The sequence below is a fragment of the Capsicum annuum genome, chromosome 10 (assembly GCF_002878395.1).
Source record: "Capsicum annuum cultivar UCD-10X-F1 chromosome 10, UCD10Xv1.1, whole genome shotgun sequence".
Classification (NCBI taxonomy): domain Eukaryota; kingdom Viridiplantae; phylum Streptophyta; class Magnoliopsida; order Solanales; family Solanaceae; genus Capsicum; species Capsicum annuum.
Window position 1 is genome coordinate 219702720 of NC_061120.1, and position 64520 is coordinate 219767239.

The 64520-nt window shown below is 34.2% G+C and overlaps 7 protein-coding genes and 1 long non-coding RNA gene across 20 annotated transcripts; 2 read left to right on the forward strand and 6 right to left on the reverse strand.

Moving 5' to 3' along the window:
* Positions 1–5764: 5764 nt before the first annotated feature.
* On the forward strand, positions 5765–6256 carry LOC107844707. Its single transcript, XM_016689068.1, has one exon. The coding sequence runs from the start codon at positions 5765–5767 to the stop codon at positions 6254–6256; it is 492 nt and encodes a 163-aa protein (XP_016544554.1).
* Positions 6257–7946: 1690 nt separating this feature from the next.
* On the reverse strand, positions 7947–14871 carry LOC107843935 (bZIP transcription factor TGA10). The gene is made up of 11 exons (XM_016688373.2): positions 14415–14871; positions 14202–14311; positions 13656–13738; positions 13225–13347; positions 12807–12875; positions 12507–12566; positions 12273–12350; positions 12096–12171; positions 10693–10964; positions 9806–10051; positions 7947–8333 (listed from the first exon to the last, which is right to left on the reverse strand). Exons 1-11 carry the CDS (start codon positions 14606–14608, stop codon positions 8184–8186), a joined length of 1461 nt encoding a protein of 486 aa, XP_016543859.1. The 5' UTR covers positions 14609–14871; the 3' UTR covers positions 7947–8183.
* An 8962-nt stretch (positions 14872–23833) lies between these two features.
* Positions 23834–24739, reverse strand: LOC107844708 (uncharacterized mitochondrial protein AtMg00810-like). Its single transcript, XM_016689069.2, has 2 exons — positions 24092–24739; positions 23834–23980 (listed from the first exon to the last, which is right to left on the reverse strand). The coding sequence occupies exons 1-2, from the start codon at positions 24737–24739 to the stop codon at positions 23834–23836; spliced, it is 795 nt and encodes a 264-aa protein (XP_016544555.2).
* Positions 24740–25076: 337 nt separating this feature from the next.
* On the reverse strand, positions 25077–28367 carry LOC107844709. The gene is made up of 4 exons (XM_016689070.2): positions 27773–28367; positions 26754–27680; positions 25701–26191; positions 25077–25220 (listed from the first exon to the last, which is right to left on the reverse strand). Exons 1-4 carry the CDS (start codon positions 28365–28367, stop codon positions 25077–25079), a joined length of 2157 nt encoding a protein of 718 aa, XP_016544556.2.
* A 1031-nt stretch (positions 28368–29398) lies between these two features.
* Positions 29399–34069, reverse strand: LOC107843936 (FT-interacting protein 3). Of its 12 annotated transcripts, none has more exons than XM_047397476.1 (3): positions 33660–34069; positions 32201–32263; positions 29399–32072 (listed from the first exon to the last, which is right to left on the reverse strand). In XM_047397476.1, exon 3 carries the CDS (start codon positions 31957–31959, stop codon positions 29638–29640), a length of 2322 nt encoding a protein of 773 aa, XP_047253432.1. In that variant the 5' UTR covers positions 31960–32072; positions 32201–32263; positions 33660–34069; the 3' UTR covers positions 29399–29637. The 12 variants fall into 12 exon arrangements, with proteins under 12 accessions (XP_047253432.1, XP_047253430.1, XP_016543860.2 ...); XM_047397474.1 differs by having other exon boundaries at positions 29399–32075; XM_016688374.2 differs by lacking the exon at positions 33660–34069 and adding an exon at positions 32609–33659 and having other exon boundaries at positions 29399–32075.
* A 1048-nt stretch (positions 34070–35117) lies between these two features.
* Positions 35118–36827, forward strand: LOC124887678. The gene is made up of 3 exons (XR_007045519.1): positions 35118–35281; positions 36485–36549; positions 36780–36827. It is a non-coding gene; the product is annotated as an uncharacterized LOC124887678 (long non-coding RNA).
* Positions 36828–43948: 7121 nt separating this feature from the next.
* On the reverse strand, positions 43949–48598 carry LOC107843937 (outer envelope pore protein 16-3, chloroplastic/mitochondrial). 2 transcript variants are annotated; one of them, XM_016688381.2, is made up of 3 exons: positions 48442–48598; positions 45101–45456; positions 43949–44390 (listed from the first exon to the last, which is right to left on the reverse strand). In XM_016688381.2, the coding sequence occupies exons 2-3, from the start codon at positions 45435–45437 to the stop codon at positions 44245–44247; spliced, it is 483 nt and encodes a 160-aa protein (XP_016543867.1). In that variant the 5' UTR covers positions 45438–45456; positions 48442–48598; the 3' UTR covers positions 43949–44244. The 2 variants fall into 2 exon arrangements, with proteins under 2 accessions (XP_016543867.1, XP_047253437.1); XM_047397481.1 differs by having other exon boundaries at positions 45101–45451; positions 48442–48512.
* Positions 48599–50562: 1964 nt separating this feature from the next.
* Positions 50563–55146, reverse strand: LOC107843938 (squamosa promoter-binding-like protein 9). Its single transcript, XM_016688382.2, has 3 exons — positions 54186–55146; positions 51526–51665; positions 50563–51422 (listed from the first exon to the last, which is right to left on the reverse strand). The coding sequence occupies exons 1-3, from the start codon at positions 54527–54529 to the stop codon at positions 50803–50805; spliced, it is 1104 nt and encodes a 367-aa protein (XP_016543868.1). The 5' UTR covers positions 54530–55146; the 3' UTR covers positions 50563–50802.
* Between the last annotated feature and the right edge of the window lie 9374 nt (positions 55147–64520).

A 64520-nucleotide genomic window follows, 5' to 3' on the forward strand; every position in this document is an offset into this window, starting at 1 on the left:
GAAAAGTTTCATCCCCAAGAATGAAGCAACAATGAAAGTAATTGCATATAGTAAACCACTATGAATATATCACTTTAATATTTACGTATATCATCGACTTTATCTCATCAAATTTTACTAGCTTTATGTGGCGATAGTTCACGTGTTAGCCTTATGTGGTAATGCCATTTTGTATGCTAAGTGAGCAAGCAAACATCCCTTGAGTATTAGTCATTTGATGCACCTTTTCTAGTGTTCTCGCTTACCGGTTTTGAAATCAACATTTCTTCCTTAGTGAAAAGGGGGCCATGTCGGTTTCTACTCTCCTCTCCGATACTCATAGTGCTGACTCCCATGGTAACTTAGCTACTCTTCTTGTTCATAGTTAGCTAATGGTTGTGTTTTATTTGTTCGAGTTATGTTGCTGCTTTATGTTCGCTTGATTCTTCATATGGAAGGGGATAGCTTCGGATCATATCTTAGTAGTGTTGGATCGATTCGCATATACACACACTAGGTCGATGGAGAGACTAAAGAAAACGAGAGAGAAAGTTCGTGAGGGGAGAGAGAGATACGTAAGAATGAATTACGTGGTAACACCCGTGGGTAAACTCCACGGCGGACGGGCTATTTATATTGATGATTCAGAGTATGTACAATTACAACAGAAAATGAGAATAAAAGGTACAGCCTAAAATTTGGATCCACATATTTACATCACATATTAATCAGTCTCTACACCCCAACAATTAGGAGTGATAACAATTTGGGTGTTGCCAAATCTGCAAGAACTCAACTTGCAAAATACTCCATAGCTCTTCGGTAATTGGTTTATGAAGGCATTACAGAAGATGAAGAGCAATCAGATGAACGTGTATTATATGTTGAATAGTATCTATACTAATGTCGTCTTTATTTGTCCCTGATAGTATTACTAGTTTTGGTGTAATCTTGTGTTATAAGAAGGTGTCACCTAAACTGAAAGGCAAGTTCTACAAAATGGTAGTTAGACCAACTATGCTATATAGGTCGTAGTGTTCGCCAGTGAAGAATTCTCACATTCAGAAGATGAAAGTGATGGGAGATGAGGATGTCGCGATTGATGTGTGAGTATACCAGGAGGAGAGGTAAAATTAGAAATGAGGATATCCGAGCGAAGGAGGGCGTAGCTTTCACGCTCCTCGACTAAATCCAAAAAAAACTAGACTAGTGGGCTATCCCTTGTTAAAATTCAAACTTACAACATGCATCTATTGGGTACTCTGAAATCAACATACTCCCCGTTTACCCTGACGCAGTTCTGTTGCTTCTTGGTGATGGCTTGAGTTTGACAAGAATAAGAAATATGAACACGAGCATAAGATACATTCAACTTCACAAGCATATACTCCTATTGTATCACAGGCTTAGGCTGGAAAGACACCGAACGAGTAGTATACGTTTGTGAAGCCAAAAAAGGAGTCAACAGTCACAATACCAAATCACACAGCAGAAACAAAGCATAGCATCCAGGAGTAAAAAAGGAAAAAGTAAAGAAACAAACATACCAAGATGTAATACAAAGAAAAACACCCACATACTGCAACTTCACGAAACTTCCAGTCTTGGGAAGGAACTAATTTCGGTCTAATCAGCTACCCTTGCTTCATTTAAGTGTTGAATTGATAACCTATCCATCTTTGCCTCATTGTTGCCGGATTCTTTTCTGAGGGCACAACAAACGTGCAAAGCTTCATCAGGAGCTAGATTATAGTACAACAAACCACCTTTGGTCACCACTTTCTTGGAACAAATGCTGCACTTGATCGTTGTATTCTCATGCGAAATTCAAAGAAAAGCTTGTATGAGACATTGTCCGCCAGGTTCAAGGTCCTGGTCACATGACAGCACACTGACGATTTATAATAAATTTGCATGGGGCACAATAGTATGCCTATTGAAATTACTGTGCCAGCCCTGGCAGTTGATATTCTCATTTTGAAAATCCAAGTAGCAAGTTAACTTGAGAGGGGGTGGCAGTGAGACATATGTTGTATCATGGAAGGACCGAGAAGTAAATCTTGTCAATAACGTAATTGCAACCACTGCAAAAGTACCCTTTCGAATATTCAATGTTGCACAAGCTGCACGCCAGGGGCTTGGCCAAGCCCCACACGGTGACCTGCAAGTATAGGAGGACGATTTGTTGTCGCCTGAGTTTGCAGTCGATATTAAAGTTTAACCATGAATCATTCTCCATTCAGTATTCTGATACAGCAGCACAGTCGAAGTGACTGAGGCAATCATGCTCATGCACAGAATCATCATGCCCACCTGCAGCGCAATGAAACTGCTCTCGGCCAGTGAATTGAAAGGGACTCAGCATACAAGTGTGGTCAGAGCCGGGATGAATGTCATGGCGAATTTCTCTAGGGAAATTACTGCACACCACATGAAGGTAATGATCACAATGCTTCTCACACGCATAAGCTCAACCAAGAGATGATGATATTGCAAAAGCAACATTTGATTGCTTCACTCTCCTGAAGATGCAATCGCAGCAATGGATGACGATGACTGAAGTGATTTATGACAGCAACATGAGGAGGAGAACGAGCTGATACATCAGCAAAAGCAGCTCGTAGTAACTGACTCATTCGTAATGACTGCCCTCCTCTGCGGCCACTGACATTAGACAAATCAAACTTAGTTTTTGTTAGAGTTTGTGACCCAAATTTTGTTGATCTGGCCTAAAAAGTTCGTGGTGCGACCCTTGTTTGATATTTTTTGGGGGCCTGTGGTGGTAGCGGAGGGATCGGGCCCCAGACCTATATGTTTTTTGGCTTAGGATTTATTTGTATGCACGTATTATATAAGTGCGATTTAGTGGATTGTTTTTAGATGTGTTATATAGTACGTCATTGAGACTTTCATCTCCTCCTTGTATTCCTTTTCATTATAGTGAATTTCCTCCTCCTCTACCCGTGATTTTTCGCGTCAAGGATTTCCACGTAAAATCTGTGTATTCTTCTTCTTTTCTTTCATTTTGTGATATTGCTTATTCCTATACATTTCAATAACAGCTTTCAGTTTTACTTGTCATTTTTTGACAAGTCAAGAAAAGACAATTTTCGTTTTCCTATTATACCATTAGCATTAGTTGTTTTGTTTTCAAAATTAATTTTAAGACATAATAGTAAACATCATTTAATAGGGGTACATAAAATAATCATGTCAATAATTGTTTTTTTTAAATGAGTGTGTCAAATCCAAATATGACAAATTAAAGCGAACGAGAAAAGGTAGTACTTTATAATCAGGTGTGTGTTTTTATACGTGGAAACCCTTGACGGGAAAAACCACAGACAAAGGAGGAGAAATTCACTATAATGGAAAGGAATACAACAAGGAGACGAACGTCTCAATAACGTATTTTATGTTACATCCAAAACGACTCATTAAATGCACTTATATAATACGTGCGTACAAATAAATCTTAAGCTAACGTACAGGTCCATACCGTGGGGGCGAATAACCCGCTCCCCCAACGGGTATCAGCCCGATCCCTCCGCTACCACCACAGGCCTCACTAAAAATCACAAACATAGATTGCACCGCAAACTTTTCAGGGCCAGATCAACAAAATTCGGGGTATAAACTCTAACACAAACAAATTCCAATAACATCAACAACTAAGCCCAATACTAACATGCTTTGAAAACAAACTTTATTTTTCCTAATGCTAATTAATCATATCAGTTCCCAACTATATATTGAACGAAAAGATATTTTGACAAAAATGTTCATAATTTGTCCAACATTTCACATAATAATTTTTAGAGAAATCATGTATTGAGGTTAGATCACTACTCTCAAGCCCTAATATTATGAATTTGTTAGCATAGGTCAATCAAAAAATCCAAATCAATTGCTAATGTTATCCAGCAATTTGTTTTGTGCGTCAATAAGCAATAGCCTAAAAATTATATTGGGTCCAAATTAACTCAAGATATTGATAAAGCTCAACCATAATCCAGCCACTATAAAAGAAAAAAGAATAAAAATATGCACACTTTGGTCTTGGTAAATCTTTATATTGATTAGCATTAGGAAAAACGAAAACTTGTCTAAAGCATGCCAATATTTAGAACTTATCAAGATTTTATGGTTCCAAAACTGTTTAATCTTCCCAAGAGATAGTTATACTGTACACTCACTCCGCTTTATTTTAAGAAAATGCACTGCTTCCATCCTAAATTATATAGAAAATTGTTGAGACACATCCGAACTTTAGGAGGGTCCTATTACCCTGATCTAATTGAAACCGTATTTTTTGCAACTTTAGTTTCTACGTGGCACATACATATGCCCATGTTGACCTTCAGTGTGTTGATTCACTGATGTGCAACGTACGTGCCACATAGGCACTAAGGTTGTCAAAAATACGATTTTAATTGGTGCAGGGGTAATAAGACCCTTCTAAAGTTCGGGTGTGTCTCAGCAATTTTGTGTATAGTTCAGGGTGGAAACAAAGCATTTTCCCTTTTATTTTAGTTGGTCTCCTTTCTAAATATGTTTATTTCAAATTAGTTGTTCATTTTCGCAAATCAAGAATGTTTTATTACTTCTTTTTCATATTACCCTCAGTATTAAATAACTAAAGAAAACAGTACTAATAGTTAGATTTCGAGTTTTAAAAAAGGATTAATAGGATTAATTTTATAAAATATACTTCTAATTAATATTTTCTTAATGAGTGTGGCGAGTCAAACGAGACCGTGTATAGAACGGAGGAAGTAGAACTTATCAAGAATTTATGGATCAAAAACTGTTTAATCCCAAGAAAGAGTTGTATCTGTATATATAACATATTCATCCAATACACATTTCACATCACAACTAGAACTGAAGAGAAAAAATTAAGGATGTATACTACCAAGGAAGAAGAAGTAAAGTTGAATGACAAAGACAAAAATCAATGTACAATGCAACATGTCCGAAGAGGAGGGAAGCCATTGCGAATGAATCAGTTACTAAGAGCTGCTTTCGCTGATGCCTCGGATCCTCCTATTCGCGATGCTGCTTTAAATCACTTCAGCCACTGTCATCCATTGCTTCGTTTGCACCTGAGAGAGACAGAACGAATCAAATGCAACTTTTGCGATTCCATAATATCTGGTCGAGGTTATGCTTGCCTACGTTGTGATTATTATCTTCATGATGTGTGTCGTAACTTCCCTAAAGAAATTCGCCATGATTTTCATCCCGGCTATGACCACACTCTTGTTCTGAGGCCCTTTCGGTTGGGCGATGACGAAGAGAAGTTTCACTACGCGGCTTGTGGCGTTGATGATTATGAACTTTCTTTGTTTCTATCATACTATTGCTGCCGCTTGTGCAATTTCAATCTTCATGTTGAATGTGCTTCTATACCGATAACTTTGGGCCTGAGAGTGAAATGCCCTCTACATCTGCTCTTTTCATTACCAATAAACAGTGAGTCTGCTAGTCTCTCTTGCTCAATTTGTACTGAAGTTGTTCCCATTTCGGGTTCTTGGTTATTTTACAATCATGAGCATGATTACCTCTGTCACTTTGACTGTGCTGCTATAATCGAATTTGCAACAGAAAGTGATTCAATGACGAAACTTCAGAACCCGCTGAAACTTTACCTATAACAAATCGCCCTCCTGCTCGTGCTAGTCAAACGAGTGAGGGGGTCACGCATTTCACTCACCGTCATACTCTCAAGGAATATGACCCGGGCAAGCCCCGGAGGTGCAGCTTGTGCAACTTTGTGTCCACGATGGGGTTTGTTTGCGAGGGTTGCAACTACTTTATTGGCAATACATGCTTCTCTCTTCCATCCAAGATTCAACATATGTCTCATCCTCACCACCCTCTCAAGTTAACTTGGTACGCGGACTTTCAAAATGGGAATCTCAAATGCCCTGGTTGTCAAAACTACACAAATGACAGTTCTGCACGGGCGTACTGTTGCACAGAATGCAATTTTTTTATTGATCGTTTTTGCGCTAGCGCTCCCAAGATCTTGACAGTGGAAGATGTCAGCTACAAGCTCTCTTATTCATTCCCATTCAAACATGAGAAGGCGGTTATCAAATGCAACCGTTGTTCTGACAAAGTTGTGACAAAAGATAGTATGTTATACTATAACTTGGAGCGCGATGAGACTCTGCATGTTTCTTGTGCCCTGATTAAAGAGTCTGGAATTGATAGTGAGACGCGAAGCAATTTATCTGTTCAGCGCTTAAACGAACTCAGGATAGCAGATTAAACAGTACTCATTGCAGGCTTACTCGTCTTTCTTTGTTTTTTTCAGCATAGTTTTGTTTACCGCTGTTGTTTTTTTTTTTCTGCTGTGTGATTTTATCAAAGTCTCTATGCAGATCTTGTTAACTTCGCCTTATTCTTGGCACTTTTACCCTTGAATCAATTTGCTGCTTCTTTAAAATTTTCAATCTGCTCTTTCTGATATGCCATGTCTTTTAGCCTCTCTTTATGACGTAGCATAAATCGATAACAGGACAGATATTCTCATATAAATAATCGAGAAAGAAATCTGGTAACGTAGTAGTTGAGACACAAATTTAACTTGGAAAACCCCAAGTCAGGAAAAAAAATAGAGGCAACAACGAACAAAATTCGCTTATCTACAAGGTAGAGTTCAAGTCCTCATGAACTTAAAATGCAGGGATGAGGACAACAACATACTCGGTTTAGGAGTTAAGAGTGTACACAAACCTTATCACTACCTCAAGGAGGCAAAGAGGCTGTTTTTGAAAAACCCTCGACTCAAGTGCAGCAAATTCAGGTACAAAAAAGAAAGAAACAATGAAGAAAATGTAACAACTAACAAGTGAACAGTGCAAAGTCTGCAAGCCAAAAATAGTAACACTAACAAAATAGTGTGATAGTGAAAACACCATAAACAACAGACTATATAGATATCACTAGCAGGGATCAACTTCATCTTAACATCTCATCTAAACCCTAAACTGCCATACTGCGCTTAGTACACGACAAATATCAACAAGCCTAAACCCTTGAAAAGCAAGACAATGCTCCCACACGACTAACCTTCTATTTTAATACGCGTCATTCACGCACTCCTATGTAAGGTCATGTCCTCGGTAACTTGAAGTTACGCTAGTCCTGTCTACTCATCTCTCTCTAATACTTCTTTGGCCTTCTCCTACCTCTCCTTGTGCCTACAATATCCAACCTCTCGCACCTCCCCACTGGTGCGTCTGCACCTCGCCTCTTCACATGTCCAAACAATCTCAATCTCTCTTTCCTCATCTTATATCCACCACGCTGGAACGAGGACAAGAAAAAGAATGAAAAGCTCATGCACAATCTTAAATTTTATATGCATAAAAGAAACTGCGTCAGAATTCCATAGGCATAGATTGAGGAAATGAAAATAACATCATTCAAAAGTACTATACATTATTAATTTCTTATAGTATCTATTTTCCTATTTCAGGGTTAAGACATTTCAGTAAAAGAAGAGTTAAAAGTCATTACTTGTGTCAATTATTTTTTCTTCTTTTTCAGGGTTAATAAAGTAGGAACTATATAATTTTTATAATGAAAAAGTTACTTAACTTTACCTAAATTTCACGAAAGTAACTCCAAATCATATTTGATTTTAACTTCAACGAGAATTTAATATTCTTTTTTGTGAGATATCTCTCTATAATCCAGATTAATTACTATCACATGATTAGGAAGAAACAACAACATAACTAGAATAGTCCCACAAAGTGGAGTACTCTTAGAGGGTAAGTTTCAATTTCATGAAAAAACATAACGAAATGTAATACTTGGTATTGCAAAATCTCGTGAATCATCGAGTCTTTGAACACAAGTTGCGCCCTAAGTGATTAGGTCGAGGGAAATGTAGGAACAATACTAAGTCATTATGCAAGTTTGCCTTACCTCTGCCTCGGAAAAACCAATAATTAAAAAGATCAATAGACATATAATTAAAAGGAGATCATGAACTTCTACTTTTACATTTTACTATGGTTATTCTTTAGTTTGTCTATACATCTACATAAAAACTAGAGAGTTAAAAGGGAAAATAAAAATAAAAAAGGACAAAAAAGTGAGTATATTTTTAGGAAAATATACCAAGAAGGACCTAATAGTAATTAACCTAGCTATAACTAGCTAATAAAAAGTTTATAATTTAGTTATTATTCTTGTCGAGGCCTTGCAATCCATAGAGAGCTAAGAGCTCTAAGCCTATGAAAATATTCAGCAATTGCCAGAAAACACCTTGCAGCTTGGCGACTCGTTAGGATTTGATGAAGTCGATGAATTGTTTGATGCCTCAAATTATCTGCCTGTCATTGAAAAATAGTCATTTAACTTGTATTTTGAATATATAAATCACCATCAACGTAAAATATAAATATATATATATATATATATATATATATGTGTGTGTGTGTGTGTATGTATGTGTGTGGAAATCCCAATAACTACTGTGGCTAGGGTAGTTATTGACTTAATGTAAGATTTTATTACAAATTCTGACTGTGAAAAGAAAACTACTATTAGCTGGGAATTTTAGTTATACAATATGTAAATGAAATATTTTTATGGGGGCAAGCTCTCTCAAATGTGTTTCAAATCAAAAGGTTTATGAAAATGACTTAATATATGATCTTTGTTCCAATTTATGTGGCAATGACACCATTCAAATTCCGAAAGTCAATTTTTTTGTGAATCAGCTATAAAATCTTTAAATTTTTTGAAATAAAATTTACATATTTAAACTCTCAAAATTCAAACGATGTTACAAAAATCATAGCCTGAGTGTAGTATTTTTGAGTCCCTCCCCTATATATTTGGTAGTGTCAATTTTACAAGATTGTTCTGTCTAGTGTTGCTTTTGTACTGAATTCATACCAAAATGACATTTAAATAATACTCAAAGGAAGCTAGGGTTTTTGATAACATAGTTACCTTACCACAAGATTAAAAGATATCTTGGTATATTTCACATATTTTTGGTTTAAGACTACAAGATTCAGAGGTCTTCTTTATTTTTTTTAAAATTCATGTCAAGTTAAAATCAGACAAACAAATTGAAACGGTGGTGAAGGTATATAATTATGGAAATAAGGTGGAGAGAATAGGTCAACATATGTAGTAGGTTTTCCAACTAAAGTAGGAGTAGATGCACTTCTTCTATCTTGGCCCTACCAATCTACTCCTCAGCAAATATAACTTAATTTGACTCCATCTATCACAATTATGTGTCATGCATACAATGTTGATAAATTTATTTTAGAGTTGAAATTGTTCTAGAACATAAAGTTTAGAATGGCGCAATATATAAACATGTCCTATAATTTGGTCTCAGATCATATTTATGACCTCCAACTTTGGGTGTGCACAAGTAGATACTTAAACTTGTATAAAGTTGAATAAGTAGACATATATGTCCTACGTAGCGTCCTAATTGGACAATTCTTATCCTACATGACGTACTACGTGTCTTATGTCACATTGGATGTGTGTGTCTATTTGTTCAACTTTATACAAGTTTAAGTGTCTACTTATGCACACACCCAAAGTTGGAGGTCATAGATGTGATTTGAGACCAAGTTAAAGGGCATGTTTATGTATTATGCCTTTTAGAAATGGGGTTGCTCAGATAGTAAACACCCTCCATTTTCAATCCCGAGGTTTCTAGAAGACCTTTTTTTTATTTTTAAACTTGACGTTCGGTTAATACTGCATCACATAAACTGAGACGGAGGGAATATGAGTTAATAAATATGGCATGTATATATATATATATATATACCTGTCTAACAAAGCCTTCAAGAGTGGAAAGTTTGTTGATAGCAAGAGCCATTTGTCCCATATAATTAGCCATGTTTTGAGGGGAATTAGCCAATAATGCATCAGAAACAATTGTGTCTGAAACTGATTGATTCAAAGATTCCAAGCCTTGTGAGAGAGCTTCCTCAGCTTCTTGTGTTGATTGTTGTAATCCACAAATTCCAACAAATTGTTGTTCTGTTAATGGCTCTATCTGACTCAGGATTATCTATTAATCATCCATCATTAACAACAATAAATAATTGTAGAAACAAAAAGTGATGAAATTAGAAAAAGTATGTAGCATTCCCTCCGAAGAATCTTAATAGCTCAGTTGGTTGGTGAGGGTTCAACAATCCACATTGTAATTTTCTACCCCAAATTTTATTTTGTTTTTTGAAAAATGTAGGAGTACTCCTTCCGTTCCAATTTATGCGACTAAGTTTATACATTAGGCATGAACTTTTCATTTAAAGAAAAAAATCAAAACTAGTGGTGTAAATCGTCTCATTAAAGATAAAATAAATAGATTAATTCTAAATTATTTCTAATGTAGTAATTTATTGATAATGGGACTTACTAATTAACAGTGTATCACAGAGAGAAATAAAGTACTCTCTCCGTTTCAAATTGATCGACCTGTTTTGACTTTAAATATATATAGTCTAAAGATACATCAAACGTACCAGGATATCCTTTAATTTGGTGGTTATTCTTTATGAAACAGACTAAAAAGAAAAATAGGTTAATTTGACAAGGGTTTTGCATTTCTAGAACTTAAGCAACTTATATACATGTAACTTTCCTTATTTCCCAAATTATTGATACTAATGTCACTGTCAGTATATAAAAGTTAAATCATATGTGTACCTTAATGATCTCAGATGGGCGAAAATCGCCCATCCAAATGAAACAGCGCTCGGCCGGAGTTTTCCACGTGCCGGAAACAAGATGAAATACATCGGATTTAAGAAGCATGGCCTTGAGATTCATGATTTCATCGTAATGTGACACACAATTATCAACATACATTCGAAGTTCATTCTCTGGGAAATGTTCTGTCAATGCATTTCGAAGTTCACACATAAGACGATGATGTTCCTCTAGCCACCTTGAGTACTCCATATCAAATACTGCAGCATCTATAATTCATGCAAAAAAAAATAAAGAAAATAAGCATGTGAAAATTCATTTCGATAATGTGTAGCAGTGAGAGAAATTCGATCTCAGAACCTTTGCCTAATCTGATAAAGTGTGTGACCATCTCAGTTAAAACTTTTACGTACTTAATTATGTTCGCGCAACATAAAAGCAACAAATATTAGCAATTAAATTCTCTCTTGGTAAATGTTTAATGGAACTATTTTCCTGGAAAACGTTACATTTTCTATATTTGGTCGATGAGTGAGAAATATGTTTCGAAAAAAAATATAGTATTAAAGAAGATAATAATAATATGAGTAAATCAAGAGTCCTTGATAGAATGTTTTGAAAACTAAAGATTAATAAGATTAAAATGTGTGACCATCTTAGTTAAACTTTTACATACTTAATTATGTTCGCAATATAAAGCAACAAATATAAGCAATTAAATTTTCTCTTGGTAAATGAATGTTTCAATGGAACTATTTTCCTGGTAAACGTTACGTTTTCTATATTTGGTCGGTGAGTGAGAAATATGTTTCAGGAAAAAATATAGTATTAAAGATAATAATAATAGGGGTAAATCAAGAGTTCTTGGTAAAATGTTTTGAATACTAAAGATTAATAAGATTAATACTAAAGATTAAAGAGTGTGATCATCTCAGTTAAACCTTTACGTACTTAATTATGTTCGCAACATAAAGCGACAAATATTAGCAATTAAATTTTCTCTTGGTAAATGTTCAATGGAACTATTTTCCGTTACATTTTCTATATTTGGTCGGTGAGTGAGAAATATGTTTCGAAAAAAAATACAGTATTAAAGATTAATAATAATTATATGAGTAAATAGAAAAGTATGTGATGAAAATTTTTTTAATACTAAGAATAATAAGAATGTCTAAGTTTTTTGTAGGGATATGTAATATGGAATTAAAAGATAAGATAATTGTAGAGAGGTATAGAGTAGAAGGTACAGATTTGACAACGTCATCAATTTTGATTCAAATTCTTATATCTGTCTTAAATTTTTTATTTAATAGGTACAAATAATTATTCTAAAAATACCTTAAAATTTAGAATTTATAAACTTTAAATTGTCCATTTGCCTTTGATAATTGAAATTGTACCTGAGCTTATGTTTCCAATGTTACCAGAAAGTCCTTGCTCTCCTCCTAAAAGAGCACTGCCAGCAAAATGAAAACCCTACAAATATTTTGGGGTCATTTTTATTTTTATTTTATTTTATTTTAATGTAAATATAGAAGAAAAAATAATTATGGATAAAATAAGAGAAATTAAATTACTTGAGATCTAGCCCGTTGTAATTCTTGCTCTAGCTGGGCTAGCCTGATCCTACTTGATTCTAGTTGTTGAATATAAGCCTGCAATTTAAAAATAATAATAAGTAGTGTAATTAGTTACAAGTTTTATCGCTAAATTGCTCATAGCTAATAAATTTTACTAAGTAGTATAATGTTTTTGATTTAATTGTAAAATAAATAATAATTAAAGAATTAATGATGTATTTAATAAAGTACCTTTTTCCTAATTCTGCTTTTCCTAGCTGCCTCTCTATTCTGAGCAAGTCTCCTCAATGTCTGCAAATAAAAAAGAAATTAACCAAAATTCCTAAGGAAAAAAAAAATACAAATTTGCATAAAAAAGTTATCGCACTGGTTCGAGGCGTGAAAGTAATCATTAATTTTTGTATTAGAATGTATTGTTTATATCAAACCTCTTAGGCTGCGATCTTTTTCTAAATCCTATATAAATGCAAGAGGTTTTGTGCAACAAATTATCATTTTATAAAAAAAAAAAAAAAAAATTAGAAATCTTACCTTATGATCTGTTGCTTTAGATGCATTTTGTTCTGAACCTGAATTTTGACCTTTCCTATTCCACTCTCTCTGCCACCAAACAATTAAAGAAATCATAGGAGAAATTAAATTAAATTAAATTAAATTAATAGTGCAAAATTAAGAACTATCAACCTTCTAAATAATCGAGAATAAAAATACTATAATTAATTTTATTTCAATTTATGTGACACTATATAAAAAAAAAAAAATCATTGGACCATAAATTTCTTAAATATTTTTTTATCTTGTGAAGTATTAGTTATTCTCACTTATAATACTTTCTGTAGAATTTCTGAATATGTATATTTAATTGCAATTAATTTAAAGTAATTTTGCTAAAGAATTTTGCAAAAGAATTATTTACAAACATTAGAAATTAATTGAAAGAAAAAAATACCTTAGGAACTTTAGGTTCAGGTCCAGATGAAGTAGAAAGAGCATTATTTTTGGTTTTTGATAATTCCATCATGGATGGCTCAGATGATTTCTCAGAACCACTGGAAATAAATCCAGCATTTCCCTACCAAAAAAAAAAAATATATATTTAATAACAAGTCACTAAAACTTAATTAGAAAACAAAGTAGTTAAGGACAACAAACTTAAACATTATTATTATTATACATATTGTCTTTGTATGCACATCAAGTTACACTTGTTTTTGTTCTTTTTCTGGTTGGTGTTTGATACTCATATTGAAGTTCACGTTTTATAGGATTTATTTCGAGAGTGGTGCTCTCAACAAGATTTATCGAATTCTCAGAATTCAAATTCGAGACCTCTAGTCGAGGATGCAAAGATTTGAGTTTAATTTTTTATTTTGAATATACCTTTGTGAATGATGGCTCAACATGCATAGGTTGTGATGGAAAAATATTGAGAGTTGGTGGTCTCATCATCTCTGAATTATTTTCTGCAAAATTGTAACTGAAAAACTTTAGAAAAGCTGCCAACAAAGAGACAAATAAAGAAACTTCCTTCGTGTCGATTTATGTGTTACAGTTCGAATTTCAAAGCATCATATGATAAAATTCATGATAAGAAAATTTATTCAGAGTTTCGAAATTCGAAAAGTATCACATAAACTTAGAAATTTAAAAGGTATAGATCATGAAATAGAAGAAATGGTTATATGAGGATCTGGTCAATAAAGAAGAACAATCTTAGAGAGAATTAATCTCTTTAGAATAAAAGTACAATAATTTTATAGAATCAAAAATTAAAAATATGATTGAACAGACTTTTCACTAAAGAGATTAAAAATATAAATCAAAGAAAATCTCTTTAGAGCAAAACTACAATTTCATAAAATCAAAGTTAAAGAATATGAGAAAAGCACGATGAAATTCAAAATATAAAAAAGTAAACAGACGTACGTATTTGGTCATGATTTGAAGAAGTATCTTGAGCATCAAGATAAAGGAAAAGAGCTTGATCATCTAGTTCACCTATATCATAACCTCCAGTACTGCTATTCTCTTTGCTTCTGCAAAAAAAATATATATATATCAAAACTCCATGATGAACAATAAGAAAAAAAATTGATAAAAATCGAATTTGGATTTAAAGAAAAACGCGAAATAAATTACACGAAGTTTTCTGGTATGACAGAAGATGACTGATGTAACATTCCAAAAGTAATCTGATCAGCGTTATTCTGCTGATCATGGAATAATAGGTGTTGGTGTTGGTGCTGGTGCTGATGCTGCTGAGGTTGTTGATGGTACTGGTGATGATCATGACTTCCAAAAGAAATTTGATTATCATGACTTTGAAGCCCCATTTTTTTTTTTTTGATGTAACACTAAAACTGATGATAGCTCGATTTTTTATGTTAACTTTTTTTTTATACTATTTATAGAGAGAAAAAGAGACGTAGGCCGCATGCTTTATGCATCAGACCGCTCTAGCACTCTTTATAGAGAGAGGAAAAAGGTAAGACAGCTAGCACATCAGTCGGTGTACGGTACCAAAGATAGAGAGAAACTAAAAAAATTTCCTCCTCTTTTTGGTGAAGAAAGGATAAGGAAATGCGAATTGAATGCGAACGAAACAAAAAGACAAATTTATTTTTAAACAGAAGGAGGAGAAGAAGAAGAAGACGAGGAATACAATTTTATTTGAATTTAAAAGAGAAAAAAAAAGATTTTATTTTTATTTTTTTTTTGAGCTAAAGGATATCTAGACTAATCTGTAATATGGAAACGGACGTTTTTGAACTTCCTTGTTCAACCATCTTAGTTGTGGGAGTTTGTGAAATGACTTGTATGCACTTTCTTGTTTGTGGTTATTACCTTTGACATTTTCATGAAGCTACCAACAACTCATACTAGCTACTTCCGTTTACGATTTAGATTAAAATTCTTTATTTTATTCTTTGTTGGATAACGTTAACATCCTGTCTTTGACGAGTTCCATGTGATATTGGCTCGGGTCAGAATTAAAATTGAACATGACAATTAGATTGCTTGATGAGTTTGGTTAAGAAGTAAAATTGTGGGGTTCTTGATATCAGTTGTAGCTTTTGAAAAAATAATTATAAGTGTTCGATGATTTTAACCCGGGCGGGAAGGGGGGGGGAGGGGAGGTTGGGTAACCCAGCATGTGGGTTGAGGATGGAATCATGGTCGAACATGACACTAATTGTTTGATGAGCTTGGTTAAAAAATAAAGTTGGCGCCCCTTTATATATATATATATATGTGTGTGTGATAACATCAAAATCTTGTCTGTGGTGACGCCTAGGTGATGTAGGGCACAGATAATCCGAGACGAGTCATGGTCGAACATGGCGCTTGCTTGATGAATTGTGGTGCCTATGCTATCAACTATAGTATTGGCGTGATATATATTTAGCGCTTGATCCTAACAAATAGAAAATTATTGAGCAACGTCAACATCCTGTCTATATAGTAAAGCGATGTGGGTCTGGGATGGCCCGGGGCAGAGTCATGGTCGAACATGCATGACACTTACTTCATGGGCATGGTTAAGTAATAACATAATGGTGAATGTATGCTTGATTCTATTAATGTTAATGACAAGTTGTTATAACCAAAAAAGTTTTATTTCTCCTTGACTTCTTCATATATATTTTTTTTATATATATTTTAACACCATTCAGTAAAAAAATTGAAGATCATAAATTTGGAAAGTATGCAACTATTTCTTACAAGTGATTTCTTTTTATCATATATATGCTCAAATATATATATATATATATATGTTGTAATCATTGAACCAATTCTACCTCAAGCTAAGTTTGAAAAGCTAATACAATTAATGTATAATTATATCAATTGGATATATAATCAGCTGATCGAAAATTAAGACATAGAAAGCATGTAATATAATTTTAATAAATAATCCATAAATTTACACACCCAAAAAAATCACATAATGGAGTAATTAGTTATTGTACTACATTTGCTGATTGTTAGATAGTCACTATATATTGGTGAAATTACTTTGACTTATATTGTGGGAATAATAATATATTAATTAGTCACTGTAACACACTGAGAGGGACAACAAAGATTATTAGCATGCTTGCCCAAATTACAAGGCTAGTTGATCCCCTTAAAAAAAATAAAAAAATTCCCTCGATTATATTTTTTTTAATTTTTTTTAATATTTTAAACCAATAACTATTGTCACTTATAGTACTTTCTATAATTTATAAATATACAAATTTTATTTCAAATATATATATATATTGCTTCATACCCTAAATGAAGCAAAATAATTGAAACATATAGGGTATCTAGGAAATCTGACAAAAAAATATTTTTTCAGTAAATTTTATACATTTTGAGTAACAATTTAAAAAGAGTAGATTTTTTATGTTTATATTCACACATTTAATTTTTAAACAAAATAACAGGGATGAACTTAACTCACAATACTTGACACATACAAATAGCTAGAAAGATATGAGTCATTAAAAAAATATTGTTACAAGTCCACCCTAATTTTTTATTTGAAACATCATTGTCAATAAAGTTTGAGAGTGTATATATGCTCACAAAAGAATATAATATGCATTAATTTCTCATTGTTTTAGAAGAGAGTAGTATTAATTAATCAAATTAATACTTATTTTTCAATCACTTTCATCTAATTGGCTAGGTCAAACCCTTCCAACCATAAAATAGTCAACCATTGCATCCCAAAGAACTGAATAAAATATTTCTCTCTTTGTTTCTCTCTTTCTAATTAAATAAATAATAATTACAATAATAGCAATACATTCAGTATAATTTTACAATCACAAATAAGGTTTGAGGATCATGTGGTGTATATGTGATCTTATTTTTATATCGCGAAAGTGAAAAGGTTGTTTCTGATACATATATATAGAACCTCGACTCAAGTAAAGCGTAATAAAGTCGGGTATGAAAAGAAAGATGCATCAGTTGAAGCAGTCATGTTAAATATAATAGAGAAGAGGATGGTAGAAACGACACAGTGCGTTAACGAAGCAAAGGAAATAACAAGTAAAATAAAATCGAAGAACAAAGATAGTATGTGATCAGTAGTCGTAATAAAATAATACGGATAAGGAAAACTAGACAAGTGACGACACTCAACTATCTACTAATCTTCTATACATCTTAATCATGGACCTCTGTATCGTCCAATCTAGAGTCACGTTTTCGCTAAACAACAAGTGTGTCATGTCATCATGTCTAATCATCTTCTTTCCGGGGCGGAGCTAGCATTTACTCAGGGGTATCGTTCGAACCTCCTTCGATGAAAAATTATACTATTTATACATGATTAAAATTATTTTATATATATATATAGTAGATATCAAATCCTCTTCAGCTAATTCGTGTGCATACTTTTGAATCCCTTAATAAAAATCTTACCTCCAACCTGCTAATTTTCATTTATATAATTAAGTTGTTTTCTTGAAATCGAATTAATTCACGCATGTTGTTCTTTGAAATTTAGGTCACCAAATCTTGCTTTCATTCCCTTTAATTTAACAATAAATACTATTTTATAAATATTGAATATAATATCAAAGACGTACAAAATAGAACTAAAAGATACTAATATAATTATTTAGTCATACATACAAATGCTGCTAAAAGAACAATAGAAGTCATGACTAATTAATTAAAATAATTGAATAATCAATTTAAAAATTAGTAAACATTTTTGGTTTCCTTGATTTCCTATTTCAATTGAGAAAATGAATTATAAGAGAAGCTTATGAATCATGTGCTATCAATTTTCTTAATTAGTACATCTTTTTATTAGATGTTACATTAATTACATAGTGAATTATTAATTGTACAAATATTAAAACACATCACCTGTGTAGATTTTGTTCCTTTTTTCTAAATTCACTTTTTATTGTTTATTTCAAAAGTATAGTTAAGTATAATCAACATAATTACATCTTTTTCTATTGGAATTATTCTTTGTTTCATGTTTAACAGATATATGCTTGAAGGTGTCACAGTAATTCAGTTAGATAATTATATAATTTTCACCTTCTTGATGAGAGTTTGACTATCTGAGCTGTTCGTCTTATAATCTCCTTCCTTATGTATAATTAAAAAAAGCGACACTTGGAATGTATAATAACATAATTAAAACATAATTCGATACAGTGTATCTTTGATCAATTATTTTCTTCAAAATATTTTCTTCTCATTAATTAGGTTGCACTAATCTTTCCATCACAAGCTACCTTTTATTTTATTTTATTTTATTATATTCTTTGACAATCCATCATTGAACCTCTTGTCAACCAATTAAAAAATTAATAATCTATAATTTAAATTTTCTTATACTATTTTGAGTCTATTTTTGTTCATGAAAGTCAATAGGAAAAGAGCAATATGACTATCAGAAGGTTAGAAACTTTGTGGGAGATGCTGGATTTATTATTATTCTTTTTTTTTTCTTTCCTTCCCTTTATTTTAATTTTTTTGTAAGATAATATGTTCCTTCTTTTTCTTACACTAAAAAATTAATTCTTCCTTTATCGAATATTTACACCAAACTAATCGTCTAAAGTTACTATAATTATGTGATTTTGATGAGTAAGTGAAAATGATTTTATGTACAAATCCATATATGTCATGAATTTATTTTATGTACTAATCATGTTAATGTAAGTTTTTACCCTATTTTGAATTAGTTATCAAAAGTTATAATGATAAGAAAAAAGAATTAAACATTGAGTGGGGAGAATTAAATAGCAATAACAATAATATATTCAGTAAAATTTTATAATTAATATCTAAAAAATTAGAAAAATAGAAAAATTAAATTGTGTTAGACCCTCGACTAAAAAAAGATAAATAACAAATTCAACTGATAGAAAATTTCCAATTTCCCATGTTAGTTTTCTATCAATTATTTTTTCACAAAAAGGCAAAAATTTGTTATGCTAAACGACTTGAGACTTTAAAGGAGGAGGTTGAGAACTTTCTTGAAGGCATGGAAAACTAATATTTTAAAAACCTTTAAAGATAAACTTAATAAATAAAGTCAAATAAATAATAAAAAACAATCTATAGTTTATTTATTTTCTTGGTTGCTTTTTACGGTTACTTTCACCTTATATTATAAGATTTTGCAATTATCCTTTAATTAAGAGAGACTTTTTGCTTATAAGAGAATTTATCTTAGTTATCTTTTAATCTGTTTCCCTTTTAAGCATTTCACTTAATTAACATTCCACTAGTTAACACAGTAAGGATAAATCAAATGAATTATTTTTTAAAAAAAAAAAAGGTAATATACACTTCTTTTTCCTGATAAAATGATAAATTATATATCGGAACAAATTTAATTTTTCAAAATGATAATTACAATTTAATCTCTATAGCAATGGCATTTATCTAGATATTTTCTGAATGATGCAGTAAAATGATGTTATAGAAAACATATAACATAACATAACATGAAAAATCAATTTCTCCAAAAATGCGACCGTTATAAATTATAATAAATTATTACTATAGAGAGGTCTGACTTTAGTTGGAACAAATGAAGTACCTTCAGTTTAAGGGTGGGAAGCAGTGGCAGAGCCAACATCATAACTAAGGAGGTTCAAAATCAAAAAATGTGAACAAAAGAACTAGTTGAAGGGGGTTCAATGTCTGCTATATATATATGTATAAAAAATAATTTTAAGCTTGTATAAATAGTATAATTTTCCGCCGAAGGGGTTCGGCCCTCTCACTATTAGCTAGCTCCGACCCTAATGGTACGAACTGTGTAAATTTTTCCTTCTCAGACCTAACTTTGTGAGAATATAGTCATATACTAAGTATGTTATTGTTATTGTATGTTTACAAATCAATAACCGACAAACAAAATTGATAATAATACACAAAACTATATCGAAACGACTGATGAACTCCCCCAAAGTGTTAGGGGATGGACCAAGTAACCAACATAGACCATATTAATTTTTCCAACAAACTACCTCCCTACTCTTTCCAAACAACAAATTATAATTCTTGGTCCAAATCTACAATTTGGGGTCAATGAATGTGCCCTCTTTTTCTGCTTTCTAAAAATAGAAAATTGTTGATCACTTTTTGAATTAGGTTTCATTTGTATCTGAAATTGTTTTTGTTTGCCTTGACTTAGTCTTCTCACTTACTGTCTTCCAAATTTACATTCAAATCATTTACACCTTTTCTATTCTACTTGTTGAGAGGAAATTTCTTTTTTGTGGGGTGGAAAATTGGAATATCAAAGAGGTTCGGTGAATTCAGAATTTTTAATTTTTTATGGATTTTGAATTTCAGAAAATGTAGCTTATGGAGTTCTGGATAAATTATTTATACTTATTTAATAAATTTCTTAATATAAATATAAGATTTTGGCTAAAGTCTGGATAAATTATTTATACGTATTTAATAAATTTCTTAATATAAATATAAGATTTTGGCTAAAGTTACTGAATTCTGATATATGCGTTTTTTAATTGTTGTAGTGTTGTTATAAAGAACATATAGAATAAAATAACATGTAAAATCGATTCCAAGAAAAGAGTTATTGATCATTATAGTGAAATATTATGTTAGAAGATTATTATAGAGAAGTTTGGTTGTATTAATTAATATTTAAATAAATAAAAGATTGAAAAATTGAAAAGGTTTATTTAAATTTTCCTAATTTCACTTTTCACATGACTCCTTTTTTTTGTTTTAAATCATCCTGTATTTGAATTTTATTGAATCAGTCAATTTGGATTTGTGTCTTATAGGATTTAGATGAAAAGTCTTTATTGATTCAGTGAATTTGGATTTGTGCCGTGTAGGACCAGATGAAAAGTCTGTAAAGGGCTCATCCAGTGTCTGATATCAACTTTGAGTTTGATTAATCCAAATTTGCATTAGGAAGTCGTACTTTAGAGGGTAAATTAAAGTGCTTCCGGCCAAAACAAATTTCATATCCATAGCTCGAACTCAAGACCGTCAATTAAGAATAAAAGATTACTTAGTACTTACCACTTCACCGCAATCATCTTGTGTGCAACTTTGAGTTGTGGTGGCCATGTTAGGACAATTTGGAACAAACAAAAACACACACACACAGTCTAAATATGGCTTCATGACAAATTAATGATGACTTGTTATATAGATTTTTGCTGCTAAGTCCCATGTTACGTTTCACATTGAACCTTCTAATCCAATTATATATCTCTTCCTCTTTTTTTTCTTTTTCTTTTTTTTTTGTTAATGTCACAACAATAGATTTTTTGCTATAAATCTTGACGATCCTCATAACTTATTGTTAAAACAAGTGTCATATCAAATAAGAAATTACTCAGCGACTTGCGAGGATTTTACTCCCTTAAAAAGTTATGTTTGAAACATTTTTTCCTAATGAGACCAAAATTTAAAGAGAAAATTTCATAAATAGCTTAGTTTAGAGCGTAAATACAAACGTAGCTAAAATTTGCATATTTAAGAGACATAATTATACTTATATCATGTGATATTAGGTTTGTCGCATCAGGTGAGCATCAAAACGCATACTATATGAACTAAAGATCGCGCGAAAGTTATTGTATCAGTGTTGATATTTATATTTCATTAATACAGTAGCTATGTTTCGTATATTTTTAAATATTGTAGTTACGTTCATAAATACAATGTAAATATTTACTACATCGCGTAATTTTTTTAAATTTAAATCGTAACATCATGAAAATCCTATTTGTGCAATATCAGATATAAGGCCCAGTTAATCTTCACTCAAGCCCAAAGAGGAAGCCTGCAAGTAATTAGGGTCAATCAGCCCAGATCTTTGTGTACATTTGGGCCCTTCTTCTCCAAAGCCCCAAAGCAAGGGAAGCCCATTGTTACTTTTCATCGCTAGGGCTCGTTTGTTACGAGGGATAAGTGCTTAGTTATGGGCAAACAACATATATCCCGATAGTTTGAAGCTTAATTACGGAAAATCCTGATAGTTTGCATAATTACTAAAATTCCTGATTTTGAATATATCAAAATATATAATTAGCTCTCGATACATCCAACAAAGATATATTTTTTCCTTTGTAAAGATACATAATTAGCTCTCAATACATTTTTTTTTATTTTGGGTCTGTCAAGATACATAATAAATCCAACTAAAAATATATTTTTTTTCTTTGTAAAGATACATAATTAGTTCCCGATATATTTTTTTCGATTTTGGGTCTGTCGAGATACATAATTAGCTTCCGATACATCCAAGATACATACATAATTAGTTGGGATTTTTGTAATTACTTTGTAAGGGTGGGGAAGGGAAGCCTTGGAGTAACTGATAAAGTTGCCGCCATATGATCAGAAGGTCACGGGATCAAGCCTTGTGGTAGGGCTCTTTCCCGGACCCTGCGCATAGCGGGAGCTTTAATAGATCGAACTGCCCTTTTTTATTTTGTAAGGGTGGGGATTGGTGTAAATACGTTAAGTTAAGGTGTATGTTTATGTTATTTTTCTCAAGATTGTAGTGTGATTTTATTCTATATTGAAGGTGGGATAACAACCTAGGATAACTAATTTCAGAATAATTTATTCCCTCACCAGAGCCCTTATTGTTATCCAGCTTTAAAATCCAGCTTTAAAGGGAAAAGCAAACAAAAAAAATAGAAAAAGAGAGAATATTCCATAAAAAAAAATCTGTCATTTACTTCTTTTTTTGGAAATATTTTGTGGTCCATGAGATGTTTTTGCATCCATAGTAACATGCTCTTTTGCTTTTCCATAAAGTAATTTTCGTTCGACTAGATCAACTCAAAGATAATTATGTGATATTATTCACCTAACATGATGTCGCACCCCATCTTGTTAATCATCTATATTGCTCGGACTCTTCAAGAATGTCAATGGACACGTGTTGGATTCTCCAGAACGAGTGTATTTTTGAAGAATCCAACATGAATACAGCATCGAAAGTGAAGATAAAGTCTGTGCAACATAGTCAGTAGACGACGAACAAAGACACTAAGCCATAGGCCCCATGTTCTAATTACTGGCTCAAAGATCATTTGTTGGGCGAATCAACTAAAAGATACTCGTAACTTGATATTATCCATTTTGAATCAAACGCGTGTTTGGTCAATCCATTTCTCAATCTACGTACATAACAAAAGCTTTAGTGGAGCACAATGTACTTTTTTCTATGAGAATCATATAAAACGTACAGATTTTTTGTCTTCATGATGTAATTAACCATACACTGCTATAATACTTGCTAACAGCTCTTTAGATGAAAGGCAAAAGAAGAACAAGAAGAATGAGATGAGTAGATGAGAAAGATTGTTAGAGAGTGAATAGATTTGTTGTATTCATTATCCTTCAATGTGTATTGTCATATACATTTATAGGCTAGGGATTAGGCTAACTAACTAACTAACTGGCCGTTAACACTAGTGTAACTAACTAAAAAACAGTTATAACAGAAAGCCCATTAGTCAAATTATTGCTTCTTCTAGATTCTTCTCCACTTTCTTCTTTATACTTCAACACTCCCCCTCAAGCTAGGAAGGTGTGAAGATGTCACAGATCCCTAGCTTGGCATTGAGATGAACTTGTTGTGCTCTTGTCAATCCCTTAGTCAGCATGTCTGCAGGCTGATCTTGGGTTGCAATGTAGTGAGTTTTGATCATTCCTTGCACAAGTTTTTCCTGATAAAGAAGCAGTCAATGTCAATATGCTTTGTTCTCTCATGGTATATTGGATTTTCTACTATTTGCATAGCAAACTTGGTATCACTGAACACATCTACATAGAACTACTTCACTCCCAACTTCTTTCATCAGGCCTAGGATCCAAACCAACTCTGTTGTGACTGCAGCAAGACTTCTAAACTCTGGTTCTGCTGAACTCTTGGAGACAGTAGTTTGCTTCTTTGATTTCCAGGAAACTAGTGATTCTCCAACCTTCACAAAGTAGCCTGTTACAGACCATCTAGTCTGAGGGCATGATGCCCAGTCTGCATCACAATAGGCACTTATTCTGTCATCTGTATTACTAGACAGTAGAACACCTTGACCTGGTTGGTTCTTAACATACTTCACAACCCTCAGTGCTGCTTCCATGTGAGACTTCTTAGGATCCTGAAGAAACTGACTTAATGTCTGAACAAACAAGGCTATGTCTAGCCTTTTTATAGTCAGGTACAATAGCTTACCAATTAGCTTTTGGTAAGCAACTTGATCTGTTGGAGGATCCTCAGTAGACTTCCCATGCTTAACATGCTCATCAAACTGTTTGGATGTCAGTTTGATGTTGTAGTCCATAGGAGTAGCTGTAGGTTTAGCTGTTGTTAAGCCTAACTCAGACAATAGTTCCAAGGCATATTTCCTTTGATGCATCAATATCCCTTTATCAGACCTTGCAAATTCTATGCCAAGAAAAAATCTCAGTTCACCTAGATCTTTCATCTTAAAGTTCTGATGTAGGATTGCCTTGGTTTCTTCTATCAGCTTTAAGTTATCTCCAGTGATCAACATATACTAGCACCAATGTGACTCTTTCTGATGTCTTTCTGATGTATAATGATGGATCAAATTGGCCCTGAGTAAACTGAGACCTTAGTAATACCTCTGATAACTTTCTATTCCACTGTCTTGGTGCTTGTTTTAGTCCATATAGGGATTTGAGTAGTCTACATACTACATTATCCCCCTGACTAGCAAATCCTTGAGGTAGATCCATGTAGACCTCATCATTTAAATCACCATTCAAGAATGCATTATAAATATCCATTTGATGTATAAACTAATGTTTTCTAGCTGCAGTAGCAAGGATAGTTCTTACTGTTTTCATTTTCACAGCAGGTGAAAATGTTTCTTTGTGGTCAATTCCTTCTCTTTGTCCATACTTCCTTTGCAACCAGTCTGGCTTTAAATCTTTCAACATCACCTGAAGCCTTATACTTTACTTTGTATAGCCACCTGTAACCAATAGATTTCTTCCCTCTAGGCAAAGTAACTATTCCCAAGTATGATTGGAATTCAGTGCATCTATCTCATTCTTCATTGCTTCCACCCATTTAAGGTCTTTACAAGCCTTAGTGTAACTTGTAGGTTCAGTGACACAAGAAGACTTCAGTACATAGTCTTTATAAGCTGAAGAGAGTTTTTTATATGACACATGATTGGCAAGTGCATGAGGTACTTTCTTTGTATTTTTTTAGACAAAATCATGCATCCATGTAGATGGCTTTCTGTCCCTACTTGACTTCCTCTGGTCCAGATGAATAGAGTTTGCTGGAGTGAGAATCACTTCCACTTGCTGCTCTTGTTGACCACTTGAGTTAGTGACCCTTTGATCTCTAATAGACCTTCTTTGATATACTTGAGTTACAGGTTGTGGACCTATAGTAGATCTTCTTTAATATACCTTAGTTATGGAATGTGTAGAGAGAAGAGTAGCCTGTAATTGTTGGTCCTGCTGACTTATCTGACCAGGAACCTGTTGACTTTCCTGATCAAGAACCCCTTGAGGTGCCATGGTTGTTATCTGTGGACACATCTCATCACCACCTAGTAGTTGAAATTGATCTTTCAAAGGAAAAATGTGATGGGGTGGCTGAGTTTGTAGTTGTAGTATCTTGAATGGAAACACATCTTCTCTGAATGAGACATCTCTATTAACAGAGAAGATGTTAGTTGACATATCATACACTAAGTATCCTTTCTGAGTGCTGGAATATCCCATCATAACACTTGTTCTTGCTTTAGGCATGAGTTTGTCATGCTCATTTAACACCTTGACATAGCATAGACACCCCATGACCCTGAGATGATCACAGTTTGGCCTTTTACCATACAATTTCTCATAAGGGGTTAAGTGCTGAACAACTGAGCTAGGTAGCCTATTGATGATGTACACTACAGTGAGAACACAATAGCCCCAGAACAATATTAGAATGCCAGCCTGAAACCTGATAGCTCTTGTGACCTCTAAGATGCGTCTATGTTTTCTCTCAGTAACACTATTTTCTGAGGAGAATATGGACAAGTTGTTTGATGGATTACACCATTATCTTGGAACAGCTTTTGACACAATGAGTTAACAAACTCTGTGCCATTATCAATTCTGATGACCTTGACAGTTTTTTCAAACTGTGTTTTGACATACATAAGGAACTTTTGTACTTGACAAAAGACATCTGACTTAAACTTTAATAGAAACACCCAAGTAAACCTTGAAAAGTCATCAACAACTATTAGAAAATACTTGTTTCCATTCGTAGTTGGTACTTTGTATGGTCCCCACAAATCCATGTGAACAAGATCAAAACAACAAGTAGTTTGAAGATTAGTTGACACAAATGGTAATCTAGTCTGTTTAGCACTAGTACAAATTCTACATTGCTTTATTCTGTCTTCTATCACTTGTACTCCATGATCTACAACTCTCTTTAGTACACCAGTTGAAGCATGTCCTAACTTTGGTGCCACAGATCCACTTCAGCTTGTGTCTTTTCCACAATTACTTCAGTAGTGACTTTGGTTACTCCTGCAACTTCAGTGCTTGGTTGTTCGTCTAGTAAGTATAAACCTCCATCAAGCTTCCCAATCCCCTTCACCTTTCCAATATAAAGATCCTGGAAAACACAGAAATTAGGGAAGAAGTTCACTGAACAATTCCACTCCTTAGTTACTTGTGACACTGATAGGAGACTGCATGAAAACTGTGGGATGTGATAGACATTTGTAATGGTGTTTCCTTCTGCTAAACAGCTAGTTCCCACATGAGTGACCATTGTAGTATCACCATTTGGTAGATACACTTTCTTTGGATTTTGTAACTCTGTAACAGTCTTGTTAAGTAATAATCTTGAATTACCTACCATATGATTAGTAGCACTAGTATCTATAATCCATTTCTGTGAACCAAAAGAAGCTAAACAAGCAGAAATACCTGCACTTGTTACATTTGCAGATTCAGTAGATGTGTTGACAAAGTTACTTTTGTTTATCAATTGCAAGATTTTCTCATACTGTTCCTTGGTAAAAGCTGTATTTCCTATCTGACTTAGTTGATCCATCTGAGTACTTGCAGTTACTGATTGTCTTGTATCCTTAGTGTAGCAACCATGTTGATCTGCTGAGGAGTCATGAGAACTTAAGGCCACATTGTAGGCTGTGTTTGATCCTTCATGCCTGAACTTCTTCTTAGCTTTATAATTTTGAGGATAGCCAAGTAATTTCCAGCTGTTCTTTTTGCTGTGACCTTTGAGTTTACAGAAATCACACTGCAAATTGACATTTCTTTTGTACTTGGGGCCTTGACTCCCACCTGCATTATTTCTTGCATACATGACTAGATCAAGATTCTTCCCAGTGGCTGCGGATTCATACCCAGAATTCCTGCCTGATTTGCAATAGATTTGTGACTTTCATCACTTGGGAGAGGGGTCATAAGCAAGATTTGACTTTTTACTTGTGTGTAGGACTCATTCAGACCCATGAGAAACTGAAACAACTTCAATTTTTGTAGATGTACCACATACTCCTTAGATTTATCACATTCACACCCAGGTGCAGGTACTAGAGCCTCAAACTCTTCCCACAGATCCTTGAGTTTTGAGAAATACACAGATACAGAGGCAGTACCTTGAGCTAATGTAGCAATCTCTTTGTGAAGATTGAATGTTCTGGCCTCATCCACTTTGTTAAACCTTTCAAACAGTTTATTCCAGAAAGCACTTGCCACAGATGCATACATAATTCCTCCTAGTAATTCTTTAGAAACAGAGTTCATGATCCAAGAAAGTACAATTGCATTCACTCTTTCCCAATGACAACTTAATTCAACTGAGAACTTGTCTTTAGAACATGTTCCATCCACCATGCCCAACTTATTTCTTCCAAGTAAAGCAATGCGCATGGATCTAAACCAAATTAAGAAGTTCTCAATCCCTGTTAACTGAAAAGAAATAATCTTTATGTCACTCACATCAGAAGGACTTAGGAAGAGAGGATGATTGTAATCCAAAGAACTTGGAGTAACTCTAGAACCCTCAGCAGCAGGATCAACAGAAGCATTTGGATTCACCATTGTTGCAGACCTTCAATTCTTGTATTAAGATTCTTTGATTTTCCAGTGAAGAAATCAATGCACCAGAATCGATCTTGCTCTACTCGTTTGCTAGTGAGTAATGGCTTTGATACCATGTAATTAACCATACACTGCTATAATACTTGCTAGCAGCTCTTTAGATGAAAGGCAAAAGAAAAACAGATTTAGAGGAAGAAGAAGAATGAGATGAGTAGATGAGAAAGATTGTTAGAGAGTGAATAGATTTGTTGTATTCATCATCCTTCAATGTGTATTGTCATATACATTTATAGGCTAGGGATTAGGCTTACTAACTAACTAACTAGCCGTTAACACTAGTGTAACTAACTAAAAAATAGTTATAACAGAAAGCCCACTAGTCTAATTATTGCTTCTTCTAGATTCTTCTCCACTCTCTTCTTTATACTTCAACAAATGAGTTGACAAAAACCACCAACAAAAATATCTTCAAGTTGCATTATATTATACAAGTACAATATTAAACAATTATGAACAACAAAAGTAGTTATTGCATAATAATATAATATTTTCTAAACCATCAACCTCATAACATTCCCAACAGGTTATTAAACAATATGACTTAATATCAACACAAGAAAGCTTCATCCTTAAGTAAACCATTGTACAAAGCATCCCGGGTTCGGAGAAGGACCACACCTCGGGGGATTTGTCTGGGTATGACATAGACAACTTAACGCAAACATTAGTGACTGCTTTCATGGCTCGAAGATTATATCAAAGAATGAACCAAAAACACATTGCTTTCACGGCTCGAAGATTATGTCAAAGAATGAACCAAAAACACATTATGTCTATATGGAAGAAAATGGGCAACCTAATGCACAAAGCATCCCATGTTAGCAGGGTACGGAGAAGGGCTGCACCTTAAGGAGTTGTTTGGGTGTGACGTAGACGACAACTTAACTTAATGCAAACATTAGTGACTGCTTTCACGACTCGAACATTTTGTCAAAGAATGAACCAAAAACACACTCCAACTGCATAGGAAGTACTTTGAATTGAGCATGGAGCTTGTTCAAAATAAATAACTTAGATTCGACATGATTACATTATATAGTTTTTGCATCACCAACTCACTAGATCTAACAGTTTCACCATGATCTTGTGCAAAATACTACTAGGACCTAATATCGAAAAGAACAGCTCCATAAATTTCTACATCATTTTCGACGATTTAATGGGAAGAACATGAGGTGACATAGAGACGATAGCTGTATGAAGGCATGGCTTATAGCATGCAGTCTGTTCTAGCAGGTAACCTTCGGAAGAAGTTAAGCGGCACAGATGGAAGCTTGTAGCGGAACCTTGGGTGTCGTAATACATAAAATCCGGTCACGAGCATCACAGCTTGGAATGGAGTGACATAGAGCACAACGGCAGCAACCAAGCAGAAAATGACAAACAATGATGTCGCTCTAGGGTCCCTCCAGCTCAGCAAAGACTGGAGCCTCTCGCCTTGAGTAGCCAAGTCGCCAACGACAGTCTGAATCCTCCCTGCAATACTTCTTAAGCGGTCATACCTCATACGAATAATATCAGGAGAACGTGAAGTAGGGAAAGTATCAAATTCCTCATCCAACTCATCGGGATGAGCAGTATCAGCACAAGAAAGGCGAGTATCCATGTGAGGAGGATGCCTTGGCCTCCATCTGTAGTGCCAAATACCGATTAGGAAGAGATAGAGGAAAATGGTAGGGAGAATAAGCTCGGGATATAACACCAGTATCAAGAACAGGATATGGATGAGAACGGTTGTGATGGGGTTTTTCCAATTGCATATTTGATCAAACCATTTTCCGACAGAAATTACCACACCTAAAACGCCCATAATCCTGAAAAAGTTGGCCTTGCTTCTCCTCATGCTCCACATATGAGACGTAACATCTAACATATACTCTACAATCTCTTTCCTCAAAGGCGGCTCAGCACGACTCAGCCTCAAGGAGACGATTTGAGTGGCTTGGTGCCTCAAATTGTCCAGCTGACTAACAGTTAACGGGTGAAGATAGTGCATTTTGGGTAACAAAGGCTGAGAGTACATATGCATCATATTCACCAACGACGAGCAAGTAAATCTCACAGCCAAGTGAATTTCACCCATCTTCTTCACTCCGGTAGGATGCAAGACCAGCAGTGGGTATGAATGCGTGTAGACACGATCAGTTTCAAGAGTCGAAAGACGGATCCTGACCTTTCCAATCCTTGAGTCCCTCGCCCCTCCAGATTTATCTCCTCCTTGCAGATGGCAATTATCAAATACACCAATAGTTATAACAGTGCAAGGATCAAAAACTTCCCAGGTGTATTGCTCGTTCCACCTGGGAGCAAAGCTATCTATAATTGTCCTTGTCCGCACCCACTTCTGCCCATACTTTGCTACACAATAGGCATCTGTCGTTGCCCGCCCATCCTTTGTTTTCATTGGTGACAGGCCCTGAGCGCTCAGAATACCTACTTCAAGAACACCGATGCTAGATTTCCACAGCTGTTTTGCAGTTGGCCTAAGATCACTACTATAATGGGTTGACTCATCCAGAACATGGTAGCCTCCTTCAAGACATACTCTCATGTGAATTCGGCTAGCAAACTTGATTTCCTTCTTTTCTCCCTCGACAATAACGTGCTTTTCAAGATTAAACCACCTAGTATTCACAGGTCTATGGTCCAACCTCCTATCCACATACTGCAAAGGAATAGCACACCTCCCAAGAACTTCATCCTTGTTCGGTGCAACTCTATCTTCCACACTCAAAATTAGTGGCTCCTCAAACGGTTCTGCCGCTACAAACATCAGGTCCTCGTTCCACATGGGATTGATGGTCTTGTTCATGGAAACTCTGGTTCTCAATGCTTGATTTCCAAGGATGGCCTTGACAAAAACTTCTGGAAACCTGCTTTTGTCACTTGGAACCAAGTCTTGCGCCTCGATCACGTTAACTCGTAGGTACCACAATTTTGGTGAAAGGTACACCTTAGACCTTATATTTGCAAGGCCATCAGCCCCACTAACAGCTGCAGCATCTGAATGCCATGCTTCAGGAAAGGCTTCATCGGCTTGATTTCCCATCCAAACAGCCAACATCAACTCTCCTTTGACCTTATTGCCATTCCTCTCCTCCAATCTATACCACTGTGGAGCGAGAGGACTATCGGGGGGAACCCTTTTCGGGATCTCATTCAAATCAAACAGAACACGACCCACAAAATCATCCTTAACAACATCCTTATCTTTCACAATCACTTCCAGTACAGAAGCCTGAATCCTATCCTTGGAGAAAGCAAACACCTGATTCCACTCAGGATTTGACTTCTTCTCAAAATGACGAGTCGTACCCTTATAGTTCCCGAGCTTAACCTCGACGTAAGGATCAAGACTACCCGTAACATCCTTCCCAGGTAAATCCTTAGCTTTCACCACTCGAACATAAAGATACTGCATTTGCTCAACAAGGTCATATGTGCTAGTGAGCTTATCACCAATGATCTTCCCTCCACCGAGGTGGGGTTTGGTCTCTTTGAGTAAGAAATCTTCTTGTGGAGGTCTCTGCATTTTCGAGGTCGGCACAACAACACTTAACACAAAACCCTCTAATTCTTCACCAGAATGTGAACCAACGATCAACAGGAGAAAGACCTCAGCAGATACAACGCCGAATTATGTTGCTGCTGCAAATGTTGAACCCAAACAGAGCGTTAAACAAATGTAGCCAAAAATGAGAAGGCAAAATCTTGAGAATTTCTACTATGTTTATCATGTGAATAAGTCAAATTATAAAGTAGGGGAAAAGAACCTCTTGAAGGATAATCAGAATAACGCCAAACCATTCATAGAGTCAGATCTGAATGCTTCAAACCTTCATAACATCAAAAATAAATAAAAATCAATTCTTTCCCATACAAAACAACAACAGCATATCCAGTATAGTCCCATAAAGTAGAGTCTACGGAGGATAAAGTGTAAGCAGACCTTACACCAAACCCAGAGATAGAGAGGCTATTTCACATACCCCCCCCCCCCCCGGCTCAAGAAAAAACAGTCCATAACAAAACAAAAAATACTAGAGCAACAAAAAAATTGGATCTTTACTAATCCTCTGAGAAAACTGTCTCTAAAAACTTCTCCTACCCACTAACAAACAACAACAACAAACCAGTGAAGTCCCACAAGTGTGGTCTAGGAGGGTAAAGTGTATGCAGACCTTACCACTACCTCGGCGAAGTAGAGAGGCTATTTCTGAAAGAGTCTCGGCTCAAATGTAGCAAATCCAGGAACAAAGAAGAGAAAAGCAAATAAAAACAAAAGAAATACAAAACCAGTCTTTTGAAAGCCAAAAATCTAACCACATTATGCTCTAACAAAACATCAACAAGCAAAAACTAACCAAGAATTCAAAACACAAACCCAAAAATGCATCAAAAAGAAATCATTTTTTTCTATAAAACCCACATGATTTACATCAACAACAACAACAACATAACGAGTGAAATTCCACAAGTGAGGTCTGGGAGGCTAGAGTATACGCAGACCTTACCACTACTTCGGGGAGGTAAAGAGGCTTTTTCCAAAGAAAACATATAATTTATATCAAAAAAACAAAACCCCATAAAGGAAAAGTAAATGTAGCTTAAAGGTTCATTGAAGCTGAAGAGAAAAGACTAGGATTTTGACTGATAAGTTTATCAAGAATGAAGGCTTAAGAGCAAAAAAGGTGAAAGGGGATTTGGGGTTTTTGCTCTTTCTTGAACCAAAGTGAAGTAGAGAAAATGTACGCAAACCTTACCTCGAGAAAAAGCAATCCAAAACAAAACAAAAAAATACTAGAGCAACAAAAAATTGGATCTTTACTAATGACATGGGCAAACTTTATACAAAAACTTCTCTTACCCACATAAAGAAAAAGCAAACAAAAGCACATTATGATAGACAAATATCAAACAAGTAAAAACCAGCCTGGCATTTTCAAAACACAAAACCCAAAAATGCAGCAAAAAGAAATTATTTTTTTCTATAAAATCCACATGATTTACATCAAAAAAAAACAAAAATGCAGCAAAAAGAAATCATTTTTTCTATAAAATCCACATGATTTACATCAAAAAAACAAAAATGCAGCAAAAAGAAATCATTTTTTTCTATAAAATCTACATGATTTACAATTAAAAAAAAAATGTAGCAAAAAGAAATCATTTTTTCTATAAAATCCACATGATTAACATAAAAAAAAAAATAAAAAAAAAATATGAATGTACCTTGAGGATTCACTGAAACTGAAGAGTAAAGACTAGATTTTTACTGATAAGTTTATCAAGAATGGAACCTTAAGAGCAAAAAAAGGCAAATGGGGTTTTGGATTTTGCTCTTTCTTGAACTAAAGTGAAGTAAAAATAGTGTAGTGACCAAAAAAAAGTGAAAAAGGGAACAAAGTACACACAAGAGAGAAAGAAAGACAGAAGAAAATAGTGTCTAAGGGTAAATTTTTAAAGAAACAAAGTAAAGTGGCAATGCTCTGTGATCTTTGTCTGATTCTAAAAGGGGTAGAGTGGGGGTGGGGTGGTGGGATTCTGCGGGGGGGGTGAATCTGCTGAGATTACATTGTGATGCAGACTTTTGACTCCTCAGTCCTCACTGTGTGTGTGTGAGAATATGTGTTTCTGTTTCTGGTTTTTGCTTTTGCTTTTTTGCCCTTTATACTTCTTGACACAAAATAGTTAATTTAATTTGATACAAAATTTAAGAACGAAATGAAGATTTTTGAAATTTATAGTCTAAAAGAATCTAATATATTTATATGACTATAAAGTATTTTATTAAGATTGAAATAAGCATTTTAAAGTTAAATTGTTACTAAATATAAAAATATATAATTTTCTTGTGACTAACTAAAAAAAAAAAATTATAATAAATTGAGATTGTGAGAGTATATTTATTTAAAATTAAGATTAATATGGAAAAAAGTATTAATTGGGGTACTATTTGTCTTGTGTTTACCGGAGGAACCGGGTCGCGCGTGCGAAGAAGAGTATGTCGGAACTTCACACGTGTCAGTCCCATAGTGATTAAATATTTTATTCTTATTGAATTTTTAATAATAGGTTAATAATTTAGGCTTAGTAGTTAAATATTAAAATTAAAATAAATAACTTATCTTGATAAATGTGTATATATAAGAATATTTTTCATGAAGTGTGAATAAACTTTGCTGTCATTTTACGAGGATGTTAATGTAATATCCCGCATTGTTTTTGGATTAGAAATCGAAGTGTCGTTTTTATGCGTATTGATCCAAACTAGATGATTTTTTGTTAATATATGTGTGGTGATAAATCTTACAGTGTGGAAATACCTTTGGATACGAATTGAGGTTACAAAAATCCCATAACTCAAAGACGAGTTGAAACAATTCCATCGAGTACATTTTAGTGGACATTTCAACTTGGGTCAAATTTCGTCGAGCATAACTTCTGTTATATAATGAACTGGGTGGCCTTCTATATATCAAAAGAAAGTTCTTTGAGTCCTCTTTCTAACGCAATTAATTTCGTCGAAATCCAACATCGAGGTAAAAAGTTATACCCAATTTACTTCAGCATGTCAGTCTGTCAAATCGAGAGACTGCTGCGGCGTTTTTGATTTCCTTAGAGGTATTTTGGTATTTTTCGTCATCCCAAACTTCTGCCACACGATTTAAATCATCCAAAACGCTCTATAATCCATTTCTTTTATCAGTTTTAATCTCTCAATTCCTCTCCTCTCTCAAGAATAAAATGGAAACTAGGCTTTCTTTCAAGATCAAGAATCAATCTCGTAAGTCCAAGATTTCCAAAGAACAAATCAAGATTCGAGTTCTACTCTTCAAACCTTGTAATCTAAGGTACATGGGGTTTTCCTAAATCTACATGGGCATGGTAAATTCTTATTAATCATGTTAAAGGTTTAGAAATTATGAATTTAAAAATAGAGGGTTTTGGATTTATAATTAGATTCATGTTTTTAAAGTTTTGATGATATTAATTTGGTCTTGAGGCTTTTCCCCCAAATCTGATTTATAACCATGTTTAAGTAGATATATGTATGAGTTTGATAAGTTTGAATTATGAATTGAGAACATGAACTATTTGAAATCCCTCTCTTATTTACAAGTCTCTTTACTTCGTAAGATATGATGTGTTCGAAATGTGATATTGAAAATATAATTTAATATAAAAGCCTTGACTTTGTTTATGACTTGATTATGATTTTTGAATTGAAGAGAGGGGATTTTACATGTTGGTAAGTGCTGAAAATATATATATATATATATATATATATGAAAAAAATTTCATGGGTTGTTGAAACTCATGACCACCACATGTTTGTTGAAACGATTGAAAAGAATGACCTTTGCGTAATTTGATAAATGTTTTGGAAGAATGAATCTTTCGGAATTGTTTGAAGTATGGTGGTCTAACCTTTGTATTTTGAAAGAGAAAATTGTAAAGGATATTTTATGGCTCAGAATTATGATTTGCAAGTCTTGGTATGACGATACCAAATCAGATAAAGTCATAACAAAACTCAGAACAGGATACAGATTTCATTTTAGATTTTAGATTTTGAATTAAAAAGATGCATGTTTAGAATGGGTTAAAAACTGAGCACTAAGAGAGTTAGGTGGTTACCCGTAGAAGGCACGAGTCATATGATTCATTGCCTGAAATCGTGTTTTGCCGATACGGATATATTATTATACGCTGGCCTAGTGCCCTGGGGCGTATCAGATTCAGATACTTCAACCCTTGCGGCAAACTTGGGTTGGGGGTTTGGCCGTCGAGTTAATGGCGGATTCCATATTACCCGTGGGAAACTTTCAGATATGTAGGGTGTACCACTTACCTCAGAAGTAAAAAAAAAAATAAAGAATGGTTTTACATCTACAGATTTGCATTGAATAATTATTTTAAGTTACCCATGTGTTTTAAATTATTTCTTGCTTAATATTTTTATGAAATACTCTCACCTATGTTGTCTATAAAAGTACATTATTTTGGATTGCTCTGCGTACCAGTACATCTGTATTGACCCCCCTCCATCTCAGGATCTGAGGCACGGTCTCGGGGTCCAGTTCAGCAATAGGTTTGAGTGCGTCGGAAGTTGCAATTGGTGAGCCTCCCTTACTTCAGAAGACCTATCTTAGAACTTGTTATTGTTATTTTATTTTGATTCATGGCCCGACTGGGGGCTTATCCCAGATTTCAGACAAATGTCATTTTCAGTTAGAGCTTTCGCAGACTGATGTTAGACGTTGTTTAGAGGTTTATGTTTTTCCTTTCAGATTATTCAATTGAATTATGATATCGACCATGATTCCGTTTTGTTTTGTATTACCGCAGTTCCTCTTTGTAAATGAATAGTGTATATGATTGCAAGTTAGAAGGGCTCTCGGATCTTCATGGTTCGGGATCTCTGTCACGGCCAGGGCCCCGGTTCGGGTCATGACAACTTGGTATCAAAGCATGGTTTATGGTCCCACGGTGTCTGCAAAATTACGTCGGGTAGAGTCTTATTTATAGGTGTGTAGCGCGCCACACTAATAAGTAAGAGGCTATAAGGCGTTTAGGAATGTCTCTCTTTCTTCATGTTCTAGTTCGTGTTATGGAGTCAGAATGTTCCTCTTTCATACTCTAATTTGTGTCATGGTGTCGCCCATATGAAAGAAAAGTTATCCTAATTCTTTCCTTACTCTAGTGTTCCCAGATAATGCTCTCAGATTTACTAGCAAAAACTTCAGAAGTCACACAAAGAGCTTGAGAGGAGCTCCGTAGTGTGTCATACGTCCCTCAAGTTTAAAGTTATGTCCTCATTCTTATGAGGCGTTCAGTTAAGACAGAGTAAGATGTGTATTCTTAAGTCATTGAATATTGTGTGTTAAGTTTCTATCTCTTATAATCTTGTTATCATTGTGTTGTTGAAACTAAAAGTCTAGTGAAGCCGTGTGGGATCTTTCGATTCACTAGCATAGTTGCTTTGTTATTTATCTTATTTTCCTATTCAAAACACAAAATCAAAGTCTAGTGAAGCCGTGTGAGGCCTATTTCGATTCACTAGCAACTTGTTGTTCATCTTATTGTTCTTGTGTTGGTTGAAAACTAAGGGTTTAGAGGTGTAGTGACAGGAAAAGTGGTAAGGGTGATTTATTGAATATATATAGCTGAATCTTTTTTCATATAATTGAGTTAGTAATGAAGTGATATATCCTTGTGTGTTAGGTTAGTAGAAGGTAGAGAAGGAGTTATTGGTTAAGGTAAATTATTTTTTTGCTTGAAGTATGAAAAGAGTTGTTGATAGTGTTTATTGTGCTAGAAAAGTATAGGTTATTGGTGAAAGTACTTAGTGGATAAATGTTATTAATTTAGGCTTCCTTGAGGTTGCAAGAGGGAGTTTCGTTGAAACTTATAGAGCTATGAAAGAAGTTTAGGTGTATAGATTGGTAAATAGTAATAATGTGTAAAAGGAAGATGCGTTAATGGATTGTAAATAAGATAGGCCATATGATTATGATCGATTATTGTTGTTATGAGATTCTAGTGGGCTAGTGTTTCTCAATGTCTTATTCTATAGCTTCCTAGTGAGAATTGTATGTAAGGTGGGTTATTATATAAGATTAAGGTTGACCATGTCTATTGTATAACTTTACTCCCTTGACCCTCTTTTCTTTAGTGGTTGTAAACCAGTACTTCATGTGAAAAGGTATGAAGTGGATCTTAAGCTAATATAGTGGTGTCATGGAGAGGATTGTGATTGTAGGTAGTAGTTAAATGAAATGAGTATTTGGAGTTGATTTCTCAATTTGATGGACTGGTATATTATGTTGCATGCTTTACTTTATTTGTGGTAGATGTTTGATGCTAGTTTATAGGCTTGAATTGTAGATGTAAAATATGATGGTAAGAATAGTATCTTATGATTAATGATGTATGTTTTAGGGGAATGAATTAGTAGGCTTGATATGATTTGTGAAAGAGCCCAGGCTAATACTTGATAAAAAGTTTAAGTGGTAATTATGAGGTATATGTATATATGAGGACTAGTGTTAAAATGATGATTCTTAGGTGAGTCATTAAGTGGATAAGGGTGTAAGTATATAAGCATAAGTTGCAAACCCCCCCCCCCCCCCCCCCCGGTAGTATGGCATTACTCGTTAGGTAAGATTTTATGATATAAGTTATACGATTAACGGTCTAATGTTAGAAAGTTAGTAGTAGAGAGTAGATTTTTATGTAATAAGGAGTGAGGTTGTATATGCTCTTGGGACTGCGAGTTGTGAGTTGATGATGATAGAGGATGGTGGAAAGCAATGCCCTCAGAGTATACTTAAAAAGGGAAAGTGTAGCATTTATGTGTATAAGTGTTTTACGTACCTAGTTTGTATTCTTGAAAATTATGGTATGGAGAAGTTTAGGGAGTTATGGTATATCGTTATTTAGAGTTGAATTGAGAAAATATGAGTGGTCAATATGTGCCTTTGGTATAGTTTTACAACGTTTGTTAATTTGTAAGTTATGTGATTAGAGGTGTAATGCTAGTATTCTAAGGAGTTGAATAAGAGGTGTCGAGTGATTTGAAGCATAGACTCCCATGCCCATAATGATGTTAGTCATGAGTTATGATTTTGGAGTTATAGGAAGTCATGATTAGTACCCTTGAGGAGGAAATGTCCCAGAGAGGATTTAGTGTTTTTATATTAAAAAAAATGAATGAGAAGAGTTGTATTCATGTATATGTCGATATCCCTTAGTGATAGAGCGTGTGAATACGTACACGCATGGGAGTGGGGGTTGTAGAGTGATGGCTATAGCGAAAGTTAAGAGTAACATTTACCGAAAACCAAGGCCTTTGGGGTATAGGTCATTAGGGAGAGTTAGAGTTTAAGTATATGGTGATGTCTCTTTTATGTTGAGAGTTGTGACTTTGATCTAAGGGGGAGATGGTGAGTTAAGGTAGTTTTTCAAATTTTCTCATTGTGGCAAGTTAATGAAGAGTCATGATGAACCTACTCCTATTCAAGAATATTCCTCCTACTTCAGTTTAGGAGTTCATTCTACCAAGGTCTTATGAATTCAAGTCCGCCGATGTCTAAGGTTTGAGTTCTCTATGCATGTCATGCCTTAACCCGACGTCCAAACAAGAAGCAATAATGTTCCTCAGTGACCCAATACTTATCCAAGCCATATGTTATGTTGCTTATGATCCAAACCTATGTCTCACAATGTGCTTGGTCATAAGGAAATATGTTCTTGTATGTCATTGAATCATTTTATGTTGGAATTAGCCAAAGTGGTAAAGTTGTACGAACTTATTACTATTTCAGATCTTAAAATGAGAAGCAATAGCTTCAAGTATTCACCTTTGTCTCAATCATTGACTTTATGAATTCGACCCTTATGTTATACAAATCATGAGATTTGTGCACCCATGTTTCTCACCGTAGTTTGTCCTAAGAAATCATGTTGTGTTGAGGTTGTGCCGAATGACTATATGCTTACGATTCAGACACCTGATATCTGAAGCACCCTGTCTCTCTTCTATTGTATTTTCACTTCATGTCCCTCTTTGAGTTGTATTGTAAGTATAAGCTATGAATTGATAAGTGTTACTTCCATTCATGACGTTTATACTAGGGTCCCTCAATGACCCTCCGTATGGTAGTATGATGGTGGTTGTGGAAGCGTGGTGATGTGTTATGTAGAGGAGTAGATGTTCTTAAAAAAAATTGGTGTGAATTCTCGAGATAAGGTTATAGGTGAAAGGGGAAAAGAAGGAGATGAACTTTTGTTATGTGGAAAAAGTCAAGAAGGAGATATATGGCGAAAATTTTTGTGAATGTGATTGAATTTGCTGATCTTAGTGGGGGGAAATCCATGAAGTAGGTGTAGTAATGATAGGCTTGAATGTTGAGATTGATGAAAACTAAACCCATGTACTATGCGGTTAGTATTCCTTAAATTAAAACCCGAGGGTGTTTGACGATAGTGATAAGGTAAGGTAACGTTCTTAATGGGATGTAAAGTACAAGGTCCTATAGATTAAGTTAGCACTTTTAACTCCGAGTTAGGCTTCAATATAGCAGTACTAAGTAGTGGGACTCAAATTCTTGTGGCTAGAAGTGTGGTTGGGGATTTGTATGTTGAAAAGTGTGAAATATGTAATTTATTGTTTGGGGCGTCGACAAATAGTGTTTACAAGTTTTAGTATTTTCATTGTATCTTGTAAGATGGAGAATGTTCATATTCTTATGCCTCACGAGAATCTTATCTCATGTATTGTACCAATCTTAATCATGCTCTATGATCATCAAATAAACCCCTACCATGTGTGGCGCTGATGATGATTTATAAAACTCATGTGCAAGATCATCCCTATGTAAAGTCTCATTGCCTCATGTTTCGTGCTTTCACGTTTCGCTAGGGGTTATCATGAAGCTTGTTTGATTCCTTTTCATATTTTTTTGAGGAAATGTTCAATGTGAGACTGCGTTCTTTATTCTACACTTTTAGAGCTTCAAAAGGTCCCTACTATAATTCGGGGATGAATGATCCCAAGGGGGAGATAATGTAACACCCCGCATTTTTTTCGGGCTAGAAATCAAAGCATCGTTCCTACGCGTATTGACCCGAACTATATGATTCTTTGTTAATATATGTGTGGTGATAAATCCTACAGTGTGGGAATACCTTTGGATACGAATTGAGGTCACAAAAATCCCATAACTCAAAGACGAGTTGAAAACAATTCCATCGAGTACGTTTTAGTGGACACTTCAACTTGGGTCAACTTTCGTCGATCATAACTTATGTTATATAATGAACTGGGTGGCCTTCTATATATCAAATGAAAAGTCTTTGAGTCCTCTTTCCAACGCAATTGATTTCGTCGAAATCCAACATCGGAGTAAAAAGTTATACCCAATTTACTTCAGCATATTAGTCTGTAAACCGAGGGACTGCTGCGGCGTTTTTGATTTCCTTAGGGGTATTTTGGTATTTTTCGTCATCCCAAACTTCTTCCACACGATTTAAATCATCCAAAACACTCTATAATCCATTTCTTTTATCAGTTTTAATCTCTCAATTCCTCTCCTCTCTCAAGAGTAAAATGGAAACTAGGCTTTCTTTCCAAATCAAGAATCAATCTCGTAAGTCCAAGATTTCCAAAGAACAAATCAAGATTCGAGTTCTACTCTTCAAACCTTGTAATTTAATACGTGGGGTTTTCCTAAATCTATATGGGCATGGTAAATTCTTATTAATCATGTTAAAGGTTTAGAAATTATGAATTTACAAAAAGAGGGTTTTGGACTTATAATTAGATTCATGCTTTTAAAGTTTTTGATTATATTAATTTGATCTTGAGGCCTTTCCCCCAAATCTGATTTATAACCATGTTTAAGTAGATATATGTATGAGTTTGATGAGTTTGAATTATGAATTGAGAGCATGAACTATTTGAAATCCCTCTCTTATTTACAAGTCTCTTTACTTCGTAAAATATGATGTGTTCGAAATATGATATTGGAAATATAATTTAATATAAAAGCCTTGACTTTGTTTATGACTTGATTATGATTTTTGAATTGAAGAGAGGGGATTTTACATGTTGGTAAGTGCTGAAAATATATATATATATATATATATATATATATATATATATAGTTGTTGAAACTCATGACCACCACATGTTTGTTGAAATGATTGAAAAGAATGACTTTTCGGAATTTGATAAATGTTTTGGAAGAATGAATCTTTCGGAATTGTTTGAAGTATGGTAGTCTAGCCTTTGTATTTTGTAAGAGAAAACTGTAAAGGATATTTTATGGCTCAGAATTATGACTTGCAAGTTTTGGTATGACGATACCAAATTAGATAAAGTCATGATAAAACTCAGAACAGGATACAGATTTCATTTTAGATTTTAGATTTTGAATTAAAAAGATGCATGTTTAGAATGAGTTAAAAACTGGGCACTAAGAGAATTAGGTGGTTACCCGAAGAAGGCAAGAGTCATATGATTCATTGCCCGAAACCGTGTTTTGCCGATCACGGCCAGGGCTCCGGTTCGGGTCGTGACAGTTAACCTCTGATTGTTGACTTAATAATCATTTTTCTAATTAATTAGTATTTATCAGAGATATGAAATAGTTATACCATATATGTATCATCAATTTTATGTAAATATCTCATTTAATCCATGCTAAGTATCTCATTTTCTTTCTCATTTGAATAATATATAAATAATTAAGTATAAATCTCCTCCTTTCATCCTTGTTATTTTCTCCAAATTTTATAACGTAAAAGTTCGACTAAACGCTAGACATCTGTAATTATGATACATGAATGAAATTCAATAGTATCTCAATCTAATGTCACATTTATCATACTATCTCTGTTTTATTTTAATTGTCGTTTTCCCTACAGAAATTTGACTCTACTCGAAATAAGAGTACATTTAGAAAAATCAAAGAAGGTAACTATTACTTTTTTGAAATCCTCACTTGGCTCCAATGTTGATTCACATTATTTTTCCAAAAACCATTTCAACTACTTATTACTCATCTTGACCAAAGAAATTTAATCAAAGAACTTTTATAATTATTGTTATTAAGGAATACCTTAGATCAAACAAGAAAGTATAAATTTTAACATTATTTAATAGTCTTCCAAATATGAGCGAGCACTTTTTCTGCTATGAATAAATGACCTCTGTATTTTGTATCGTATCATGCCTCTACGATACAAAATGTTTTAACGATTGTATTCAATGATTCTCTATATTAGATTGATGATGTATAAATATATTGGACTAAGGGATTGAGAGCGTTGCTCAGTTGGTTGAGTACCTGCATTCCTCACTTGTGGTGGAGGATCGAATTCCATTCCCCTCCTCCCGAAAAAAAAAATAAAATAGAACTATGTTGCGATGACCCCAACGAGTGTGTGGTATTAGATCCGTGTATGCTAAATGGTGAAACTCGAAGGCTATTTCCAACTATGTTGCTCGGACTCTCAAAAATGTCACTACAACTGTATCGGATACTGAAAAACCATTATCTTTTGACGGATCAGACACACCCAACAACATGTTCTGAGAATCCGAACAACATAAACTTCTGGGCACAAAAATCACCTTGATTGTATCAGAGTAAATAACAATGTCGAATAAGCCAGTACAAGTAGATGCCAGCAATCTCTTCTATGTTATAGCACTCCAAATTAATTTTTTGAAGCCAATTCCTCAGCTACCAAAGGTGCATTGCAGGCAAATCTAATCATTTGTTCAACAACAAGATACCGAGAGCGTAGTATGTACGAGACCTACCACTCAACAAGATACCAAGATACCAAGAGGGTAGTGTGTACAAGACCTTACCCCTACCTTGGGAGGTAGAGAGATTGTTTCCGATAGACCCTTGGCTCAAATCTAATCACTGGTTCAACCAACTATTTTCCTAATATACAGCCAAACAAAGCAAACGCTCCGCTTTATGAAAGGTTTAAGGTCAGACTTCATTTTGCAAATCACAATTGTTTTATAGTAAATCATCACAATTGTTAAATCAGCAATAGAGAAGCCAAAGAGCATCATAATATCGAACAACACATAACCCATGAACATATTTGGTCAGGTATTCGGACTCAAATCAAAAATAACCTGAGATGCTAGAAATGGAGTACATAGCATTCTTATTCGCATCATCCTTTCAGGTTAAAGCAAAAAGAGAACAGCATAAAACGAGAAGGTGCAGTCACAGCATTCATAGTGAACTTTCACCGAGTCACACTATTTCTGTCCAACTACAACTCATTCAGCAGCAACTCTTTTCTTCGTAGTGTAAGGATAGTACTCCCTGCCATTGTCAGTTCTCGTGGTCGCACCTAGTCCATCAATTATACCAGAAGTGACTGCAAGTGCAGTTCCAGCAGAGAGAGCAGTTGAAATGCTCCTTCCTACAAGGTTAACAGTCAAATCAGAAAAAACATTTCCCTTGGTAACGCAGTTACATTTGAGTTGCTTGTTACTAGAGGCAAGGGTATAGAACAACGTCAATGAGTATGTACTTAATCCGCTGAATTGCCTTTTGCAACTCATGAGGTTGTGGGCTCGCGAAATTCTAAACTTTTGGTTCATGAAAAGTTCATTCAGCACAGGGATATCTATTTATCTGTTCTCAAATGCCTGTAGTCTGTCGCAGCAGCTGAGTCAAGGAGTTACCGCTCTCTGTTAGCAAGAGCTGCGTAACTAACTATTCTGTGACAGATCATAAAAAAGATTCACCAGTTTCTTTCAGGAACTAAATGAAATGCTATGCAAAATGGTTGTGGTCGTGTTTGTCTTACATACAGCGCACACAAATTCTAAGCAAATCAGATTTACGGGAAAAAATAATATTTTTTTAATTGTTTGTGGAGTTAAAAATCCTAGTAGGCATCTAAATAGAAAGGATAAAGGAATTAACCAAAAGCCTCACTGCAAACCAAGAACACCAGGGCATGAAAATGGTAAGAATTTTATAGATGCACTAGTCAATTGAATTTTAACACTGACAATAGGCACTACGCTGGGTGTGCACTGAGAAGAAACTCTTCATTTAAGAAATCATTCGACGAACACTTATCTCAGTTGAAAGGATGTTGTTGGGTGGAGGGGAAGTGATTACCTTTGTAACCCAGCACAGTAGCACCAGCAACGAATCCACCAACTGCTCCATTAATAAAATCTCTTTTCATCCTATAGTTCTGCACCAGCTGTTCTACCCCTATATAGACTCCACCAATAGCAGCAAAGGTAGCCCCGTGGTTTCCCATCATTTTCAATGTCCGAATCAAACCAGGAAGAGCAACATTTCTCTCAACACGGGGTACATCATGCCAAGTGGCAATAATGGCACCCCAAAGAGTACCAGCAACTAGACCTGTGGTTGCACCTTTCAATGTTTTCATCCCTGGTGTATCCTCCTCTTCATAATACCTTAGCTCGGCAGCAGCATCATCCATGGTTTTACTTGATCCTTTACTAAAACACCAGCAAAAAATGTGAAAATAAGTTATGCGTGAACTAATAACCAGATACCAAAGGCAAGAAATAGTGAAAAAAAATGCTCACATAAATTTAGTTCAGTCAGGACCCTATATGCTTACCCAATCCCACATATAAAAATTCTTTAAGTTTGTACATGCGCATGTAGGTCTATAACTACCCATTGTGCCCTTCTAACTCTACCTCAATTTTTCTTATACATTACTTGAATTACAAAGTTCTCCATCTGAAATTTGAATAGATGCAAGACAATATTACTTAACAGCTATGTTGTTCAGACTCTTTAACAATGCCGCCTGGTGAATGTTGGATCCTCCAAAAGATTTTTGGAGGACCCGATAAGGGTGCGGCACCCGCCACTATATTTTGGGAGAGTCCGAGCAACATACATTAATAGTATTCAGAACTAATCTTACATCTCTTTTTTTCTTGCGATTAACAGATATCTTTGCAGGAACCTATGCTTGCATTCATTTTAACTATTATCATTCTCAAGAAAAAGGGGCTCGGATGTAATAGATTATTCAAGCTTTCTTTTAATAGTCTCTAACCAAATCAAGTAGGTTTAACAAAAATGTGAGGCAGAAGCATTAGAAGTTCGTGAAAAGCAATATGAACTTCACATTCAGAAAAGCATCAAAAGTGTAAGGATAGACAATTGACCTTCCCTCACATCATACACCATGTGCCTGAAACTCAACTGTACATTTGATTTTTCTAAGACACACACTATCAATTGGTCACCAAGTTAAGAAATATGCCACTAACCACGTGTGATGGAGAAAAGTATGAAGGACACAGATATGGAAAAGAATTTAAAGACAACTTAAAAGTACATGCTCAAACAAAGGTGGTGCTTCTCTTTTCCTCAAATCGTAACACATTTCAGATATGACAGAGATTTATCATTTGAGGCACCTAATTACTTCAAATTCCATTTTAAGAACATTTAGCTAAACAGAGAAAATGAATTAACACATTTGTTCTTCTAACTAAATCATCTCAACTTAAGGATACCCTGTCTGTTACATAGGAACCTTTTAAGACAAATAAGGGTAGTACAACAACATATCTAGTGTAGTCCCACAAAGTGGGGAATGGATCATATGAATCCTTGGATGCTATATTAGTCCCAAACTAGTTCGAACAGGCCATACGAATCCTTTGAATTCATTTCGCCCAAATCGGGTTGTTATCTTATCTAAATCATCACATTGAAAAATAGAAAGGACAGATAGGTGTTGTATCTTATCTAAATCACCACATCAAAAAATAGAAAAGACCATAGTTTCTCTCAAATGGAGAACATCCTTAGATGTTATATTAGTCCCAAGCTAGTTGGAATAGGCCATGCAAACATTTGCATTCATGTCGCTCCAGTCGGGTTCATTTTATTCCAATACTAGATAATTCGTCTTTTATGGAAAATTAGGGGTACCCTTCCCCTAAAGCTCGAGGCTCTCTAAAACTCTAGTGTATTAATTTCGCTCTAATCAGCCTCCCAGTGTATTTGTTTCGCTCTAATTGCGCTCATTTTATTCCAATACTAAATAATTTGGCTTTTAAATGAAAATTACAGGTACATCCTAAAGCTCGAGCTTCTCTAAAGCTCCCACTTATCAATTCTACCTACACAAATATACAAGTCCTTTTGTGACCAAAACAAAAGGGCTATTGGCGAGCAGTGGACCTAATATAGCAACAACTAAGCATAGTCTTAACAAGTTAATATCATCCATGCTAGACTCCATACCCATAGAAACTTATCTCCTCAAACAATGAACCAAAGGGTGTCACCTCACTGTCAGTGAAGTGGGTCGAGAACATGAGGTCTCAGGTTCAAATCCCAGCAGAGACCAAAAAAAAACTCTAGGCGATTTCTTCCTACCTATCCTAGCCTTAGTGCACATAGTTACCCGATAACTATTGCTATTGGGAGGTAGCAGTTATCTCAAGTAATTACTCAAGGTGCGCACAAGTTGGCACGGTCAACACAATTATCACAAAACAAAACAATCACGAATTCAAATAAGCTGAAAATTACATTACACAATCAATATAAGAAAAACGAAGCTCAAATTACATTCAACAAAGAAAACTCTACCACTTTCTATGACCCAGTGGGTCGAGAACCACGAGGTCTCAGGTTCAAATCCCAGCAGAGACAAAAAAAAAAATTAGGCGATTTCTTCCTATCTATCCTAGCCTTGGTGCACATAGTTACCCGATACCTATTGCTATTGGGAGGTAGCAGTTCCATGAGGTCTCAGGTTCAAATCCCGGCAGAGACAAAAAAAACCCTAGGCGATGTCTTCCTATCTATCCTAGCCTTGGTGCACATAGTTCCCCGATACCTATTGCTATTGGGAGGTAGCAGTTATCCGGAGTAATTACTCAAGGTGCACGCAAGCTGGCACGGACAACAAAGTTTTCACAAAACAAAACAATCACGAATTCAAATAAGCTGAAAATTTGGCGATCCATTACACAATCAATATAAGAAAAATGAAGCTCAAATTACATTCGACTACCAAAACTCTAACACTTCTACAACCTAGTGCGCCGAGAACCATGAGGTTTCAGGTTCAAATCCCAGCAGAGACCAAAAGAAACATTAAGTGGTAGGTATCCCGAGTAATTAGTCAAGTTGCACGCAAAAACTGACACGAACACCACAGTTATCTCAAAAAAAAAAAAAAAAAAAAAACAACGAATTCAAATGAACTAAAAAATTGCGATCCATTACACATACTTATCCACAATATATATAATAAAAATGAAGCTCAAATTCCATCCAACTAACAAAACTCTACTGTGAACCCTAAAATCGGATTACATTATTGAATTACACTTAAAAAATTAAAAATTATTAAAAAAAAGAAGAAGAACAAAATTGAATAAAAATAAATTACAACAAAATCAGCATTAATAGATAGAGAAAATGAAGCTGAGAGAACTCACCAAGCTGAAAATGGCACTGATCTGTTTAGCGATTTTGTGTGAAGAAGATGGGTTGTGCAATTCGGGTAATATAATGGAGGTCCAATATATCAATGTTGAGAGAATCCGGCCCAATATGCAATGTATGTAGTAACTTCTTGTTTGTACTGGGCTTTATAGGCCCATTGTCATTCGGCTTGTTATTTTTCAAGAGCAAACAACATAATGGAGCTTAATTATACCCCACTCCGTTTAAAAAAGAATAATCTAGTTTGACTTGACATGGAGTTTAAGAAAATAAAGAAGATTTTTGAATCTTGTGGTCTTAAATTAAAGATATATCAAATGTACCAAAATGTCCTTCAATCTTGTGGTCTGAAATATGTCACATGAAAAGTTAAAATTTAAAAGTTGTCAAAAAAGGAAAGAGGTCATTCTTTTTTAAACGGAGGGAGTAACAAATCTTGATATTTTACATAATTAGTGAAATTTTTTATTTTGAATCTGTCGAGTTACATAAGCAACTTCCGATACATCCAACGAAGATACATTTATTTCCTTTAGAAAGATACATAATTAACTCTTAATTTCTGATTTTAGGTGTGTCGAGATACATAATACATCCAATGAAGATACATTTTTTCCTTGTAAAGATACATAATTAGCTACCGATATATTTTTTCTAATTTTGGGTCTGTCTAGATACATAATTAGCTCCTCGATACATCCAACGAAGATACATAATGAATTAAAATTTTTATAATTACTTTGTAAGGTAAAATTTGTGTAAATATGATAAGTTAAGGTGTATATTTATGTTATTTTTTCATAAATTCTAACCCCTTTTGGATTAGTAGAAATAGCATTAATGGACCACTTGTAACTTTTTTTTTTTTTTTAAATTACACAAATCCACAACTTAAGTTTCACTTATTACGAAAAAATTGATCTCTCCAAACATATTACAAAAATCCCATTTTTTTCTAAAAATGCTTATACATAGCTTTCTATGTATATATCGGTCCTGTTATGTATATGAATCGGCTTTGTTATGTATATGTCACCCTTGTTATGTATATGCCGGCCTTCTCATACTTGTTATGTATATAAATCGACCTTGTTATGTATGTCGACCTTGCCATAGACAAAGGTTTTTATATATATATCGGTCTTGTTATGTATATGAATCGGGAGAGAGAGTAAAGCAATTAAGGAAGTGGGAGAGAGTATAAATAATTCTAATAAGGTTGGGATTTATGTTATTTTTACTTTTATTTTAGCTTTTTTGTCTTTAAGATAGTCATTGTCGTGAAATTTTAACTCTCATTTAGTCGTAGATCATGAAATTGAAAATTTGAGTTTTTGAAGTTGTGATTTTTAGAATAGAAAAAAAAAAATTAAAGTTTTGTGAGCGGAAGTTCCAAGAGCTGGCGTGACAAAATTTCAAGGACAGACAAATATTGAAGATAAATTTTCACAATCTGCTCCAAAATCTATTATCAAACGCTAGCTTAATTGTGAAATTTGAAACTTTGTATAATTGCCATTTTTCTATTAGAGGATGAAAAGTGGTTATTAGTGAATTTTTACCCTTTTAAATGTTTTGCACCATATTTTGCCCTTTTTGCTACTTTTTAAATTATGTGCCGATAAATTTTTCATCTTCTATTATAAGAACTTCTAATCAAAGATGGTTATTATAATTCTCTATAATAGATGAGATTAGTAACAAGTTGAAAATAAGTTAAACCCTATTGATGAATAGTCCCAAAACAAATTGATATTATGATCATGCACGTTAGCAACCAAGAATGAGTGAGCAATAATTGTATTATGTAACTTGTAAAGTTGTTGTCATGAGACCAGGAGGTCACGGGTTCAAGCCTTAGAAACAGCCTCCGACAGAAATGCAAAGTAAGGTTGCGTGCAATATATCCTTGTGGTTCCTCGAAACCTGCTATGTAGTGCACCGAGATGTCCTTCAAAGAGTAGCCACCTCTCTCCTAGAGTCCAGTGGCATGGATGAAATCCCTCCACCAGACTCCTTGTAGGGAACGTCTCCCCTTTAGTGGACCTTATGGGGCACAAATCCGGATTAGTCAAGCCAACGTGCTTAAATGCATAAAGGAAAAAACAGCAAGAGACAAGACTACATATAGCATTTAGCATAATGGTTCAAAGTTTATTTACCCCCCTGATCATAACATTTAGCAGAGGGAAAAGTCGAAGCAAGTCATCGAACATTTCAAGAAGAAACCATAGTCATCTCGGGTGTAGTAGTAATCGTCAACGGAGATGCACACAAGTTGCATAATAGTAATCGTCAACCTAGTTAACGAAAAATGGTCTTACAACCCTGATCATACACGAACGAGAGGATAGTCAAAGAGTCCAGTGCACATTCTGAACAGAAGGATGATAACCCTTAGAGTGGTCCATTTCCATGTGTTGTCTTCCATCGCCATGCTGAGCTATCTCAAGCTCGCCACAGTACGGATTATCAGAAGCCTGTAACATTTGACCCAAACCGAGATCAGGAGGCAGCTCATGCAAACTGCTGCTAGCTTCATTTCCTTTAAACCCCAATGAAGGGCTTGAGAAGTGATTGGTAGGTGCAACATGGGAACCTGAAGGTTGAATGACGTGTGTCTCATTAACGTTAATTTGGCTGTTAACCCCGAGACTTGGGGGTTGGTTCCTTGATCCCCAGGACCGATTTGACAGAAGAGAGAGAGCACCATTTGAATCTGAGACTCCAGGAAAACAGTCTCCTGAAGGAACACCGGGGTAACTGGTCCTGGTAGTTGAACCTTGCAGAACAAGCTCGCTTGCAGCCTTTTCAGAATTATTCAGCCAAGGTCGTTGAAGGAACTTCCCTGATGCAGTAGATGGATGATCCCATCCTTGTTCAGATGCTCTAGTATTTGGCCAAGAACTCTCATTCACATTTTGGTGTGAGCTGAAGTCGACTAGAAAACTTCCGGATCTGCTGCTATTATTTTCTACAAGTTCAAACCAAAATAACGCGAGTCAACCTCAAGCTCTTTCGCTTAAATTTTCAAGTATTAATGCAAACAAAGCGAAAGGTGAGGAACGCTATCAAACCAAAAACTGATGAAGAAAGATTCCCATAGTGTGTAGAGAAAAGAGATCCAGATGGAGGCTTCCTACGACGCTCATTATGGCATGCCAATCTCCTGCGGCAACTCCTTTTTCCTTGATCAAATTCAGGCAATTGATGGAACCTGGAACACAGAACCGAGTAACTATTAATATCGTGAACAAAGAAAGCTATTGAAAAGCCGTAAGTTATCTAAGAAGACGAGCTTGCTGGCCTCATACAAGACAACTTGGCTAGTCATATTTCTTGACTCTCAAATCTCTCATGACAAGTACTAAAAAATCTCATTCTAAGAAGTAGAAAAGCTTGCTGAAACACCCCCATTCACGGTAAATACCTACCCGCACCCGGTATTTACTTCAAGCCAAGCAATTCAACCTTAGTAGTTAAAAATTAAATTGAGAATATACATTACTTTAACCATGCATAAGTAACAATATCTAAAACCACGTCGATATCCTAAATTGTGGAACATGGCTCTCAACACAAAAGTTTTCTGCTGTCACAGTAGAAAGACTATTCCAAAGTTGGCTTTCTCACATAGGAATGACGATGGGTTACGAGGTTTCCACAACACAAGCTATACGGCTACCACAGAATTGTCTCTGAATACACAAAGATACATTTATTGATAGTCCCCTCAGTTAATCTTTCGTAATAAGCAATATGAGATTAACTAGCCGTGCTTGCTAGTTCAAGTACACTAGTATTGAGTCTAAACAACGCCCATGAATTTGTTTTCTTAGGTAAGAACAAACATATAACATACATGGTGTCTTCGAAGTCAAGGAAAACAAAAACTTATACACACATACATGTATAAGACTAACATAATTACATAATCATTGAGTTGTTATCAGTAATGTTAATGACTCTGCGTTGCGCATACCAACTCAGAATTTCCCAGATTTCAGATATTAGGTTCGTTTCGTGCTAATAAGATCAAAATATTGCTCGTATATAAAGTTGATGGAATTTATGAACCATAAACTTCTTACATCAAAAAGGTGCATAAAGTGGAAGAGGACTTCTGATCTCTTTCTTGCCTCCACTTGGGGAAAGAGAAGTTTCAGGCTTAATGCCAATTACAAGCATCCCCAGCCATGGGCGGACCTAGGTTCAATTTTGCGGTGCTCTGGCATCCAGTATATCCAACGCAGACTAGGTATTTTTTCCGATAAATTTATACCACTAGACAGAGAGTCTAGCGGCTTTATAAAAAAAATAAAGATCCTCGAACGGAATAAGTACAAGCTGCAGACTAGGTATAATTATATAAAAACGCATAAAGATTGGTGTAAGATTTAGAAAAGCACCCTGGAAACCAAGAACATAGCTGGGTGCTTTGGTTTCCGGCCGGAACCTTAAAGCTTTGAACGTCAATATGTGTGTCCCTAAAATCATGGGTCTGCCGCTGTCCCCAGCCTTCCCCAAAAACCAAAAGCAGGAAAAAGAGGACAGATAAAAGGTTGGTGGGAAAGAAAGAGAATACTTTCTTCTTCATCAAAAGAAAGAGAATACTTTTCTTTACAGATTGTCTGCCACTTCAGTATATCAACCATGTCTACAGAAGAGGAACATCATCCTTCTTTTCCAACTCAAACACAATTCTCACAAACATAAAATCAAGTTGAAGAATGCAGTTGATTTGTTGATAGTAGCAGAAATTCTCTTCCACAATACACTAACTGGTAAAGCGATACACGATTCCTTAGGTTCTCTCGGATTATCTCCTTTATTCATTTCCTCTTTTGTTCCCTTAAATGAAAGAAACAAGCACACAATCTTCTGCAAAGTCATCTAGGTGAAGCAGAATAGCACCAAGAAAGCGTAAAAACTAAACTCGAACAATACTTAAGCAAGAAGTTGTCCCGCAGGGAGGGTAAGAGTGTCGCAGGCCTTACCCCTACCTCGTGGAGATTGTAAAAGCTGTTAACACAACATTCACAAAATCCATTTCATATTTAAGCACAGTATCTCAGACTAATAAGTTTCAAAATGTTCTTGGATATAGGGGCTAAGGAAAGACACCAGAATTAGCAAAAAATCACCTCTGCTTTAACTAGCCAAACCAACTAAATTATAACTACTAATTATCAGAACAATCAACACAATAACTTAACAAACCAATAACCAGAATACAAAACAACTGCAAATACAAGAACCACTAGTCCATAAGTAACACATCCAAAAACAAAATTATGCATAATACCTAAACAAACAGACACTCAAACTTGGCATCAACTAGCAAGTAAGCACTCCACAACTTTGAGAACGCACATCTATACACCTCAACTTGTCTCAACTCACAACTAAACACTCCAACTCTTCACCACTGTGTCTCGTGGACACCCAATGCTGACGTAACCTAATGATCACTTTGTAAGCTGGAGTGTTCAACCGACCAAAAGGGAGACTAGCTTAGGTGTCTAGATATGCATACTCAAAGTTGGAGAGTTTAGAGTGCATGTATGTACTATGCCTAATCTATCTATACTATAAAAAGTAAGTTAATTACACACAGCTGCTGTGCATGTTCTGTATCAGCCTATATTAACACAGCTATATATATACATGTAAGTCCACAAATACTTTCCTAAAAACAATTATTATTATAACAAATATGGAAAAATATTAATCTAACCTGCTACACTGTTGACAAAACCTCTGTTCAAGACCCGCAACAACAGCAGTAGGAGACTTAGAATGCATACCACAAACTTTATGCCTAGAATAATAAGCCTTAGCATCACTCAGATCTGCCTGACAACCTTCAACTTGACACCTAGGTGGCTGACCCCCCTGCACCACCCCACCACCCCTCCCCCTCTTTGACACCACCGGTGCCGGAGCCGGAGCTCCACCTCCAGTCACCGGTGCCGGAGCTCCAACACCCACATTTCCAAAGTAGATTTTCTTGCCAAACTTCAAACTGTTCAAAGAATCAGATGAACTCAGTTCCATTTCAGACTTCTTCCAAGTGCCCATTCATTACAGCTTTAAAAAGGGGTCAAAGAATCATTATGGAAACTGTATCCATGTGAAGGAAAAACAAGAAAGTCTGAAAAAAAAGATCACTTTTTTATTTTCTTGAAGCTTTTTTTTTTCTTTATTTGGGGTTTATCTTGATATGGGTGTTGTGTTAAATTTTGTGCATTTGAGTTTATAGAGGTAAAAGAAAGGAGGAGGAGAAAGCGGGGTACAAAGTTACCTAATATATGTTGCCCGTTAAGAGTTTGGCACGGTAGCAGTAACCTTGATGATTGAGTTATCTAATACATGTTGTTGATGTAAGCAACAGGTATTCCATTAATTTAGTCGAGCTTTGAACACCACAACAATATTATAGCTCATGTATTCACACAAAGTAAGGTTTGAAAAGGGTGAAGTACACGCAGTTTATATCACCACTACGCTTTGAACACCACGACTATAAGAAAAGGATAGTAGTAAGCTTGGTCGATAGGGTTATTGCTAATGAAAAATGACAAGTATTTCGTAAATATATTCAAGCTTTTGACACCATGATTAACAAAAAAAGAGAATTGTAGTAAGCTTGGTCTACAGAATTATCTAATATCGAGTTTTAAACATCACAGATCATCAAAAGAGAAACACTAATAAACTTGTTGCTCATAAAAGGTGACAGATATCACGTGAATTTATTGTTGCTCATAAAAGGTGACAGATATCACGTGAATTATGTTAAACTTTGGACAGTAGTACTATTATCAAGAAAAGGGGCAGTAGTAAAAATTTCTCATTTATATTTTTTTTGGTGTTTAGGTTTAAGGGTTGGTTGTTTTAGGGGATAGTGAAAAAGTAGACAACTGACAATGGGCCATGTTGCCAGCTTGGGAGGTTGTGCAGGTCTATACCCCATTTGGTTCTGAAGAGACTGTCAAATAATGGAGGTGAGTAACTAAGAGCACAGCCAAAGCATACCCAAAGAAAGAGAGAACTTTGACAGTGCTTTTTAAGGAGTTAACAGCAGCTTTACAACTCTGCTGCTGCTTTTGTGGGGTCACTAACTCCCAACTGCCATCTTATTACTACTCCATTTAAAAAACAATGACATACCTTAAATTAGTACAGAGTTTAAAAAAAAAAGAAAAAATTAAAATTTTATAGCCTTAAATTAAAATTGTATCAAATGTACTAAAATATACTTTAATCTTATGATCCTAAATATGTCATATGAAAAATTAAAATTAAAATAGCACCAAAAAAAAAAAACAATTATTTTTTTAAAACGGATTAAAAAAAGGAGTGGGTCAAGAGTATAATAATAATACACTATTTACTATTTTTTCCTCCTTCTTCATTCTTTCCAAATTTGCAATTCTATCTTTTTATATTTACATAGTAATACAAAAGTATCTTCATTTGTGCCTTCGTTTGCCCATGAAAATCATATTTCCTTCATTTTATTTTAGTTGGTCTTTTTTTTTTTAAAATATTTATTTTAATTTAATTAAAATCAAGAGAATTTTATCATGTTCTTTCAATATTATCTTTAATATTAAATGACTGAACAAAGTGTATTAGTCAAATTTATATTTTTAAAGCATAACTAATAAAGTTAATTTGATAAAATAAACCCCTAATTAATATTTTCTTAATGGTGGTGTGCTAAATCAACAGGGGTCAACTAATATGAAACGGAGGGAGTACTCCTTCTGTTTAAAAAAAATTGATCTAGTTTGACTTAGCACGGAGTTTAAGAAAGTAAAAAAGATTTTGAATCTTATGGTCTTAAATTAAAGATATGTCAAATGTACCAAAATATTCTTCAATCTTGTGGTCTTAAACATGTCACGTAGAAAGTAAAAATTTAAAAATTACTAAAATAATGGAAAAGGGATCATTCCTCTTTACACGAAATAAAAACAAGTAGGGACATTCTTTTTTTTTAATGGGAGGGAGTATTATAATACACTATTTACTATTTTTTGTTCCTTCTTTATTCTTTCCAAATCTACAAACCTATATTTATATTTACATAATACAAAAATATTTTCATTTAGGCCTTTTTGTCCATGAAAATCAAACTTCCTTCATTTCAAGAAGACTTGACACGAAATTTGAAAAAATTAAAAAAAATTTTGAATCTTGTGATCTTAAATTAAAGATATGTCAAATATATTAATATGTTATTCAATCTTGTGGTCTTAAATATGTCACGTGGAAAGTTAAAATTAAAAAGTTGCTAAAATGAGAAAGAAATCATTCTTTTTTAAACAGACTAAAAAAAAAATTATTAATCTTGAACTTAATAAACCTCATATTTATATCAATAGCTTAATATTTCATAAGTGAGGTTTGAAGAAAATAAGATATATGTAGATATACTATTGCTTTTGCGGAAATAAAAATATTATTTCTAACAGACTCTCTACCCAAAAAAAAAAAAAGTGAGAGAAAATGACAATAAAATAAGATAACAAGTGTAGCATCCACAATTAAAACATATTCACACAAACAACACATGTACATGAAATAAAATTGGGACCCTTTTTGATTTTTTTTTTCATTTATTTCCCATCTATCATATTAATTGTTGACTTGATGGAATTTTTCACATTTTTGTCCAAACACTTCTCTCTCCAAAAAAAAATACTTTGCATTTATTATCCCCTTTTTTTCTTGTAATTCCAATTTGCCCCTAAAGTTTCGTAGAGAAGAAAAGGAATACCTTTAACTTTTTCTCTTGAGTCCATTAGTCCCATAAGCATTTTCCATCAAGGAAAAGCATGTACAGTAATTTATCTAAGACCAAACTTTTATACATTTATGATTGTTTACAAAAATATCCTATATCTAATTTATGGTTTTCATTTACGTTATTGATTACTAGGTCACATATTTGCATTCCCTAATTTTATTCTGGTAAAATAATTAATTTTGATACTATCGTTACACCTTTTTGAGGAAAATACTAACTTATTCTGGGTATTACTAATCCTGATATTATTTTGAAAGAGAGTCTTGAAGTAACTGATAAAATTATTATCGTTTGACTAAAATGTATTCAAGCCTTAAAAATAACCTCTTGAAATTAATTATATATTGTTTTTCTGAAATAGACATGAAAAAAGTTAAAACGGCAGTTAAAATGAATTCCCCCTCCAAAGAAAAAAAAGTAGCCTTAATGACTCAGGGGCGGAGCCACCACAAAAATATCTTTTATCTTATTCATAGTTCTCACCTACATTATTGACTATAAGGCCATATTTTTACGTCCTATAATTTGAATTATTTCGAAAGAAAGTCTTACAGTAACTGATAAAGTTTTTGTTATTTGATCAAAAGGTTACAGTTGCCTCTCTACTTCTTCGGAGGTAGCAGTATGAACTGCGTACATCTTACCCTTCCCAGATCCCACGCTGTGGGAATACACTGAGTTTGTTGTTGTTGTTGACCAAAAGGTCACAGTTTCAAGTCTCGAAAACAACCCCTTATAGAAATGTAAGATAAAATTGTGTATAATAAATTCTTATGGTCGGATCTTTCCTCAGATCCTGCGTATAGCGAGAGTTTAGTGCATTGAGCGGGGTTTATTTTTTAAAAAAAAAAAAAACTTATATGGGGAATAATAACCAAATATGAAATAAATCAATACTAAATTTTCGATCCTCGACTGAAAAGAGAAATTTACTACCTCCGCTCACTTTTATTTCACGTTTCAATTTTTTTTTTTTCAAAGTCAAATTTTATGAACTTTAATTAATATTTTAAGATATATTTTCTCATCATATATTAATATAAGAAGGATCACAGTTTACACTATTTTTTGTATAGTTTTCGAACTCCTAAATTTAAAATTTTAAAAACTGAATTAATGTAATTCCATTTTAACTTCTAAATAATCAAATCGACTCTCATAAAATAAAACGTGACAAGTAAAAATGAATCAATTAAATATTTATTACTTTTCTTAAATAGACATGAAAAGAGTTAAAACGATAGTTAAAATGAAACCCAAAAAAAGTAGTCTTGATGAATAAGGGCGGAGCCACCTTATGGCTAAGGGGTATCTGAACTAGTGGCGGAGGAAGGATTTTCACGAAGGGGATTCACAAGTGAACATACAAACTAACCGAAATGTATTCGATATCTATTATATATACATAAAAAATTATTTTAACCATGTATATATAATATAATTTTTCGTCAAAGGGGTTCCGATGAACCCCTATCATACATGTAGCTCCGCCCCTGATCTGAACCCCCATCGACGAAAAATTATTTTATTTATACATCATTAAAATTATTTTTTTTATATATGTAGTCGATATTGAACCCCCTTCGACTGATTCGAGTTTGACCTCTCTTAGTGAAAATTCTGACCCCGTCTATGAAATGAACAGTAAATTTTGGAGATCTAACTAAAGATTAACTTTGTAACAGAATCCAAGATCTATTTTCCACTCCTTTTAGCTATAGTAAATATAGTAAAAGAGAGGGAATAAGTTATTGAGGGGACATAAAATCAAAAGGCAGAAAGCAAAGCAAAAAATATCTGAATTCTGAAAAAGGCATGTGTATATATATAGTAAAAACATTCATAAGTATAATACTGTGGACTGATATTTATAGTTTCAAGTGCTTTTATGGGAAATTGATATTCAGTAACTGTGTATACGTGTGTGTTTGGGTATCTGTGTGCATGCCTCCAAAGCACACACCAAAAACATTATTATAAAAATAATAATAATAATATTACTCCCACATACATTATCAATTCATATATGAATTTGTTTATTATTCTTTGTCTTGAGTCGGGGGTCTATCGAAAATAGTCTTTCTACTCCTTTAGAGGTAGTGGTATGAACTGCGTACATTTTACTCTTTCCAGATCTCACTGTGTGGGAATATATTGGGTTTATTGTTGTTGTTGTTTTTGTTGTTATATTATCAATTCATATATATTCTTGATGTTATAAACGAGTGAAATTTTGCAAGTGAAGTCTGGGAACGTAGATCTTATATCATTATTTTGTGGAGGAAGGTGATTAGGCATGATATGGAACAGTTACAACTTACAGAAGACATGATCCTTGATAGAAAGGTGTGGAGGACATGGATTAGGGTGGAGGGTTAGGGGGTGGGAGCGCATCAACAACAGTAAGGGAGCGTTCTTTAGTGTTTTTAGTTTCTTATTCGTGGTGCTGTGTGATATATGTGATTTCGGTTAGATAGTTTTTATTATTATCTTGTGGTTGTAGTATTATTTTGTTACTAGCGGTGTTAGTTTATTTTGCATACCGTACTAGTTTATATGTCCTTATTTTTTGTGTTAGTTATACTGTTATCGACTCTAAGCCGGGGGTCTATCAGAAACAGCATCTCTACTTCACCTAAGGTAGTAGTATGGTCTACGTACACTCTACCCTCCACAAACCCCACTATATGGGCATATATGGGCATACACTGGATATGTTTTTGTTGTAGAGAGGATGTGTTCGAAAGACTATCGACTAAGAACAACAAGAAGAGGAGAATAGTGAAGAAAAAATAACAATTAATAACAACAGTAAAATAATGTGATAATCGACATACATAAGCAAGAACTATAAGAATACGACTACTACTACGACAGAGATCAACAAACCTATACCTATGAACAACCAGACATCACTCTACCTTTCAGTGACGGAGTTAGGATTTTCATTGAGGTAATTCAAAAGTAACATACGAATTAGTCGAATGGGGTTCAACATCTACTATATATAAATAAGTAAATAATTTTAACCATGTATAAATAATATATTTTTTCATTGAATGGGGTTCGAGTGAACCCTTGAATGAAAGGTGGCTCCGCTTTTGCTATTCTCAGTATCTAACTAACCCTCTATCCTATATGTATTCTCCGTAATCTTTTATTCACCATTATGTCTTCGGTAAGTTGAAGTTTCATCGAATCATGGTCTATCTAATAAGGTATTGGTTCATATAATATTTTTAAATATTATAAAAGTGGCTCGAATTTGTATAAGAGATCATGTGAATTTACAAGAAAATATCTTATAATAAGGAATAAGGTAAATGGTTATGTTGGAGGTGGTATAAAAGGTGAAAGTGTTAATGAATTTGAATAGTGACGTAAAGAGTTTTTTTATTTACTAGTTTAATCGCACGTCACTCGCATGTATAACATTTGATTATTTAAAATTAAATAATTTTATCTATTGCTATAATTTTTAATAAAGTGTAAAAGTTCAAATCATTTTTCAAAAATCTTTCACGGTTTAATAAAATAATGTAAACATAAATATATAAACATATATATTTTACCACCTGAAGTTTCAAGCGATTGATAAATCATTACTTTTGCGTTTGCCGTATAGTACCTCTTTTCTTTGTTGCCACAGATTAAGAGAGACACATCAATTTAAACTATATTTGTGTTACGATTATTATTATTTTTTTATATGTAAAATCCTTTCTTATTTATAAAATCTTATCTTTACAAAATCATTGATTACATATTTATTACGAACTTAAAACTTTTAAAAATCTGGTACTTTTATATTTTTCTTATTCTAACGGTTTTGCATTTATTTCTAGATTTTTCAAATCTTCTTAAAATCAAATTTAGTTAATTTAGGATTTTCAAACTATGGCAAAATGACCTTCTGGACCCCTGTACTATGTCGGTTTTGTAAGTTGGACACTTCTACTTACATGTTTGTCATCTGGACCCCTGAACCCACTAAAAAGCAACATTTTAAATCCTTTTTTGGTGAGTGTAACACACTCTCCTCCACGTCAGCTGTCATATCAGCTGTCACACCTGCCACGTCATTTAATATATATATATATATATATATATATATATATATATATATATTATATTATATTATATTCCAAGTCATTTTTAAAATGCTACATAACAAATTAAAATTAATTTAATAAAATAAGAAAAAAATTATAAATTGTAGAAAAATTTGAATAATCATGTTTTTATTTTTAATCACAAATTAAACATCAAATCCATTCCAAATAATTAAAATTCTTCTCCAACTAATTTTAATTTTTAACTATAAATTCATATATACAAACATAATAAATTTTGATTTTTAAATTTGAATATTTTTAACAAATTCACAAAAATTTTAATTTTTTTTCAAGAAAAATTAACTAATTTTTTTCAATATTAACTATCGCTCACTTCCAATTTAAATTTAAATTTCAATCCCCCAAAAAATAAAAAGATTTCAAATTTAAATTTTAATTAAAAAAATGAAAAGAATTGAATTGAGAGGAAAAAAATTAAAATAAAATATAAAAAGTGAACGTGTGTTTGGGGGGCTGGAAGAGTGTTGGGGTGGGGTATGGGGGCTGGAAGGGGCTGGGGTGGTGTGGGGGCTGGAAGGGGCTGGGGTGGTGCGGGGCTGGGGCTGGGAGGGGTATGGGGGTGGGGGTAGGGTGGGGAGGGGCTGGACGGGGCTGGTGAAGTGTGGGAGGGTGGGGACGGGGCTGGGGTGGGGTGGAGAGGCTGGGGGTGGGATGGGATGGGATGGGGCTGGGTAGGGTGTGGGGGTGGGGACGGGTTGGGGTGGGGGGATAGGGGTGGGGTGAGACGGGGCTGGGTAGGGTGTGGGGGTAGGGAGGGAAAAATATTTTTATTTGTTTAAAATTTTTAAAAATATTTTTAAAATTTTTAAAAATATTTAAATTAAAAAAGATGGAAGGAAAAAAAAGATCCTTTTTTATTTTTTTTAATTTTAAAAATAATTTTAAATTAATTTTAAAATTTTAAAAATATTTTTAAAATATTTTTAATTTTTTAAAAATAATCTTAAATTATTTTTTATTTTTTAAAATATTTTTAAATTTAAAAAGATGGAGGAAAAAAAAAGGACCCTTTTTTATTTTTTTTTAATTTTAATATTTTTTATTTTCAAAAAATTATTTTACTGTAAAATTGAAAAAAAATGGACCCCACTCGCACCCCCAAGCGAGTGGCTACACTCTCTTTGTCCTAGTCATCATGCCCTTGCCACATAGGCAAGGTCAACAGTCAAAGGGTGCAAAATATTGCTTTTTGATGGGTTCAAGGTCCAGATGTCAAACATATAAGTAGAAGTATCCAACTTACAAACCGACATAGTATAGGGGTCTAGAAGGTCATTTTGCCTTTAACTATTGAAGAAAGTATTAATTTTCATTAATTTTGATGATTTCTAATAAGGAAAGGTTTTACCATAAATATATTTAATTAATTTTTAACTCTTAAATTAGGAAAAAATAGTGAAATTCTGTTGACTTCTAATAAGGAAAGGTCTTACCATAAATATATTTAATTAATTTTTAACTCTTGAATATTAGGAAAAATAGTAAAAAGACAATTTTGTCTAAAACAAAGAATTTTAATGAAGGGCAAAAAGTTCAAACAATATTTTTAAGGTCCTTCACACTTTTAATATGTTATAGATATAGATTTCCACCCGATATCCGATACCCACGTTGGAGCTCCGACTAATTCGAATCACACGTTTCAGGGCTCATTAAGGGGTAGCTGATAGCATCCAGGCTGGCCCACTTGCATTAAGATTGATGGGCTTCAATATGAATAAGGAAGATGTTTATGATGGAAGAAGAGCCCAAGAACGAGTTCAAGAATTATGGAGAAGAATGGGCAAAGTGTTACACATATTTCATGATTAAGTCCAAACTCAAAAGGAAGAAGATTGGGCCTATATGGGTTGTGAGTAAATTTGAAAGTTTTCCCTTATTTTCGTAGGGGAAAATTTTTGGTATTATTTTTATATGTTTTCCTAGTCCTAGTAGGATTTTATTTATTATTTCCATAATAGTAGATCCTAATCCCATGCTATTTGGGATAGGTTTTTCCCAATATATAGGGATGAAGTTTGTTATTTTCAATCAGACAATATTATTATTAATTGAGAGTTTCTCTTATTTATACCTTTGTGTGTGGCTACTTGGGATTTATCTTGTAACCTTATAAAAACAATTCTTTAAGATTAATTCTTAATTTGATATCTTTGGTTTCTATTTGATATACTAATTGTTATCTTTAGTTTCTTTGAAATATGGGTCTAGATCACTTTTGATTTAAGTTCTTGAATTAACTCTATTAGTATCATAATTAGTCTTAATCCGCTAATTTTGAATACTAAGATCAATTAAGGTTCTTAGCACTTAACCTCGAAATTGAGGATTTTATTCTCCAAATTTGCCCATCTTTAATTTCTTACCTTTAATCTTAGTATTTTCGCTTCCGCTTTATTTTCTAACGTAACCCGATTCTTATCAGTAGCGCTTTCAACAATTTTTCTTCCATACCCAAGGCTCGAACCCGAGGAATTTTTATAGAAACATTTTTGGTGATTCTTTAATTTCAATATTTTCTTGGTAAATGTAATTTAGGGAATTGGTGCACCATATTAACAAAAAAATAATAGCAGTCGAAATGAAACATATCTTTGGTAAATTATTGAGGCATTGAAAAATAATACTTGTAAATTGTAATACTTATGAAATTACCCAACTTCCGAATGCAGAACGAGGAGAACAGCTATACAAGAACGACACATTCGCCAACAACAACCACGAGTGGAGTTTGGAGAGGACAGAGCGTACACCGACCTTAGGCCCCTACCTTAGAAGGTTGAGATGTTATTTCTGATAGATTCTCGACTAAAGGAAACCTCATCTTCCAACAATATCAGTCCCACTTTCTTTTGAATGCAGAACGAGAACAGCTATACAAGAACAACACAATCGCCAACAACAACAATAACATATAGTGTAATTCCACGAGTGGAGTTTGGAGAGGACAGAGCGTACGCCGACCTTACCCCTACCTTAGAAGGTCGAGGTGTTGTTTCTGAAAGATTCTTGACAAAAGGAAACCTCATCTTCCAACAATATCAGTCCCATTCTCTTTTGGATGCATAACGAGGACAACAGCTATACAAGAACGACACAATCGCCAACAACAACAATA

Coding starts and splice junctions, on each gene's coding strand:
- LOC107844707 (XM_016689068.1), top strand. CDS start 5,765: ATGGGGTTTGTTTGCGAGGGTTGCAACTACTTTATTGGCAATACATGC.
- LOC107843935 (XM_016688373.2), bottom strand. CDS start 14,608: ATGGGGCTTCAAAGTCATGATAATCAAATTTCTTTTGGAAGTCATGAT. Junction 14,312..14,414: donor GTCATACCAGAAAACTTCGT/GTAATTTATTTC, acceptor TTTTTTTTGCAG/AAGCAAAGAGAATAGCAGTA. Junction 10,965..12,095: donor CATTGGAAACATAAGCTCAG/GTACAATTTCAA, acceptor CATGAATTATAG/ATGCTGCAGTATTTGATATG.
- LOC107844708 (XM_016689069.2), bottom strand. CDS start 24,739: ATGAAAGATCTAGGTGAACTGAGATTTTTTCTTGGCATAGAATTTGCA. Junction 23,981..24,091: donor TGAAAGAAGTTGGGAGTGAA/GTAGTTCTATGT, acceptor CTTCTTTATCAG/GAAAAACTTGTGCAAGGAAT.
- LOC107844709 (XM_016689070.2), bottom strand. CDS start 28,367: ATGGTGAATCCAAATGCTTCTGTTGATCCTGCTGCTGAGGGTTCTAGA. Junction 27,681..27,772: donor GTTGTTTCAGTTTCTCATGG/GTCTGAATGAGT, acceptor ATTGCAAATCAG/GCAGGAATTCTGGGTATGAA. Junction 25,221..25,700: donor CTACACATTCCATAACTAAG/GTATATTAAAGA, acceptor ATAAGGCTTCAG/GTGATGTTGAAAGATTTAAA.
- LOC107843936 (XM_047397476.1), bottom strand. CDS start 31,959: ATGCAGAGACCTCCACAAGAAGATTTCTTACTCAAAGAGACCAAACCC.
- LOC107843937 (XM_016688381.2), bottom strand. CDS start 45,437: ATGGATGATGCTGCTGCCGAGCTAAGGTATTATGAAGAGGAGGATACA. Junction 44,391..45,100: donor TACTGTGCTGGGTTACAAAG/GTAATCACTTCC, acceptor TTAACCTTGTAG/GAAGGAGCATTTCAACTGCT.
- LOC107843938 (XM_016688382.2), bottom strand. CDS start 54,529: ATGGGCACTTGGAAGAAGTCTGAAATGGAACTGAGTTCATCTGATTCT. Junction 51,666..54,185: donor TTTTGTCAACAGTGTAGCAG/GTTAGATTAATA, acceptor TCTGTGTTCCAG/GTTCCATCAATTGCCTGAAT. Junction 51,423..51,525: donor TCTTTCTTCATCAGTTTTTG/GTTTGATAGCGT, acceptor TTGAACTTGTAG/AAAATAATAGCAGCAGATCC.